We start from the raw sequence: 69939 nt of genomic DNA on the forward strand, positions 1-69939 counted from the left end.
ACATACGAATAGGAAAACCCATCAGCCTCTGCCTCCAAAGTCCAAACCAATTCAACCGACTTCTACGAAGTTTTGCTCCGAGTCTGGCCTCTGATCATATGGTTCCCCACAGTAGTACCTGTGTCTTCAACATTTTTGGAAAATTTGAGGGAGTGATTGAGACACTCAAAAGCAATGTAGAATGATAAAATCCGAACAAGAATGTAGTTTTTTTTGTGAGTCCATGAATTGTTAATTTAGGTGTGAATTTAGGGTGTGCTTGCAAATCACTGGAAGCAACTAGTTTTTTGCTTTGTCCTTATATGTCATTTTACATAAGGTTAAAATTGACATTAAAAAAATTATTAAAAAATGGATGGAGAAATAAAACAACGGGTGGATTTATCAACATTCATTTGTTATAAGTAATTATGTTTAGCTAGAAGGGCTTAACCGAAGGACTCGTGAATTTGTTCAATATGATGTAAGACTCAACATTAGGGTTTGTTCGAACTTCACAAAGTAAGTCAAATTAAACTTGTTTTTATAAGCTGGTTTGACTGTTTGAGCTATCAGTTTGATGGAACCTCGACTCTAAACCCGATTCATTTATTTGATGTGTTATGGTTTTAGATTGTTAACGTATTAAATAAGAAATTATTATACTTTAGTAATAGAACGATCAATTGTTAACTACTCAAATGCCCTAAGTAAACTCGTAGTCAAGGTGGTATTATCAATATGATTGAATTGATAATACATATGGGTGATAGGATTAAAAGCACACCACAAAGTAGCACACAAATGTCCTATTAATTTTCCTTATTAACAATAAGATTTATCAATTGTAGCATATGAAAATAAGGGTCTTTCCTGCAGAAGATTGTTTTATCTAACTACTTAGAATGTCACAAAAACTGGGTTGTTGTCCCTACTTACTAGCCACCGAAAAATAATTATTAGACCGACTTACACTTATCTAAAGTCTACGAAATTTTATATGCATATACTAGACACACACAGCTATACTCACACAAATATTTGGGATTTTTGGAGTTGATTTGATATTTAAATTAAATCGAACAAAAACAAGACAGAGACAGATTTTTAAGTAGTTCACAAATTAAGAAAAACGAGTTAGGGGAATTGCTATCCACCACCAAATAATCATGCAAACATGTTATGTTTCATTCAAATTCCTTTCATTTTTGGATGAAGATGCTCAAGTTGGCTCAATGTTAGAACTCAACCTATTACTCTTTCTTATGTAGTATGTTAAGAGAATGGTGTTTTCAACTTAACTTAGTTCCTAACATGCAATCTCAAATGGTGTGTTCATAGATTTAACAAGTAGAAATCATTAAGAACGAAAAGAGTTTGAGTTATCACAAGGCATCGTAAGTACTAGCGTTGTCTTACTAATCCTAGAAATTGGTTCACATGTTAATCACAATTAACAAGTACTACTCTAGAACATATGTAGTCCTCATTCGACAAGGGCAGACACACACATATTCATAGCATTAGAATCTTAGATATGCTTACTAAGTATGCATCCATAGAAAACACATAAAGAATTCATCAATGAGACAAGTAGTGAACCAATTTTTCATCCATTCGTAAAAGTAATTCAAACGAAATGTCATAACAAACTTGCAATCATATTAGGGGTTTCAAAACAGTCCCTAACTACTAAAAATTAGTTACACATAATTCTCAAATTAAACCAAAAGAAAGACATGAGTTTGAGAAGATAAAACCGAGAGAAGAGAATGCCAAGATTTCCTCCTTCCTTTCCTTCATTCCCCAACGCAGCAGCCTTACCTTTTTTCCTTGCTTTCCTTCCTTTTTTTCTATATTTTTTTCACTTTTTTTCCCTCTTTGGTGCTGCAACCTGTAGCCATTTTCTTCTTTTCTGCTGCCACAGTTTTTTCTCGATAACTCACCCCACTAACAGGCATTTAGTAATGACAATAAGTGAGAGGAAATGCTAAAACAATTGTAACTCTTTGGGCAGCCTTTATGCCCATTACTCTCACTTAATTTTTCATTTCCTCTAATATTTGAATAGGTGTTAGCTGACTTGTTTTTGGCTGCATCAGTTTTGGCTGTTAGTTTTATGGGATTTATTGCTTTCAATGCTTTATTGTCAGTTACAAACTGCTCAGCCTTTTGGGAACCTTTCAGTGTTAGAATGACCATAACTTTTTCTAGAAAAATGATATTAATAATCCGCGAAATGCTCCAGAAAATAGACATCCGTAGCTTTCCAAGCATATAAGGCTCCATTCTCTAATTCATTCTGAGCTGTCCGCAACTTGCTTCTAAAGTCAGCTGACCTGCACATGCAGTTTTGACGAATTTATTACTTAAAATTCCAGTTGTGTTATTTTTCTTTTCTTTACTTGACAAATCTTACAAAACACAAAAACAAAGTAAATTACTCAAAAATATAAGGAACTAACTAAGAAAAAACAAGTGAATTTGATATAAAATATATATAAATATAAGCTTATCAATGGGATGCCGTTTATAATAAAACTAGGTATGTATGCGTGTGTGTGTGTGGAGCCTCTCCAACCCAACAGGATCTTCTTCGGATCCTTTTGATGAAGATCATAGAAATTTGTGAATTGTGTTTGTTTATGTATAGCATGCGATCAGTTTTTTTAAAGTATTGTTTGTATTTAATTTTAAATAAAAATATTTAAAATAATTTCTAATCACATAATATACAATGAATTAATACGATTTACAGATTTTCAGAATCCTCACAACAAAGAGGATCTTGCGAGAATTCGGATTCCTCTCCAACCAACACTTCTATCATATTACACGTGGTGTGATATGTTATTAAACTATTAATATATACTGAGCGAAAATATTACTGAAGTCTAACGTATTAAATGGCCAATGAGAGATGATGATGATTATACTAGGTATAGCTTAGGTGAGGTCCCTTGGGAAGGGCGGTGCTGTCACCTGGGTTGCATGTATGTAATTAGTGATCAAATTCAAAGCCTTTGTAGCTTATGGATTGAAATCTGGCGCTTTTCTTATATATATATATATATATATAGATATATAGCTAGCTAGGGTTCCTTTCAGTTTATAAATTGACTTTAATATTAATGGACGGCAAGGAATGGTAATTACCTGTCTGTTTCTCGGTCTGATAAACTCTTTTACCCTGATGAAGAATATCACGAGACTACATAGACATCCTTGTCAAGGACGAGCCTGCCCTTCCTCCTCTTCCAACTCCTCATCTGAGAAGGAGAAAGTACTTCATTACTTTATACGAGCAAGCACGCATGGTTACAATGCAGTCGTCGTCTGAATAAATGTTTTCATTTCTAGCTGCAGTTCGACCGCAAAAACATTGTTAAATCTTTTAGGGCAACCCAAGAAAAAACTCAACTTAGCAACTTTTATGGACCCATTTGATAATCATTTAGTTTTTAGTTTTTAGTACGTTTTCATTTTTCTATTAGAGATAGAGAGAATACGCCGAAAAATGTGGAAGAAATACACTAAGAATGTCACACAAAATGAAAACTAATAACTATAAGCAAAAAACTATTTTAAGTTGTTTACAATTTAAATTTTATTTTCAAGCATATAAAAAAGATACAATTTGCGTCCAACTTGAAAGTAGAAAATGAACCACTCATTAGGAAAACTCATCCCTTCCCATCGCTGCAAAAATCGCAGGATTTGAAAAAGATAAGTTTCCTTAAGGTCTAATCCCCTTCTAATCCTCTCAAATGCAAAAAAGAAAAAGAAAAAAAAAAAATCATACAACTCTATCTTTAATATATCTTGAATTTAATTAGTTATGAATGAAATCAAATCCTAAATACTAAATGAGCCCTATAGGTGTCAACATACAAATTTGCTATTGTGGAGATTTGAGGCTTAGAAACTACAATGATTGAGCCATTTAGTACTACGGTCTAGTAATATTTCTCTTTATTTGTAAGTGAGAAGTTTTATGTTCAATTTTCAAAAAGGCGATTTTGAACCAAATTATTGCTAGCCCATTGTAAGGCTAAGGTCACCTCATTCCCTATAGTGTAGATGATATCGTTCGTTCAACAAAAAAAAAAAAAAAAAAAAAAAACTACAATGATGGAATACTTTAGAACTTTGTTCAACTTCGTAAATAACTCACTAGATCAATATATGTTAAAGGCTAAAATCAATGTCAACTTTTTACCTGAACAAAATTTGAAAATTGACATTCATTTCTTCATTCAACTTATATTAAATTCAATGCGGTATCCAATTCAATACAATCTTATACATCCCCGTTTTGGGGTTTGGGTTTTAATCAATCTCTGAAAAACAAACTCAAGTTTTGAGATGTCATGATCCTATTGTGGGCACATACTAGATGGACAAAACCCACGACTTTCACTATCTTCCTCTCCTAAAATCAAACTTGGGCCCTTTAAGGTGCCCTAAGAGGCCGCCAAAGGCCCATCTTTCCCTACCCCTCTACGTTGCATGCAATATTTGCAAATGGTTTGCATGGAAAAACCAAATATTTGGTTGCATAACAAATTCCCTTGTCCGACTCCTTTGGATCTTGAGACATTCTAACTTGGAATGCGTCATTGTCTCTCCCACTTCATCTTCCTCCACAAACACAGATCCCCTCAGACAATTAAATCACATTTCCACGCTCATTACATCCTCTTTTCCACAAAAACATAACTCAGATGATCTCTCTCTCCCAATCGCAAAGACACAGAGAGAACAATGGCGCCAGGTTTAAGGTCGCGCAGCAACAAGCGGTCATCTTCGTCGAATTCTTACGCTTCGACTGTGACGATTATGGTGTTCATAGCAGTGTGCGTTTTGGCTGTGTGGATGCTTAACTACTCTAACTCAGGAGTCCCACAAACCTCCACAAGTGCTCGAACTGCCACGATCTCCTCCTCAGACGATGCTGCCTCGGACCTAGTGATCAGCAAAAGCACAAACAGTTACGACAACAACGACAACAATAATAATAATGAAAAACCGAAGGCGTTTGAAGACAACCCGGGCGATCTCCCCGACGATGCCATCAAATCCGATGATCTGCTGAGCAATTCAACAAAGGGTAGCGGTAGTAGTACCACTTCATCCGACCAAGAACAACGTAGTAGTGGCAACGGCGGAGGCGGTGATAATAAACAAGATACTAGCGAAGAGCTGCAAGATAAGAAGGAGAAAGAAATCAGCCAGACCCAGTTGGCTGAGGATCAGAGCGGCTCGGTGGCGGAACACAACCAACAACAAGCTGACCACGATGAACAGGGCACTCAGAAGGATTCTGTCAATCAATCTGATAAAAAAATCCAGAAGGGTGCCGTCGATCAATCCGAAAAGAACGGCGATCACATAATCACAAGCGACGGTCAAAAGAACAGTTCAGATAGCAATTCACAAGAGCAGCAAGGCACAAGTAACAAGGACAACAATCATAATTCCGAAAGCGGGGAAGGCAATTCTCAAGATTCTCAGAGCGATAAGAAATCGGATAATGCAGATCAAAAGCAAAATGCAGTATCGTCGGATCACCAGCAGCAGCACGAACAAGAATTTCTAAGCAGTGGGAAGCAGGGGAATTCATCGCAAGAATCCCAAAACTATCAGCAGCAGCAGGAGAATTCGGAATCCAACGCGCCCAAAAGCGGAGAGTTGCAGTTCTCGGACGAGACGAGCCATGCAGCTGCGAACTTGCAAGTACAAAGCAAGGAATCTACCTATCAGAACTTTTCGGAAACACCTACAGATCAGAACAAACAGAATCCAGAAAAAACCCAGCGGGACTCCGACTCCGATCAGAAGAACAAGAAGGACGGCGGCGCCAATGCAGCCAATCAAAGCAAGGTTCCGGCAACCGAGTCCAACTCGGGCGATTCGTTACTGAGCGGGGACAACACGGTTCGGAAGGAGTCGAAGGAGTCGAAGAAGTCGTGGTCGACGCAGGCGGCGCAGTCGGAGAACGAGAAGGAGAGGCGCAAGGACGAATCGGCCGGTCAGGACGGCATCTACGGCTACACGTGGCAGCTCTGCAACGTCACGGCGGGTCCAGATTATATACCGTGTTTGGACAACGAGAAGGCTCTGAAAAAACTGCGTTCGACCAAACACTTCCAGCACCGCGAGCGGCACTGTCCCCAGGACGGGCCCACGTGCCTGGTCCCGCTTCCGGAGGGGTACCAAAAGTCCATCGCGTGGCCGAAAAGCAGAGACAAGGTGCGAAATATGTATGATTTGTGGGATCGTGTGTGATTGAATTATTTAAACGGTTGGATTTGTGGGGGTGTAACTCTTTAATTGTGGTCTGGCAGATATGGTATCATAATGTGCCGCACACGTTGCTGGCGGAGGTGAAGGGCCACCAGAACTGGGTGAAGGTTTCCGGTGAGTTTTTGACGTTTCCTGGTGGCGGGACCCAGTTCATACATGGCGCCCTCGTGTACATTGATTTCGTTCAAAACGTAAGTACCCCTTCACCATTGATTTCACATCTAATATAAATTTCTAATTCCATCATTGTATGCCATTATCATAATGCGCACATCAGTCTTATAATGTTATTAAGTTGCATGCAGGCAGTCCCGAAGATCGCATGGGGAAGGCACACTAGAGTTATATTGGACGTTGGTTGTGGGGTTGCAAGCTTTGGCGGATATCTCTTCGAGAGAGACGTTCTAACGATGTCGTTTGCACCCAAAGATGAACACGAAGCTCAAGTCCAGTTTGCCCTTGAGAGAGGCATACCTGCGATCTCTGCAGTCATGGGTTCTCAAAGGCTGCCCTTCCCCAGCAGGGTCTTCGATGTCGTGCATTGTGCGCGATGCAGAGTCCCTTGGCACATAGAAGGTACGTCAGAATGTGCGGTTTAGGCTCACAAGTCTGACAATATAAACATTTGTCTAACAGGCCACACACGTTTATAATTTACACACTGTTATGGTTACTTTGTTATGACACTGCAGGTGGTATGCTTCTTTTGGAATTGAATCGGGTTCTGCGGCCTGGGGGTTACTTTGTGTGGTCAGCCACTCCTGTTTACAGGAAGGAACAAGAGGATATCGAAATATGGAAGGGTAGGGTACCAAATTTGTTACGAACGAGTATAGTTTAACAAGGAATGTTTGTTCTCTTTTTATGTTAGATTGACAGTCTGATAACAACAAACATCAAACTGTTTGATATAGAGGTTGTTTCAATTTTGTAGAAATGTCGGCACTTACGGCCTCCATGTGTTGGGAGGTTGTAGCCATCAGGAAGGACAAGGTAAATTCAGTTGGGGCCGCCATCTACCGGAAACCAACCTCAAACCAATGCTATGACCAAAGAAAGCAAAAGCAGCCTCCTATGTGCAAAAACGACGATGACCCTAATGCTGCCTGGTAACTAAGTTTCCGTTGATGACCTAATTTCACGGTCTAAGTTTATCATGACCCGGGCTATATATACATAATTCTCTACAGGTACGTACCTCTGCAGGCGTGCATGCACCGGGCACCCACAGACAAATTGGAGAGAGGGACTAAATGGCCTGAGAAATGGCCTAGTCGCCTGCAGACTCCGCCTTACTGGTTAAACAGCTCCCAGATGGGCATCTATGGGAAGCCAGCACCCCAAGATTTTTCAACAGATTATGAGCACTGGAAACGTGTTATCAGTAACACTTACATGAAGAGTTTGGGTATCAACTGGTCGAACGTCAGAAATTGTATGGACATGAGAGCTGTTTATGGAGGGTACTACTCATTGATCGATGATTTTCGATTAGGTTTACGTAATTCTAAGTGGTAATCTCAACTACGTTGTGCTCATGAGTGCAGGTTTGCTGCAGCTCTGAAGGACCTTAAAGTGTGGGTCATGAATGTGGTGAATATAGATTCACCGGATACACTCCCCATAATCTATGAACGGGGTCTTTTCGGAATTTACCATGACTGGTGTGAATCCTTTAGCACTTACCCCAGAAGCTATGACCTACTTCATGCAGATCATCTCTTTTCAAAGCTTAAAAAGAGGTACAACTTAAATCTATGTTGCTATTCATTTTTATGATCCCTAAGTCATGGTAAAGCCGATGTACCTGTTTTCGCTTCCCAGATGCAAACTCGCTCCGGTACTGGCAGAGGTTGATCGGATTGTCAGACCAGGAGGTAAGTTTATAGTCCGGGATGAGTCGAGCACAATTGGGGAGGTTGAGAACTTGTTGAAGTCCCTGCATTGGGAGGTTAGTCTAACCGTCTCCAAAAACCAAGAAGGAATGCTCAGCGCACAGAAAGGCAACTGGCGGCCAACCACATATGCAGATAGAGAGTCTTCTTAACATACACAGAAACACAGCATTCAGCTCATATACCGTGCTCTCAAACTGTTTGTACTCCGGAACCAGTGATGTACTAACCAATTTTTAGCATCATGGTCATTTCGGATGCAACCTAGTTTTGCTACATGACTGAACAAGATTGTATGTATTTGTTCATGTTGTTAAATGCATGTAAACCTGTGAGATACATGTAATGATTGAAAACTCATATGCAAGACGCATATACATTACATTCACCCAGAAAATGAAGGCATTATCATTTCTGTATCAGTGTCATCAACAAAAGAAACAGTTGTTGAATTCATTGCTTCAATTTGGATAGCATAAAATCTTAGGGTATGAAAAATAGAAAAACCGAGATTGCTAGTTATCAAATACATATGATTTCTCAAATGTTGTGGAAAATTGATGAGGTTGTGCTAATTCAACATTACATCAATTATTATTTGCAGACAGAAAAATCATTTTAGCTACATCAAAGTCAGAGAACTAACTCTTTAATCCCCATATGCAGCTTCATATCTGCGCTTGTGTTTCTTAATCTAACATATCTCCTCAACTTATACTAAGAAGCTTCTGAAGCTGGCCACTCAGAACTGCCGCTTTGAGGTCTGAATTGTAAAAGTCACAAATTAAAAAAGCAGATAGAAGGAAACAATGCCAGATGAAAAGCATTAAAACAAGGACAAACACAGCTGGGAGCTCACCATCAGAGCCACCAATGTGCTTTCCATTCACAAAAATCTGCGGCACAGTGGTTCGGCCTACCACATCTAGAAGAACACTCTGAATTTGAGCTCCATCATCTAAACACATATCTTTTCAGAGTCAAATTCAAACCCTTCTTGCATTATACATATCCAGCTCATCAAAGATTAACAAAAAGACGTAACCATTTCATACCTCGAAGATCAAGTTCGACAACAAACGGATGCTCATGTAATTCGGCAAACATGCGCTTGGCACGCAAGCAATACCTGGCCACAAAACAACACACAATGCCAGAATCCTCATTCCAGAATCACTTAAATGAACACACACAGGGGCATGGACAGAGTTCTTTCGCAATATTTACGCCGAAATCATAAACCATTACTAAAACAGAAACAAAATATAACAGATAGCTGAACAGAATTCAGAAAGCAATGAACCCACTACTAGCACAGAAATGAACATCTTAGTGACATATCTGAAGATGTTATGATCCTGGATATAAATAAAACAAATGTTGATGCAAATAAATATTTCTCAAATTCTGAAATTACAATTTGATTGCTCTACGAATTTCAAGGTTTGAGGGAGATGACGTACGGGCAATAGGATTTGGAGAAGATGGCAATCTTGTTGGAGTAGATGGCGTTCTGCACGAACGCCGCCGAAGACGAAGCTGAAGCCTCCACAACGACGGCGTTTCCAAACAGTAGCAGAGCCGCCGCCACCGCCGCGATCACAGCACCGCCCATTAACTCTGACCTACGCATCTTCCCTCCACGACACCGCGATCCCGCTGTAACGACATTCCCAACATTTTATCATTTCGCGTCATATCAGAATCCGTGGGCCGGGCCCATTAATTGACGGGTCCGTTTATCAAATTCCCCTAATTTTTATTTGTTTTTCTTCTAAATTTAATTTTTCATCGAGAAATTCAGGCAGAAAAATACCAAAATTCAAAAAGAAATTCTGTTTAAATTGTGAATGTTCAATCTGGATACAAAAATCTTAAGATCTACAACATCAATTCGAATTCAAGCTATGAAGATTTGGAGTTGGAATCACATTTGTACAGCTTGTTGTATTCGTCGAGCTCGTCGTAATACACATCCCACACGCACCGGACGCATCCGCTGCCGCAGCAATCACCCGGTTCCGGCTTCTCTGGCGGCGGAGGCGGAGGTGATTTCTCCGCTGACTTTCCTTCTCCCTCTTTCGGCTTTGCTGCTTCAATCGGTTGAGGGACTCGAGTCTTCGTTGCTGCTGCTTCTGCCGCTGCATCGCCGTCGCGGTCGGCCATGGAGTTGTTGTGGATGGTGGTGCGCGCGCAGAAGGGTAGCCGTGGCCGAGGTCGTTGGGGGTTGATTCTGGTGGTGATTCGGATGCTTATAGCTCCTCCTCTCATGGCCAAGACCGTGGGGGTCGGGGCATTCTCTGGTTTTGCCGCGTTCTGATTGGCTAGCGCTGAGGTATACGGTAGAAGCTCCCGCAGACAATGACGATTTGCGGCTGCGTCCATACACGGCTCCTTGTTTCCTAACCAGCCTATCCCCTAAAACGACCTTTTTGTGGAAATAATCCAAATCTCGTCAACTTTTTTTTAGGTTGACTGTATTTGATGGTTGAGATAGGGACACGTAGCATCTCCAATGGAACCATGACTTTTGAGGAGTAATTTAAGAACTTAAAAAGGAATATTTGTGTTTTTAAAAGAATATTGCCTTCATTAGTAGCGGAGTCAGGATTTTACATAAGGAGGAACCTCACTTAATGTTAAAAAAAGATAATGTTTACAAAGGGGTATAATACATGCTTGGAGTTGTAATCTAATTTAATTTTTTTGAGGCGCTAAATACTTTTTTCATGTTAAAATTAATCTTCCAATATCAAATCAATATAGAGAGTAGTTAATCAAGATTAAAGAGGATTAAAAGAAATTAACCTTCTAATATCAAGTCAATGAAAAATGCTAGGGGATCATGTTTTTAGACCATATTATTAGTAAAAAGTTAAAGAGAACACAAAGATTTACAAACCTTAACATTGTTTTGGGTTGAAAATATGGAGGGCAAAATACATGAAATTCAACAAGGGAAGGAGGAAAAGCTCAAAGTTTATTATTCTTTAGGTTGACGATATAAAAGAATATTTTTTGATAAAACTAAAGTAAATTTTAGATTTTAATTTTAAGAGTTATTGACTTGTATACAAAATAAGAGTTAGATTTAGTTTTAGGATGAGTGTTGTTGGGTGAAAAGAAAAAAAGACCTCCCTCTTGTTTTAATTATTGGTGAATAGAATTTAAAAGTTTTGTGTAAACTAAAAGGTGTATAATACTAAGTTTATAAAAAAAAAATAAATATATAATACTAAATATTTAGAGGGGCTTAAAGAGTGAGAGTAGGCCTAGGCCTATGCCAGGCATATATTGCCTCTGCCCTTGGCCTCCAATGGCAAAGTCCTTATTAGATACAGCATTCGTGTCGTGTTTCTCTTGTTTGTGTTGTTTTCGTGTCATACCTGATACCTTAATGGGTCGTTTCGTGTAATATCCGTTAAAGTAAACGGATCTTATGACCCGACTCGTTACTCGTTACCCATTACCCGTTAAGAAAAATATATTTTAAATTAATAAAAATGAAAAACATAATTTGACCCAAAAAAATGTAAAACGTAATACTAAATTAGTATATACATACTAAATTTCGGAGTTGACCTCTTCATGAAAGTTGTAAAGTTTTTCATTACGAGTGATTACATTTTTCACACTTCTACAATAATTATTATTAATTTTGCACTCAAATAAAAAACACTGTTCATGAGATTTTGAGGGTTTTAAAAATCTAAACGACCATGTAACCATTGTCTAAGTGTTAAGGATGCAATTATGAACGTTTATTATGCTTTCACATCTTTCAGACTTATACATTAATGATTATGAATTTTGTTTATTTTGAACTCCCTTAAAAATACTATTCATGAGAGTTTGTATGGTTTTAAAAATTCAAACGATCATATACCCATCCTCAAATCGTAGAGGATGCAACTATGAGTGTTTGCATATTTTTTTCATATTTTTCGCACATGTAAATTAATTATTATAATTTTTTTAATGTGTTTAGTATTTTTAAGTTACTTGATATTTTTATTTTTAATGTGTTTATGATTTTTAATCTCAATCTTTGCCTATAATATACTATAAAAATAAATAAATAAATAAAACTTAAATTTTAAAATTTATATAGAATAATAATTAATAAACAATATACATATTCATTATATCTATTGTATTTTATAGTAAGTTTTTTTTTAGTAGTTTAAAAAACTAAAATCATCAAAATAACTTTTTTCTTATTGTGTCGAAACAGGTTACTCGCGTGTCATTCTCGTGTAAACATGTTAAGGACCTTTTATTAATGGGTAATTATCGTGTGACCCGATTAGTTATCGTGTTAACCTGAAACCTATTATTTTCTTGTCGTGTTAACAGGTAGTGTAAGAAATTTTTAGGTCTAGTCTTTATAATAGAATCTCTAAATTTGAAGTTTTTATGGTTTTATGTGATAATTTATTTAGGTGCACATTTTTTGCTCATGTTAACCTTTTTTTAATTAATTAAAAGTATTGAAAGAAAAATCTTCAATCAAGATTGTGGGTACCGTTTTCCACTCAAGGTGCACATTTTTTTTGTTCATGTTAACCATTTTTTAATGAACTAAAAGCATTAAAAGCTACAATCAAGATTGTGGGCCTCGTTTTCCACTCAAGGTTGTCCTTATGCAGTCCCTATATATAAGGACATACACTATGTATCCGGTGAGTCCCTATACTTTAGGAACTCACTTTTTGATCCATTAGAGATTCATTTTGTCTCTATATTTGTTTTATACCCATTTTATATGATGATTGTCCTTCTTTAGAGACTCCACTGAAGATGCTCTTAGAAGATGATTGACTTACGACATCCGAATTAATAATACAATTATAAAATTGTATTTGTTTGAAATGCAAGTCGTTATTTTTGGGATAGGATACTCTCTTGATTTCATCCATCTGGATCTCACTCACCCAGCTGAATTCCTCTCCCGTTTTTAGGTAATTCCTTTGCTACTTATTTCACTGTCGGTTTTGATTGAATGCTCGATGCGGATTTCAATAAATCTGTGAGTTTCTCCGCAATAGAAAATGATGTAGTTTCAGAACAACGAGCTGGAGTACGTCGTCGAGGACACCTACGCTTTTACCGATAACCAGCTCATACGAAGTCACCACACCAACTTAGACTTTTAAGAAGACGAAAAAACAAGGATTTGAGCTGTTGGGATTCGAAAAAAATCTCTACAAATGAGTGGGGTCACTACAGTTTAACTTAAAATATAAACTATTGGTCGATGATTATATCGATAAATTTCAATAGGATTTTATTGAAAATGATCCATGATGTTTGGAGAACTTGTCATTTTCGTTCCTCATGTTTAAAATTAATTAATTTCATCTTAAATGTTTTGCTTTGTACCCTACTATTATAATTGGTCAAAAATAATGTTAAGCAATGATGCGTGGAGACAAATGTAAAGGATAAAATTGGTTGATGTGAAAGATTATGGGCGAAAGTGATGAGTTTTTCAAATATCAGTACCATATATGATAAAATATTTTACTTACAAATGAACAGAAATATAATTACACATTAAGTGATCAAATATTTGATTTTTGAACTTTACAACACCAAATTCTATTTTTGTAAAAAATAAAAAAATAAAAAAAATTCATACAGTTTTTCATATTTCTATTCCAACGTAATCCAAATCATTCGAATTACAAAATAATAACATATGAAATTCTAATAAAAAATAAAAAAGTGGACATGTGAAGTGAAACCAGTTAATTAGTATATTTAAACAAGTGGTAAGTCTATAAACCAGTTAATTTCCTAGCTAATTAAAAAAAAAAAAAAAAGTAATTTACTCGGAGAGCAAGAACAGATAAATTTCCAAAAAAGGGAAGTATCTATCTACGACTGTAGGATTTGATTTTGCCTTGCAGCGCAAGCAAGGTAAGTAAGTAGGGTTGGTAGGTCAAAGTATTGCGCCAATAAATACAGCCAAGATTGAGAGCCCCTATTTCTTGTGCCTGTTCTCTCTCTGAGATCAGAAAAACCCTAGCAAACCACCTCTCTCCCTCTCTCCCGGTTTGTTTACCCAAATTTGGCTTTAGATTCCATGGCTGAGGTTGAACACATCAACCCTTTCAGTATCTTGGATGACGGCGATTTCATCAGCGTCGTGGACGCGAAGGCGGAGATTGCGTTTCTTGCGGTGGTGAAGGAGGAAAAGAGGAAGAACAAAGAGGAGGAGAAGAAGGAGGCAGCGGAGAAAGCGCAATCTGCATCCAGTGCTGCTAGTATTGGTTCCGAGAAGTATAATAATTACAGAGGCAATGGAGGTCAAAATTACACGAGGGTTAATCGCGGTTATTATGGCCGGAGGCGGTATCACAGAGAGGGTAATGGCGGTTATCAAGAGAGGACTCAGAGCCAGGGAGGAGAAGAAGGAAAGGTTGAGAATGGCGGCCAAAATTATGGAAGGGGTAACGGAGGTTATTATGGTCGAAGGCGGTATTACAAGGATGGCAACGGCGGCTACCAGGAGATGAGTCAGAGCCAGGGAGGAGAAGGAGGAAAAGTTGAGAATGGAGGCCAAAATTATGGTAGGGGAAACGGCGGTGACAATGGTCGGAGGCGGTATTTCAGAGAGGGTAACGGTGGTTATCAACAGAGAAGTCAGAGTCAGGGTGGAGTGGCGACGGTTAATAATGGAAGGCAAAACTATGGAAGAAGAAACGGGGGTTATTATGGTGGTAAAAGGCAGTATTACAGAGCAGTTAACGGAGGCCCACATGGAAGTAATCAGAGTGAGAATGTGGAAGTTGAGGAAGCTAATGTGCTTGGTAATGGTTTTGATGGTGAGTGTTGGCAAGAGTGTCACGCTCGGCGGAACCCTAATCATCATAATCACAGCGTTGATGATCAGCAGATGGTGCAGGGCGGCGGTGATGATCAGCAAAGGGCTCAAGGTAGGTTTGGAGGTCAGAGGCAGGGGCGAGGCAGATGGAGAGACCATAGTCATCAAGAAAGGAGAAGATACAACAATACCGAAAACAACCAGGGTAACAACAATGGTGAGGGGTTGGAAAAGGAGAACGAGAAGGAGAAACAGCAACAAGAACAGGGCAGTGAGGAGCAGGGGAATAATTCTGAATTGCAAGGTATAGGGGCCAATGGAAGTGTCAGCAGAAAGAGCTCTGACGAGAAGGAAAAGAAGCCGAATATCAATGGAAGTCTTAAGAAAAAGATGAAGAAGAACAAGGATAGGATCCAAGGCGAAAACACGGCTGCTGCTCCTGCAAGTGTTCAAGAGGATAAAAAGATTACCAAGGAGTACACTCTGAAAGAGTATGAGGAGAAGGCTCTTGGTGCCAAGAAGAAGGATTCGGAGGCTGCGAAGAAAAGTGTCGATGGGGATTTTGAGAGGACTGAAGCTCTTGTTAAGGAGTTTGAGTCAATGCAAGTTATTGGGAAGAAGGAGAAAATGTCTGTCCCCGTGGGCCAAGAAAAGTCTGCAGAAGTTAAAAAGAGGAAAGATGGTGCTTCCATGAGGAAGATCAAGATGCAGACTATTAATATCATTGAGTTCTGCAGACCAAACAAGGGTGATAAACTTGAAGGGCCTCGTGGGCAGCGGGATGGTAGATTTCAAGGGCCTCATCTGCAGCAGGGTGGTGGATTTGGAAACTACTCTCAGCGGGGAGGTGGGAAAAAACCTGATGCTTCATTCGAACTGAAGGATGATCAATTTCCAGCCTTGGGATAAAATCCTGAATTAACTGCAGAATCAAGAACTTTATGATCTTTGAAATTCTTAAGAGGAAGGTTTTGGTTTTGATTTTGCTCCCTGCTCTACTTACATTTTTGAAATTTTGTAGTAGAAGTGGCCGTAGAGGCGCTTTTCGGATTGTACAAAAGTTGGTTCAATTTTATGAAGTTCTTCAGTGTTTTTGCTTTAGTCTTGCTATGCTTTGAAAAAATTTGCAATCCAGTTACCTGCTACTTCTCAGCAAATAGTTTCAATATCAAATTACAAATTGCCGAAAACATAGCAATACAAATTGTCAAGCACTCATTACGAAAACAGAACAGATTGTTCGACTGAATTGAAACTTAGTTCGAGTAAAGATATATGATCAGAAATACATAACATATTACTAGCAGAACCCGAAAATATAATGCGAAGTTCTCTTAGATGACTCGGTGTTAATTCTACCTCTTCAGTCCCAGTAGGAGCAAAACTACATTGAGGTAATTGAGATTGTAGGCGGATCTGATAATATTGTTTTTGAAGTCATTCCATGGAGGATATCTAGACCCAAATTCAATGAAGAAGTTTGCTTGCACAACCGCTTTCTCATGGCTGAAAGTATCGAAAGAATACTTTCCATGGTACCTCCCAAAGCCACTCTGACCAACACCACCAAACGGTAGAGCTTCACAGACAAACTGCACGTAGAAATATTTGTGATGACGTTAGATCTTTTGCCCCCTCTATTGTTTGAAAAATCAAATCGGAAAAGAAAAGCACGAATAGAAAGATGCAGTACTTGAATCAAGATGTCATTGAAAACCACGGTTCCTGAGGATGTCTCGGACAAAACCCTTCTTCTGAAGTTTGCATCTTTAGTGAAGGCATATATGGCTAGAGGTTTCGGCCTTGAATTTATGAACTCTATGCTTTCTTCAATCTTTTTCACCTGCACAAATCAAATCGGAAGTTCTTCAGAACAATATTTCTAGAGAGTCAAATAATCTCACAAGGGCTGCATCAATTTCTCACAGTGATAATTGGAAGCAGTGGGCCAAAGATTTCTTCGGTCATGATTGCAGCATCGAGCGGTGGATCTAGCAAGATTGTTGGCTCTATGAACCTGAAAAGCTCGATGAACAGAATCGATAAACTTCTACTGATACTATAACAACAGTTACTTCTGAGTTATCTCACCAGATTCGACAAGCGGGAGACCCACTAAAAGGATTGAGAACTTACAGGTTTTCTTCATCAAGTGAACCACCATGTACAATGGAAGCTGCAACGGGAGGGTCTTGGAAGAGATTGCGCAGCCTCTCAAAATGGCGCTTATTTACGACTCTGGCTAAGCATTTTGAATCTTTTGGGCTTTCACTATAAAACCTCTTGATTGTTTTCTTCAGCGATTCAATCTGAATTACAAACAAATTGTACATGAAATCATCTCGAAGACAATACACCATTAGTCCTTACACATACCGTAGAGAAAAGATTTATACATACCACAGTGGGAGCAAACTTTTCCTCAACGAGCATATAATCAACTCCGATACATGCCTGTCCATTGCAAGGTCCCCATTTCCCTCCTACAATTCTTTGGATTGCCACCTGCGGGCCAACACGATGAAGGCAACATGAGTAAGTGTATAGTTTAAGACTTCTTCCACATCCATTAAAATTGCAGTTACTCCGAAAAACCTTTAAATCCGAAGGACTTGAGATGGAATCTAGGATAATCGGGCATTTTCCACCCAGCTCCAGAGCAACCGGTGTCAAATTCTTTGCAGCTGCAGACATGACAATACGCCCGACCTGCTGACTACCTGCAAGATTTATGTTGGAAGGCAAATTAATATTTACAACGAGGTACGCTCATTGTCAATGAAATTCTGTATTCTGAGGTGATTCTGAAAATCTATACCAGTGAAGAATATCTTGTCCCACTTCTGCTGCAGGAGTAGTTCACTGATTTCTGCTCCGCCCTCAGCAATTTTAACCGCTTTACTGTCCATGTATTGAGGGATGGTGTTGGCAAGAAAGGAAGAGCTCGCGGGCGCTTGCTCTGAAGGTTTTAGAACAACTGCATTCCCTGCAGCTATTGCTCCGATCATAGGGTCCAATGCCAAGGCTACATAAATGCCAAAAATTAACGATTAACGAAGATATAATACTTGCAGTTTAGAAGATCTGCTTGGATAGAAAATGTGCAGTCATATATATTTGAACAGTTTTTTATACTACTGCCACTGTTATCGTAAAATAAACAGACATGAGAAAGCAACTGCACTCACATATTGGGAAGTTCCAAGATGCAAATACGAGAACTACGCCGAGGGGTTCGGGCAGCAGCCACCCAGACGTCGGGAACATAGGCAATGGTAATCCCACCTTCCCAGATGCCAGAAATTCACATAGGTGACAGAAAAAACAAAACCTAAATCAGCAGTGCTTCATATCTTTGTGTTTGAACATGCTTCTGCTCACTTTCTTATTCAAATTTTTAGCTAAATTTGAGTTACCTTTTTAGGAGCAACCCATTTCTCCAGATTGCTCAAAGTATGGTTGATTGATTTTTTCACAACTCCAATCTACAATCAAACAGCAAAACAGAATTATCAAATTACTGTACAGAAACCTTTTTTTTTTTTTTTTTTTTTTTGGGCTATAAAATATCGACGACATACTAAAAAACTATATTTTTGGTTAATTTCTCAAATACATCAATAACATGTTGCTATATTTTATCGACAAAAATAATTAATATCGACATCTTATTATTTCGACAATTAAAGAATAGACGTCCGTGCCATCGTAACACAACTTTGAAGAAGTATTCTTACTTCGTCCCGATAAGATTCAACAGGGTGCTTGCCAAGATCTTGATCGAGTGCTCTGAAAATGTTTTCTTCATTGTCATTCACGAGCTCGAGAAGCGAACTGAGTTGTTTTTTCCTCCATGCAATGCTTCTGGTTCTGCCACCTTTGAATGTTTGCCTCAGCTCAGACAAAGTTTCCTCCACTTCTCTCACTGCTTCCATGGTGGTACGTAACTGGTATGCTCCAACTCCAAAAATCTCCACGATTTAAAATAAAGGCGCTGTGTTGCATTAAAATTATCCAACTAATCAGATAGTTGCAGTTGGTGTGCCTCCTGAAGTCAATCAATGCTATTGCTACCCACCAAATGTCTCCAGCAACGTTACAAGAGAAACAAATTTTATCAAGGAAGATGTTTGTGTCCGTCGTTGCGTGTAGCGGGGAACAACAAACGTTGATCTACGTGGATCCAATCATGATCAACCGTTGTCGTTGCATCACACAATCACAAGCGACTGGTACTAACACGACTCTTTTCCTTTATTTTCTTGTAATATGTCATTTAAACAACAAACAGAAAATGCATACATATCTTATAATTTGTCACGCAATGCATACATATGTAATTGGTAAATTCATCTCGTTATGACGAATGACAAAAGAAGAGATATAATTGTCACCGGCCCCGTGCTTTGATGTGGGGTCGGTGGCAGTCCTCTCCTCATGTTATGCTGAAGTCATTGTTCTAAAAATCCTCATCTAAGCATTAGACGGTTAATCACCGTCCTGATTAATTTTAAAGCGTTTGAAAATTTAAAAAGGACGTCTAGACCTCCCTAGGCTTCCGCCTAATGGACGCTTAAGCGATCGCTTAGCCTGCCTAGACACTTGCCTAGGTGGCAACTCTCACGTAAATAAAAATCGATAACTTTAATTTTGGATTTTATTTTTGTCAAAAAATTGAAAAAAAAAAACTTGTTGATTATTTGAATGAACACTCATTATATGTTTGTTATGTTATGATACTTTAATGTATATAACATTTTATTTTTTAATTTATATATCTCAATACAATTATGTATGTTTGTAAGTAAAAACAGGTACTTATTTATACGATATATAATAAATTTACTTAAATCCGTCTAGTACATCTAAGCCCCCCCTAGGCGCTAGACCCCAACACACCACCTGACTAACGCCTAGCATTCTTTAAAACCTTGGTTGAAGTCTCCTTGAATTGAGAACCTCTTGAATCTGATTCAAACTATCATCTTTAATATTTGTACGAATTTTTAACATTATAATAAAGGGATGTGTTATCCACACACCTCATTTTACTTCTCATACACCCCTTGATAATTTCTGTCCGTTGATCTTCTTCAATTTATCCGATTCGACGGTCAAAAATTAAAAAGGTGTGTGAGAAGTAAAATAAGGTGTGTGGATATCACATCCCTATAATAAAATAAGAAACGAAAGGGAAAATACATTTTTTGTGAACTTCTAAAGGGCATTAAGTTTGGTCATAAATGGGCGGGAAACGAGCCACCAGAAACCCGTATAAGATAAATGAAACCCGGATCTTTCTCGTTGAAAAAAAAAAAAATGGATAAATGAAACCCGAAAGGTAGTTTTGCATTGGTTTTAAGTTGGGTCATAAATTTTGTTTGAGAAGGAATTGCATGCACCACAAATTTTGGTAATAAATCCTAAATATTGGGAGAACGATCTTTTCCTTAAATATTATTATTCGTAGCAACCAAGTTAATTATTTGGACTTTCTCGTTTTATCTATTTGGCTCACCTGATTATCCTGTATGTTTGACGATGGTCTGAACTGCAACATTGGCGTTACATCTTCTTTGCCTTATTTTCTTATTTTTGTTCTTGAAGAAAAAGAAAATCATATGGTTGAAATAATTATGGATTATAACAAGATTGAAAAAGGAAATTGTTATTGACATTTCAAAATTTTCATTGTGTACTCCTTACATAATGTATTTTACTTTTTAAATATAAAAAATTTAAAATCTACAATGAAAATTTAAAATCGAAGAATAATGTCTTATTCACCAAGATATTACACTGCTCGCTTGAAGTTTACTTTTATGAGTCGATGTAACTTCTTCACTGCACTCCCCACCAAATAGTTTAAATGGAGTGCACCTAATAGTTTAAATGGACAAAGCCATAATAGTGTAAATGGGCAAGCCATCTCTGTCCCGTTACGGACATGGATTCTCTCCGGATTCAGTTGTTATAATCCACCTAGTCAAATCATTAGAGTTATTGAAATTTGATCCAACGGTTACAATCAGAAGCCTACTTTAAAAGTTATAATAACTTTAGTTGTTGGATCAAATTTCATGACGTGGATGATTTGACTAGGTGGATTAGAACAACTGAATGCGGAGATGATCAATGTCCTCCGGTTACTAGCACTTTTGTTTTTTTTAAACCTTATTGTGGGGGTTGGGTGTTTGATTGGTCATGCTTTAAAGTCTCTGCTGGATCCTTTTATGAATTGCATGCATGATCCTCGGGTTGGTACTTGGTACCCTGCACAATTCAAGAACTTCGGGTACCCTAAACTCACCTTTGCCTTATTGTAGGATTCTCTCGTATTTAAACGTTTACGATTAAACTACATTAATATTTTATTTTAAATTTTTTATGTAAAGAAAAAGACAAAAAAGAAAGTGTGAAAGGGGAGAGGATGGAAGGGGATGATAATATGAGAGAGAATTAGCTTCACAATATTATTTTGAACAAACGACATTATCTATACTAAGACCATCTCCAACCTTTGGGGATCAAGCTTAAAAATTTAAGCCATAAACCAGAAATTGCTTTTCTCCGCCAATGGTTATGGCTTAAAATTTTAGCCCGAGATCATTAAATAATTATTTTAGCATAATTTCTTTTTTCGGTAACTTTTTGGAAAATAAAATTTTTGTAGATTATCCTAATTTATTTTTACAAACATTTTCATCTAAAAAATATTTAAATTTCGATAAGTAATTAAAAATCATACAAATACATAGGTATTTATACAATTTTAAGTGAAATTTTGATTTAAATAATTTTAAAAGATTATTTTAAACATTAGATTTAATTTTGAGCGGTCAATTTTTTTTTTTTTTTTTTTTTTTATCGTTAGATTTGATTTCATTTGCTCACAGCTGTGGAGCCTAAAATAATCCCAAATATTCTGGAGGCGACACAAGGACTTTTGCCCAAGAAAGACAAAATTACCCTCATTAATTGGGAATGCTTCTCAGATATTCTCACGCTCAGCTCATACTCCTGAAGGTCTCTGCAGCTAAATACGACTACTCACAACTCACATGCCCTTGGTAAGGAAAAGTTAAAGCATTAAAGATAAGATTAATTACCCAAAGGGAATTGTTATTAGCACTTCAAAAATCTCATTCTACACTCCAAACTTTCTATATTAGGAAAGAAAAATACACTTGTGAGGAGTGTATAATGAGATTTTTGGAGTGCGAATAACACTTCCCTTACTCAAATCCTATCCTTAATACATTATCAATTAAAGATTGACTACATTCAAGTAAGTAATCCCTATTTAAATCAATTATGAATAATTACTCAATTATCTCAAGATATTATTTCCTATTTAATATCTTTAAAATATTTCTCCATAATACCTTGGCCAATAAGATGCCGCCATGTGTAGGGTAAAACCCTAACACTATGGCCGGCCCTCTCCTCCTATATATATCCCCAATTCTACCAAATTTCGGTAAGCATTTGCTACCCCTAAAAGCCCTAAACACTTTACTCTTCTCAAAGAAACTAACTTAGGCATCGAAGATCCATTGGCCTACCCCCCCCCCCACCTTGTGGGCACGAGAGGCTTAGGTCTTTGATCAAAAGTGTTGATTGTTTTGCAGGTGCATTTTCGTCAAAGTTAGAGACGGCGAAAATTTGCATCGAAAACATATGTTGATTATAAGTAAAAAACATAAAAGGGTTTGAAATATGACAGTTTGGTGGGTCCAGAATAATTTAAGCTAGACTTAATTTCTGGGAGGAATTTAGCCCAAATATATATTTTCTCCGTAGTGGCTTATTTTAGCCCAATGGTTAGAGATGGTTTGGGGGGGTTTTAAAGCTTATATTTTAAGCTTTATCCTATTAGTTGGAGATGGTCTAAGAGGGTGGGGAAGTGAGCTGAGCCTCACAATGAGTTAGCAGTAATGTGGTTCAAATTTGCTTTTGACGAGAATCGAACCTAAAACCTCTCACTTATAAGTGAAGAGAAATATTACCAGACCGTAGTACTAAATGACCTTATCTCCTTATTTTTGTTCTTCAAGAAAAGTAAAATCACATGGTTGAAGCATTCATGGTCCATAACCAAATATTAAAAAAAAATAAATGAAGTGCAGTAATAATTCTTTATTTTCAATATGAGTTTGTTATAATAAAATGAATATACCTCAAGGGAAAACAATTATCATAAAATTACCTTCCTTTTCACGGGAGGGTGAGAAAAAAAAAAACCCACATGTGCATTTAAAAGTTTCCTCCGTTTAGTTGGATGCGATTATGTGACTAAATTTTGTATCGTACTTCTGTTGCTTTTGTAATTAGGAACCGGATCCTCTTCAGATCCCTAAAAACTGAGCACCCTGAGCAATGATCCTAAACTGTTGAAATTTAATTCAATGGCTACAAACATGGAGTCTCTCTAAAAGTTATAATAATTGTAACCGTTAGATCAAATTTCAATGACCCTGATTTATTTCTCAGGATGCTTAGTTTTTTGGGATTCGGAGAAGATCCGGTTCCTTGTAATTATGTAATTTTGATGATATTTATTATTTGATTTGATTATGAAATATTTCTTTTCTTTAAAAAAAATATTGAGGGTAGTCAATTTTAAGGCCCGTAATTGAGGGAAGACCGGCCTTCCATAGTCGTGCTCCCCGGTCTATGATCTTGGCCGTCGAGTGCTCCTTAATTTGGGTCATATTTAAACGGGGCTAAGCTATTAGAGGCAGCCCTCCAAGTCAACCAATTTGCCAATGTGTAGCCCAAAACATAAGGTTTTTTAACTTTTCGTCTCTCTTTTGATAAATGATAAGATAATTAAATATTGAATTTATTCAAGTTACGAGAAGAAAAATTCGAACTTGAGCGCGATATAACAACACACTTTTCTTGCTAACTTAAGTAAACCTAGGTCTGACCCTAAAACATGACTTTGGTGAATTTCAATTTCACAAAGTTTCATGAAGTGATTAGTAGAGCTATCGACGAGCCGAGCCAACCAAATATCATTCCAATTTGCCAAAAAAATAATATAACAGATTTGAGACTTGTTGTAACAAAAGGGCCAACATCCCCAAACAATTAGGTGGTTTTGTAATACGACCAACACCCTCATATGTGCAAGGTGAGCTGCCCAATCTAAGCACATGCATCTAACTTTCAGCACAGACAAGAGTCATATCCCCACTTATTTGTTGATAATATTTTTTTAATACTCTTAATTAGTCTTTTTTGGGTACTTGAGTTATTGGTTGTGCGATCTGAGATAGCTCATAGCTCCACCCGTCCACCGGCACTTAGGTTTACGGTCTTTATATACGCAGATGCATGATGACTGATGAGTAAGGTGTGTAGACCTGTGCATATGTTTTTGTTTTAGTTATGCAATCATTTACTGTTCTTCTTACATATAATTTACTTTAATTTGCATACTTTTACCTTGTTCAAATCAGTATCAAAACTTTGTTTTCTGGCCTGGATATGTATGGCAGACGTAAGTTCAATGTTTTATAACTTTCATTTGACAAATAAACTGTACAGTCTTTGAATTTAGTCTGTTGATGTGTTGCCTATCAGGGAGCTTTTTTTAATTTTTGAATCTGTTGTATGATATTTAACCATTTGTAAAATTAAAAAAAATTAATAGAAAAGAAGCATTTTGCTTGAGAATATAATGAATCCTTGTTGTAATGTTTGGATTTGTCTGATCACCATGTGTTTAAAACTCAAGTTGTCTAAATTTGTTTCTATGATATTTTGATGTAACGGTTTTATCTTATCACCATTGATTCTAATGCTTTGGTTTTTCTTCTTTGAGAATCACTATTACGTTTGTTCTCTTTTTCATGCAGATGCTGGTTATCACAAGAAAGCATTGTAATCACAATATCAAACTGTATCAGATTAGCATATGTTTCAATGTCATGAAAAGGACTTTTCATGGCGTTGTTCAATGTCATTGTATTGGCAGACTTTCCACGACTCATCGATCTATGACGTGCATTGTGGCGTTTGAAAAACATCATAGAAAGGTTTCCATGACATTTTTCAAACGCCATGAAATTGTTCTATCTAGTAGCTTGATATGAAAAAATACTCAACAAGCTAAGGGGCTTGAACCAATTTGAGAAACTGGCTTATGAACCATTTTTGGGTAATGAATCATATTCTGAAGGAATCTATATGAATTCGGTGGAGTAATCAGCAGTCCAAGAGTGGACCTTCTAAGGAAACTAACACAAAAACTAATAGGTCATCAAGAACACTCAATAGCACAGATTGTGAAGGCAGGAGCTAAAATCAAGGCATGCATACGAAGCTTTAACAAAGAGAGGTCATTCAACCCTTCTGAGAGAGAGAGAGAGAGAGAGAGAGAGAGAGAGAGATGGGACATGCGTTGTGGTAGATAGGTGATAACCAACAACGTTAATATCTTCGAAATCTCTCAATCACACTCCTCACTCAAACTCGATATTGTCGTCCAAGTACAAACTACTCATTTACACCTTGTATATTGTGTATGTGTATCATGAGACACGCAAGTAATTTGGTGGATATGCACTCTGATTACATTGCAAATAATTTATTGAACATGAGTCACTGAAATTAAGTTTTAGTGTTCAAATTAACTCAACTAGTGAAATGTTAACACGACAAAGTTTTGTGAATCTGGCCACATCTTGTATAAATATCTAGAAAGTATTTGAAACACATGTTGTTTGATGGATATATGGTAGAACCAAAACTTTTTTTTGTCACTACAGTATATACATTTCTTATGTTTATTTATCTCCTCATATCGACATATGCGGTTCTTAATTTCCCTAGATTTTGTAAATCAATTTAATCAACTCTATAAGCTCTCCATTGGACCTTGATTACTTCCACAGACCTCTCATTTGAAGAATGTACAATGAAAAACTCATATTGTTGTTTCCTATCACTTGCATGAATTTGGATAAATTTGGTGCCTTATACCCTATCAATGATATAAAAGACTTAAACAATTACTCCTCAAGTCTTTGATTTAACGGAAGCATGTATGTGTCCACGACATATGAAAGGTTTCTATAGTTTGCATATTTACACAGTGTCCAAAGTACGAGATCTTAGCTTCTCTCCTCTAACAGTGACCAATTTCTTAATCTGAAGAGAAATTTGCACAAATAACAAGGCAGGAAATCCCCCTAAGTAAACTTGCCATCTAATAATAAACAAGTGTCACCAATATAAAATATGTCTTACTAATACAAATCTATCACAAAAACAATAGACGCAACATACTTATATACCTATGTCAAGCAAACACAAAAACAATGCAACCCCATATTAAAACCCTAGTTTAGTCGCTGAGAGCATATTAATATATAGATTCTCTTTATGGGTCGAATAGTATAAACACTAGAGAGAAAAGGAGAGATGCTATATCTATCATACATACAGTGTTACTTGCTGGTAATATAATTTTGCATATGTATCAAAAATTGAAAAAATTTGCAAAAGCAAAGGATTTTGTACTACCGCGCGTACATATAAATCTAATCAGTTTGGTCCTAGACACATTCAAAATTTGAGCTCTCCCTAGCATGCATGATATTATGAAACTGTTAACTCAAGTAACTAGCACGCTGAATAGGACTCGTATGTTTTCGTTCCTGTTCCTGTACTGTCGTGGTCAAAAGAATCGAAACCCTATGCACTATAGCTACATCAGACGCTATCATCAGTAGATTCAGAACTACTGTTAAACATTTAACCTAGCAACTAGCAATCTCTAGGCTCTAGCTAGCTAGCTAGCAACAAGCCTTAAGCAGCAGACATTCCTGGTTAGACTACAACCCAACTTTTCATCTCACTTTCCCGATATAGAAACCATTCTGCTTTCCTCTCCATTTCTTCATCCACACATGACTCCCAATATTATATACACAAGCAACCCCCTCTTCCCTTTTTTTTTATATATCAAGTAAAACAAGATCGGAAAATTGCTAGGAAAAGGTAAGAAATTTGAGAGAGAGAAATTATGGGTCGTGGGAAGATTGAAATCAAGCTAATCGAAAACCAGACCAACAGGCAGGTGACCTACTCCAAGAGAAGAAATGGGATCTTCAAGAAGGCTCAGGAGCTCACCGTTCTCTGTGATGCCAAGGTCTCCCTCATTATGCTCTCCAACACTAATAAAATGCACGAGTATATCAGCCCTACCACTACGTACGTCCTTCTCTCATCAAACCCTATTATTATTATTATTTTTTTAATTTATCTTTTATTTTTTATAATTAATTTCCTCCTTTCTTTTGGCAATTTCTGCTTAAATTTTGATGTAATAGGACCAAGAGTATGTATGATGACTATCAGAAAACTATGGGGATCGATCTGTGGAGGACACACCACGAGGTTAATTATAATCAAGGATATCTTCTCTCCACTACTTTTCTTTGTTTATTTTTTTAGATCTTGGAAGTTTTTTAGTGTTTTTTGCTTCTGGTTAATTAATTGGTTCTTTGGCCGCGGGCGCAGTCGATGAAAGACACCTTGTGGAAGTTGAAAGAGATCAACAATAAGCTGAGGAGAGAGATCAGGTAATTACACCTATTCTATTCGGAAATCCAGAAGAAAAAAAAATCAACTTGTTTCTGAGAGGAATATGTATATATATGAATATTACAGGATTAGAGTATTAATTAATGTATAAAATTAACAGGCAGAGGTTGGGCCATGATCTAAACGGCCTGCGCTTTGACGAGCTGGCTTCTCTTGACGATGAGATGCAGTCTTCCTTGGATGCCATACGTCAAAGGAAGGTTGGATTTTCGTTTCTAATATACTTTTAGCTTTCGGTATCAAAAAATAATTATAAAGTTCAAAAGGTATCTGAATATAGATCTGTAAAATCTGATATTAGGGTTCCAGTAATTCCAACCTTTTTGTAATTTTTATTCTGAAAAACTTAAGTCCACACTATTAAGTCCTGATGGATTTCCTAATAATAAACAAATTTTGTAGAATTCCGGAGTAGATATGCAGGGTAATAATTTTTCATAATAAACATTTATTTTGAGGAATATAATAAACAATTTTTTTGACATGTAGAATTTTGTAATCCCTCACACACAAGCCTTGATAATCAGTCATTCAGTATGAAAACACCTTGAAATTTGAGATTTCGATTAAAAGATGAGGACATTATTAATTTGTATGTGTGACAGGATCTTACTGAATAGAAGTTAGTACTGTTCTATTGCTCACACTAATCGTAAGAAAAACGTTACAATCGAAGTTCTACCCATTCGGTCTAGAAGTAGACTCCTACAATTTGAGAAATTTTTTAAAGTGTACAGTATTCAAGCGGATAGTCCACGTGTTATAATACAAGTAGATGACACATAAAAATATATCATTTCCTTCACTTATATTATAACATGTGAATTCACTGCTAGAATAGCCAGCACTTGAAAAAAATTCTAATAAAATTTGGAGGAACCTTCTAATTAAGTTGCTTTGGGCTTTTGCTAGTTATGTAACAATAAAAAAAACCCAAGTTTAAAGCCTAAATGATACTTCATATAGTGTATCTCACTTCCGAAAGCTTCTCCCTACATCCTTAAAAAATCTAGCACAAATAGTACTTCCCAATCCTGTATTTTGTGCATCACTTAATTTGAGCTCCTTGACGTTGATGACGGATTTGGCAATGTAATTATTTGTTGGATTTTTACAGTACCATGTGATCAAAACTCAGACGGAGACCACCAAGAAGAAGGTAATTTAAAAACTTTTACTGGATCATAAGTTAATATTTGTAAGTTTCTAGTACTATTTTTGAAATTCAATAAAATCCCACCACTGCAGGTTAAGAACTTGGAGCAAAGAAGAGGAAACATGCTGCATGGCTATGTAAGAGTATATGAAATCAAGCATCCTAATATATATCAATTCAGTTTCTAATTATTTCCTTTAATTATTATATGTTTTTATTGGTATCTAATACTGTGTTTGAAAACTTAAAGTTTGACCAGGAAGCAGCCAGTGAGGATCCACAGTATGGTTATGAGGACAATGAGGGAGACTACGAATCTGCACTTGCATTGGCAAATGGGGCAAATAACTTGTACACTTTCCACCTCCACCGCAACTCCGACCACCTCCACCACGGAGGAAGTTCGCTCGGCTCCTCCATTACTCATCTGCACGATCTACGCCTTGCTTGATCGTGATCTGAGATATGATTAATCATCACTAAGTTATATATTAAGGTCACTTATAACTGCTTTTGTTCTAAAGTGTTTGCTTAGTGATGATCCTTAGGCAAGGAGTTAGACTTGGACTCCCTCTGAAAACAGATGCATAAATATGTGTGTGATGTTTTAATCAATGATAGCACTAAAAAAAATCCGCGCCCTTGTTGCTTGTGGGTTTGTTTGTATAATTAATACTTCTATTCTATATATATCATGGCTGACATTGCTTTTGATATTTTGGTTTGTTTGTCTTGGATGTTTTGTATTGGCTTTAGGGACTTGTTTGGAAGTGCCTTTAAAATAATTGAAAATGTTTTTGGTGAACATGTTTTTGAAACTAATTCTTAGTAAAAGTTCAAAAGCACTACTATAAGTGCTTCCTGCATGAAGCACTTAGGCCATCTCCAACCAAAGGCTGCCCAGAGGGCTCGTTTTAGCCCTCTAGCCCTCCAAGATATTAATATTTTAATGAACAGTATATGGCCATATTTGCCTTCATCTCCAACAGAGGGCCAAAGGGTCATAGGGCTCATTTTAGCCCTGTCACAAAAAATCGTCTTCAACCGAGGGCCAAAAATAGAAGTTATAGAAAAAAAATAGAAGTTATAGGAAAAAAAATTGTGTAAAAAAAAAAATTCAAAAATAACGGCTAGCTGAATTTGTCTTAGAATTCCTGTCGGTTATATTCGACAGGAATGCTAGAATTTCTAGCCCAGCCCAAGGCTAGCTAGATTAGGTTAGCCCTTTGGCCCTTTCAAATTCTGTGGGGCTCACGAGCCCTCTAGCCTAGCCCTTGGTTGGAGACGATTTTCGGGCTAGTTTCAGCCCTCTAGCCCTCTGGACCCTTCGGTTGGAGATGACCTTATTTGGTGCTTCTTCAAAGAGCACTTAACCTACTTTCGGAATCCAAAATCAATTTCATGAAAGTGCTTCCTACATACATACCATAGGAATTTTATGAAAGATGTAGAGGGTTATTTTAGTTAGTTCCATTTTTATGTCTTTAATTCTTTCTTTTTTTTGTTAGTTAATTGAGTCAATTTATGTCAGAGTTAATAATTACAGTCTAATATTGTCACATCCCGGCCCGAGCCCCCACCACATCTCGAGCTCAACTCCACCTAACATGATATTGTCCGCTTTAGGCCCCGACCACGCCCTCACAGTTTTGTTTCTGGGAACTCACGCTAGCAGAACTTCTCAATGGGTCACCTAACCTGGGAATGCTCTCGCCCAAATTCACTTAACTTTAGAGTTCCGATGGAACTCGAAACCAGTGAGCTCCCAAGAGGCCTCGTGCTAATTGGAGGTGGGCATGTACATATAAGGCATAGAGGATCCTCTCTCCTGGGCGAAGTATGATCTAACAAATATGTTATGTTGTCAGTTTATCATGATTCATGATTGAAGTTTTAAAGTTGTCATGAAAATATTTTGACACCCAAAAACATGTTTCACTAGGAGCAATCCTTATATGCTTTTGTTTCTTCCTTTTTGGTTAATCAGTAATTTGTTATGCATGAAATTTAAATTCAATATCCCCTTCAACAAAATAAAGACTAATGCATTGCTAGACCAGATGCTCATGTAACTTCAAATGCATTATTTAAAAAGTAAGGACTAATCCTCTAACAAGTTCCTACTTTTTGTCTTTCCTTTGTTTGTCTTTTGAATATTGTTTGATAAGAGATATGAGTTAGATCAGCTGATCAAAATACTATACTTTCTTTTTTGGTATCCAGATGCGAATTCCCGTTACTGTAGATTAGAATAATTTTAATAAATTATTACCTTATCATAAAAAAAAGGTCAAGTGAGAGCTTTAATTTTCTTGGGCTTGATCTTGGGATTGGGTGTGGGCTTGACTTTGGTGCAAGACAACTTCACGAAGACGACGTCGCCGCAGCGAATTAGATTAATCTACGAAACCCAAAAGGAAAAAGATCGGCCAAGACATTTTGGTAACTTGCAGGAAACTCAAAAGTAAAACCAAATCCAACCAATCAAATTAACAAAAATCAAGCATCCGCGAGCCGAATCCCAAAACGCGAATCTCTCACGTTAAACTCAGCCAGCCAGCCAGCCAGTCCATGAACCGTTACGCGCGTGTTCGTAAAGTCACACAGCTCAGTCGCTACTTTTTCACTCCTGGCGCTCTTTCCACTCGCCTGACTCGGTCGGCTCAGTAACTCGCCACTGCCTGCAACTCCACCACCACTGTCAGAAAATTCACAACTCTCAGAGGCTTCGAATTCGCCGAGATCTCCGAGAATTTTGAAAATTTCAGAAGAAAATAATCACTTGCATTTGAATTTCGGGACGATTTCGGAAGCGAATCCATATGGAAGCAGTGGCTTCGGCTCCTCCATGGATGCCGGAAGACGACCTCCGCTTGAAGGATGCCATGGAGGTAATCCTTTGCAATTTTCTCCCAAATTTACGCAATTTCCTTTTCAGTCCTTTTACTTTTCAGTTATTGCCGTTGCTGCCATTAAAGCTATCATCCTCTTCTGCTTTGCGTCTGGTTTTTTATTCTTTTAATTTTAATTTTTTTTAAATTTTATGGAGTGGTTGTTAGAATTAATTTTTGAAAATCTCCTTGGTGCTTTTTAACGGTTACAGACAGGTGCTTCTCTGGAAGCACTTGCCAGAGGCGCGGTGCGATTTTCGCGCAAATTCACAATCGGAGAGTTGCGGGAGCGGTGGTGCTCGCTTCTCTACGACGCTGATGTCTCGGCGGAGGCGTCGGCTCGGTTGGCGAAGTTGGAAGGTTGCAATTCCAACTCAGCGTCCAAGGCTAGTAGATTCAGTCGTTCTAGGGGTTTGCAGCGAAAATCCGATAGCATACGGAAGCATTACTATGCTATGCAGAAGATAGAGAGGAGACTAGGCGATGTTAATTCCGTTGATCCCGATTCTTATCAGAAGGACTTTTTCGATCGTAATTTTCTTTTCAGGCCGGACATTGATAATGGCGAGGCTTTAGAGGAAAATTTTGGGGCTGGAGATCATAACCAGCCCTTGTTTTTGGATTGTGATGTGGATAACGGCGATGCTGCTAATGCATTTCTTGGTGGAGAGCGTGTTTCGATTGGAAATCATGGTGCGGAGGGAGGTGGAGAGCATGTTGCGATTGGAAATCATGGTGCGGAGGGTGGTGGAGAGTGTGTTTCAATTGGAAATCATGGTGTGGAGGGAGATGGGGAGTGTGTTCCGATTGGAAATTATGTTGTGGAGGGAGTTGTCGGGGAAGGGTGCTCAAATGAATTTGTCGAACAGGTTTCTTTGCTGCCAGATAACGAATTAGGAGAGAATGCTTTTTGCCATGATAATGCCTGTCAAGATCTGCCTGCTTATGGAGATGATGCAATTGATTTTGGGAATGCCTTAGATGCGGAAGATATAGGGCCATCTCATGCATCTGTAGATGAGCCTCTTTGGAAAACGATTGAGGATGTACGGGCACCAGAAATGCCAATGGATGTCAGCATGGGGGTTAATGGTGAGGATGCCGAAAAGACATTGGTAGTTACTGATGATATGGATGTGGATAATATTGGTTCATCTCAATACGACGATATCCATTTTGAGGAAGTGTTTAATGATGAACTGATTAGGTCTGTCACAGTTTCCGGGGGTGATTATGCAGACATAGACCTTGCGAATGAGTATGAGCTTGCCTTCATGTATGCCAGTGGCAAGGAGTCAATAGATAAGTCCTCTTCTGAAAACCTGAATCCAATTTCGTTGAGTAAGACCAAGGATGTTCATGAAAATGATGTACCGTCTCACTCTGGCCAAGATCTTCCCCCACAGTTGATTTCAGATTCATGCCAGGTTGTTACAGACAATATGCAGGCTGCCGAGATGGATGTTGCTGCTGAACTGTCTCACTCTGGCCAAGATGATCAGCGTATTATCTCTTGTTCCGAAGCCAATATGACAGCATCTACGTCAGTGCCACATCCTCTTACTCCTGAACTTAATCATGAAGAGATGATCTGCACGTTGAATACTGAGGACCCTGAAATCCCATGCAATGATGATATATTTCCATCTACTGCAACTGTTCATGCTGTAGGGGAACCAACCTTAAAAGGAGCTCATGAATTGGCTTCCTCAACTGGTAAAAGAAAATGCGATCAACAAAGGAAAGAAGAAGATCCTGCACGACCTTTTAAGGTTCCCCAGATGGTGGGATACGACACAAGTACAGAAGACAGCCCTAACCATGCACTTGGTTCTTTTGGAGTTAAAGCTCTATATGGTGATAGTAAATGTGTAGCTTCAGTCTCCAAACATGATAAAAATGTCATTGCCGACCAAAGCCAAAGCAGATCAGCACATGCACCATCTAAGTCCATCACCAATCAAGGGCTCAAAGAAGAGGTTATTAATTTTTTAACTGCAGTCACTTCATAAATTTCTTGGTTGCTCTTGCAAATATGTATTACTAAAGCTGATTGTTGTGAACAGGGAGTAGAAGCTCCTTTTACAATTGCAGAACTTGCACCCTTATGCGCAGAGGGTTCTACAACTTTCCCAGAACCAGAAGCCAACCCATCAGTACTAGATCGTGAAGAATCTGAGGAAAAATCTGATGATGATGCTGACATTCCTTGTTATTCTGATATTGAAGCGATGGCAAGCATTAATAGTTCTGTTGATTAGCTAGATTTTCTGTAATCTTCTACTTAGTCCATTTCTAGGATCTGCCCCTCTAACTGGTTTATGCTATTTTCAGATACTTGAGATGGATTTATATCCTCTGGATCAGGATTCATACATCAGTAGTGAAGGTAACTCGTCTTATTATTTTTATAAATAATTTAAACATAATACTTAAAAGATTTTATGTGTAATAAGTGATAAAACTTTACATTAGCTGCCTTCCCTTATATTCTGGTTATTGAGAAACCATCAACCAAATGTGGCAAAGAGTTCCGCTTTGTATGTGACAGTTGAACATATAGAATGTCATGTATAATGGTCTGTATTGTTTTGTGCTTGTCTTTTTTATGTTCTTTTCTGTGGTATTTGCAGTCTTAGAGTATCAAAACGAGGATTCTAAAAGAAAAATCATGAGGTTGGAACAGTGTGCACGATCCTCTATGCAAAGAACCCTTGCATCTAAAGGTGCACTTGCAGTATTGTATGGAAACCAGATAAAGGAATACATTAAGAAAACTGAGGTGTGTTTGTTTGGATTTTAAAGTTTCGATTCAAATTCATGCCGCTCCTTTGCAAACCTGTTGCATCCTCTTCCTACTTTGTAGGTAATAATTGGCAGATCAACAGAAGATAACGAAGTTGATATTGACTTGGGAAAGGAAGGGCGGCATAAGAAAATATCTCGGCGGCAGGTGGGACATTTTTGCCCTTCTAATCCTATTATGATCGTTCCAGGACCTTTTGTTTCCCTTCCTTGCAATATGATAATTGACTCAATCTGTAGAATGGGATTAAGGTGTTGGAAAAACTGTTTCCTGAGTTTTTTGACAAATGATACAATGAATTGTGATGGGGGAAATAAAATAAGGGTGGCGATTTCCACAATCCCCTTTTATCCATTCATGCTCCTTCGCCTAATTTTTGTTCTTTGGGCGACTTTGGTCATTGTCTCTATAAATCTGACTTCACAGCAGGGTAGAACAAGGAGGAAGTGTTACTTTGCTTGTTTTTATGTTGTTATATTCCTTCCAAGAAATTTCGCTATGATTTTAATACGACTTTTGTTTCTTTAGGCTTTTATAAAGATGGAAGGAGATGGTTCTTTCTCCTTGAAGAATCTTGGCAAGAGTTCAATATTTTTGAATGGTGAAGAAGTTGCTTCGGGACAGCGTGTTAGTCTTAGTTCAAGTAATTTGATTGAGGTAAATAGGTTTCTGTTTCACTATGCAACCGATTATATTCTTATATTGTTATTTTTTCATGCTACCATTCTTGTTTCGTCTTTCCCTCAAACGTGCTTCCTCCTACTTATTTAGTACTCTCGACTAATTTGTTGTTAATGACAATCTGCAGATTAGGGACATGTATTTTAATTTTGAGACAAATCACAAATCTGTGAGGCAGTATCTGGGAAGAATTGGCCAGAAAAGCGAGGATAAGCACACCAAGTTCGAATGGTCACCTGAGAGAGGCCCATAAGTGGAGAATAATATGACAAGGTGCCTTTCTTGTTCCAATTCTTTTCGAGTAGACCATACTTGGTCTGTTATACTTTATTATTATTAATTAGGAGCATCCTCACCCTGCCTGATTATAGAATGTATAGGCTTTTTATATAAACTGCCCCATGAGATTGGCATAACTTTTGGTCCCTAAGATTTAAAATTGTTAGAACCGGTTTGTCAACCGTTAATCATTTTGGTTCCTGAGTTTGTCCATCATTAATCATTTTGGTCATTTTGTGAAAAGATTTCCACAAATAAGGAATAAAATGACAAAAATACCCTCAAATTTTATCAAATCATTTTGGCTTTATTAGATTGAGGGTATTTTTATCATTTTGGTTCTTATTTAACAGAGATTTTTCACGGGATGACCAAAATGATTGATAGTGGACAAACTCAGGGATCACTTCTATCGATTTCAAATCTTAGTGACCAAAGTGAGGAGTTATGTCAATTTCAATAACTATTTCGGCTAAATTTCTATGTATAGTAGTTAATCCTTCAGCCCGAAGGACGAAAAGTTGTAGTACAAAAGTATATGTATATATAGATATATCAGTTTTGCTATTGTAACCAATGGTAACAGTAACTAACCAGCTCCTTGTTATCTTAACTTTTGATCTTTCCCATTTTGGCCATGTTATTATTGTCTCTCTATTTATGGACAATTGTCGTCCATTATACTTAAACTCATAATCTCTCTCATGAAAAAAGAGATTGAGTGCCGCTAAACTAAATAATCATTGGGTTATAGTTATCTGTTTTAGACTTTTAGTTTAACAGTCGAAGTTTACTGTTTTTTATTGTCACGAACTGCACTGAAATACGACTACTTCAACATGAACCCAGTTGGTTGATGTATTTCTTAATTCATAGTATGATTTCTAAACAATGTTCCTGAGTGGTGGTTGGAAGTTGGAAAATACCAAACGCCAATCTGCATTCTGGAAATCGGTTGGCTTTTGGAAAAAATCTGCTGTGTTTTCAAGTTTGTTAGCTTTTCTAATAAGGACTTGTAATAAAAGTGCTTTCACCAATTAGGACGTATCATTCACCAACTTAGAGGCTGTCTGTAACAACTGAATCATAGGGGAATCGATTCTATGAGCTGGTTTTTTTTTTTTTTCAAAATGGCCACCCACCTTTGTTTTATCTTTTTCTTTTCTTTGTGATTGCGACCTAGAACTGGCTTCTGCTTTTGTAAGGAAGCCATTTTTAACGGCTTATACAGAACTAAGGCAAAGGGGATCATGTTCGATTGACAGCATGATTAGCCTTATAGAAAATTACAGTCTGACATGTATACAATGATGTCTCTTTGCAACCACAAGAGTTCCTCTGATAGATAAAGCATTACACGGCTGAAATGCTCATTGCGGATAAGTTCATCACTTCTCACATTCTTTGCAACGAGGAACGACTCATTTTTCTCATTTTTTGTAAATAAAACATTTAGTAATAGTGTCAATTGTAAGTGAAATTATGGGATCAAGCAATCGGACCATGTGTCTGTGCAGACCAAGACACAAAACTTCCCTTACCCCACTACGCCCGGTTTGTTATATTCACCCGACACATTTTCATCCTCATTTCACCTCACACCGCATGCAAATCAGGTGTCGTACCCCAGACCTTCTCAAAGTTGTAGACATTGTGGATGAGAACGGGCTGTTGATGTAAAAGGGCCAAGCATTTGTAGCCACGTGTCAATCCAAACATTGTGATTCGCATCCGAAGTCGATCTGGACTGTGACACAATTTCCACTCCCGACTAAACTAAGTGGTGCTAACGAACTCAAGAACTTTTGCATTATCTTTTACTTCAAGTCTTCAACATTATGAAACCATGGCTCTCACAAAAGCAAATTTCATTTTTTTAACGAATGATATTATTTACATGGATGAAATAAGCTTAAATTTACAATATGTTAGCAATAATGTGATTTATATTCGTTTGGACAAGAATCAAACTTAATATCGTACAAGTAAAAAAGCACACCACTAAACCGTAATACTAAATGGCTTATAAAAACTTCTTATATATTTACCGTCCAAAACATTCTTATACATAATATTGTATTATTGACTTTAAACGTTACCATATACGATTCCTTCTTGTACATGAGAAATAAAGAAAGAGAGATACCAAAGACAGCTCACCACAAGCAACTAGCAGTAGCCGCCGCCGCTTCAGCCCAACCAACACACGTCACTATATAAGATCGCTGAACTCTGTCTGATTCCCAATACCAAAAGCCAACAAAGTGCTTTCCTCGCTTAAGCACTTTTCCCCTCTGCCTCGCATCAAAATTCCGACTCTGATTCAAAACCAACGGTCCAGATCAACCTCTCCCTCCTCCCCTGTTTCTGCAACTTCACACTCCCCACCCCCAACTGATCAAATTTCCACAAAAACCACTTCATGGGTGTCTCCATTTCCGATTTCTCCCTATTTTTCCTGATCATGTTCGTAATTTCATCCGCAAATCTGCAGCTTGGAGCAGAATCCAAGACTTTCTGGGCCGACATTGAAGCTCTCAAGGAGTTCAAGAACTCACTCGACCCCGGCTCAGTGCGTCCGGGCTCGTGCGTCAGCTCCTGGGATTTCAACCTCGACCCATGCGACAACCTCTTCAGCGACCGGTTCACCTGCGGCTTCCGCTGCGACAAGGTTGACTCCTCGTCGTCAGTCAGCAGGCTCACCGAGCTCACCCTCGACCAGGCCGGCTACTCCGGCTCGCTCTCCTCCCTCTCCTGGAACTTCCCGTATTTGCAAACACTCGACCTCTCCAACAACTTCTTCTCCGGGTCGATCCCCGAGTCGCTCTCCAACTTAACAGGGCTCATTCGACTCGGTCTCTCCGGTAACTCGTTCTCCGGCGCAATTCCCGACTCAATTGGATCGCTTTCGAACCTCGTGGAGCTTTTTCTCGACAACAACCGCCTCGACGGCGCAACCCCATCGAGCTTGAACGGCCTGGCGGGGTTGCAGCGGCTCGAGCTCCAAGGGAACCTGCTCAGCGGCGAGTTTCCCGAGTTGGGTTCTCTTCAGAACCTAAGCTACTTAGACGCCAGCAACAACGCCATCTCCGGAGGTGTCCCACTAAATTTCCCGACATCTCTGCTCCAAATCTCCATGCGAAACAACAGCCTAGTAGGAAACATCCCGGAAAACATCAAACAGTTGGGTTTTCTGCAAGTGCTCGACCTGAGTCACAACCAACTCGGCGGTGCCGTCCCCGCCCACCTCTTCAACCACCTGTCGCTACAGCAGCTCACTCTCTCCTTCAACCAATTCACGTCCGTAAAGCCCCCGGTTTCTCCTTCTCCGGGCGCCCAGAGCGCGCTCATTGCACTAGACCTCAGCAACAACGAGCTCAGCGGAATGCTACCGCTGTTCATGGCGGCGATGCGGAAGCTCTCGGCATTGACGCTGGAGAACAATAAGTTCACGGGTATGATTCCGACCCAGTACGCGCTCAAAGTGGCGGTGCCCGGATCCGGAGTCTCGAAGCTCGAGAGGCTCCTGCTGCGTGGGAATTACTTGTGCGGACCCATCCCGCGTCCTCTGCTCGGGTTAAAACCCGGTTCGGCGAATGTGGTTTTGGGCAATAATTGCCTGTACAGGTGTCCCAGGATTTACCATGTTTGTAAAGGTGGCGATCAGAAATCGTATCATAAGTGTAGAAGCTTCCGCCCATAAATAATAACATGAATAAATTTTATTAATTTACTTATTGTAATTTTATTTTTTTAATAAATGATATTTTTACACTAAGTGCGTGAGGAGTGGGTTTATGACACATCCCGACCCGGAATGAGGTGTGGTCGGGGTCCAAAATGGACAATATCATGTTACGACGGAGTCGAACTTGAGATGTGGTGGGGGTCCGGGCCGGGATGTGACAGTTTAGTTTCATAATGCGCTAGCAATAATGTGAATGAAATTCATCTTTTGTATTATTACTGTATTAATTTGTAAAATTATATATGACAAACTGTTGAAATTATTTCATTTTCCACCCTTCTAATTTATTCTCAGTAACAATTTGGTCACTACTTCGTTTAAAAATTGACACTTTACTACTTGAAATTACGAATTCTTAGTCTATTAACTTCGACGCAACACTTTAGTTGGTTCATTCATTTGCTTACGTGGAGTCATATCGATGAACAACAGATTAACAAATGTCATGCAGACAATAAGTAAGATTTTTTTTTTTAGTGAAAACTATAATCTAGAAGATATAGATAATAGAGAGCAGAAGATTAAAGTTTAGGAACTAATCTTACTCATTGCGTGTTATGTAAAATGAGTAGTCTCGAAATTGATAGTTCGAGAAATGGAAAGGTCAATAATAGTGCAATAATTTTTATTTTAAAGTAATAAAGCCCAAAATTTAGAAAGAAAAAAAAAAAACAAGAACCTAAACCATAAAGAGCGCCAATATAATTCTTAAATTAACTTAAATTATTACTAATTTTGATTATCTTCCTCTTAATTTTCATTTTTTCTGGTGTGGTTTTGTTTTTAGTTTTATTTCTATTTTTATTTTTAAAGTTTCTGGAAGGTGTGGAAATTGAGGAAATGTTTGGTAAAATAGTGGTAATAATAATGTGTGGGGAAGTCCTTGTCTGGTGGTGCATGTTGACGTTAGCAATCAGTTGCTAAATTTTTTTTTTTTTTTTTATCTTCCTCTGACAACCGGGACGTTAACACTCACGTGGTTTCCTATGTATATCCATATACATGTTATAGATGGAGGATTTCCTTGGTCAATGGTATAATGTCGATATGACGTTCTGTCTCAACGATACAATGTCTTGTTAAGAAAAATTTACGTTATGGTTGTTTGTGCCATTACAAAACTAAGTTGCTCTAAGTTTGTAGTGTATAGATGGTCGTAGTGCGTGCTTGGAGAGATATTTCATTGTGTTTGAAAAACAAATACATATATCATATGTGATAATAAAAGTAAAAGAGTACTTGAAAAAAACTTTACATCTGTATAATAATATATATAATGTATCACCTTGTATTTCAAACACGCAAAATCTCTCGTGTGGTTGGAATTGTAGTATAACTACGAGCAAGCAATCTACTAGTCAAACAATGTAAAAGTGCATTCGCACCAACTACATCGCTTCAATGAAGGAAAACAACTAGTTTAGAAAGTGCGGTTTGATAATTATTTTTTTTTTAATTTTTTATTTTGTTTTAAAAACTAACAACTCATTTAATAACTACTTTCAATTTTCATTTAATAAAAACTTATTTGAGTTTTCGCACATTGTTACTTTTGCAAAGAAAAATATAATATCACACATTGCTGCTTTAGCTAGTGATCCAACGGTTAATTTACAATTTTACATTATCTTGGTGTCCTGCATGCTTCAGTTACTAATTACCATGCCATTTAGTTAGGTTAATACGATGAAAATATGCATCATTAACTCTTCACTTTTCTCTTTTCCTTTGTCAAATCTACCACCCCTCCAAATAAAGCATCATGATCATGCCACAATACTTATCATTAGCCAGACTATCTTAACTTAAATATTTAATATGAATTGACAAGGGTTTAGGTTAATTAATAAATTATTGAAAAATGCTATTTTGTGTCTGATTTTCATGGATCTGGTTTATGTGACAGAGGTTCACATGGCGGATTTTGGACATTTAGGGCAGGAGAGATTCTCTCTTATAACTAATTCATAGTCTCGATGACATTATTTGATCATTTAGCTTTGGTCACGGGGTGGGACTTGAACATTTATCCAATTGCTACAATGAAGCTTCTCCTTCGATGTAAAGAAAAACTTTGGTAGGACTGCCTTATTAGGGCAGCTTTGACACAAGATATCATACGAATGACGTGATCAGACAACTCTATAAATTTTATCCTCAATGTATACTTTTCTACCACTTAATTCAATACCAATCCGATCCTAGTCACACCCTACTGGTCATGGGGAACATTGCTTATTGTAGAAGACAAATAAGCACACAGCTAAAACTGTGAGGCTTAAACTAATTAAACAATTCTTGTGCTGTACCTGCGATTACATTGTTCAATAAATTCAAGCTTTTGACTCATGAAACATGAAGATTTTTGAGCCTCAACATCTCTACATTTCTCAGAAATGAAGATCTCAATTTACAACAAAACCCTAGTCCTCTTTCTCTCACAACTCCTCTCACTTCTTGTCTCCAAAGCATGTCATTTGGTAGACAAACAAGCACTTCTACATTTCAAGCACAACATCGTTTCTGACCCTTCAAAACTGCTGCATTCGTGGTCAATCTCCTCCGATTGCTGCTCCGCTTGGGAAGGCGTCGCATGTGAATCCTCCGGCAGAGTTGTCAACGTCTCACGCCCGGGGCTTGTTTCCGGCAATGACTTCCTGGTCGACACGTATATGTCCGGTACTTTGTCCCCTTATCTTGGAAACTTATCATTTCTTCAACTTCTTGACCTCAGTAATCTCAAGGACTTTAAGGGTCCAATACCACAAGAAATTGGGAAGTTATCTCACCTCACTCATCTCTTCCTTGATTCAAACATGCTCATTGGCTCGATACCAACAGCATTTCGATATCTTTTTCGATTGGAGAAGCTCTATCTAGGTAACAATTACATATCTGGTGTTGTTCCCTCCTCTGTTTTTGGATCTTTGAGCTCTCTTTCGGAATTAGGCCTATCCGGAAATCGGTTGTCGGGCCAAATTCCAACTTCAATAGGAAAGTTGGTTTTGCTAATTAAGCTTGATCTCCATGCAAACAACATCTCCGGAAGCATTCCAATCTCCATTGGCAAGCTTAAGAGCTTGACATATCTTGATTTATCCGAAAATCGGATAAGTGGAAGACTACCTCAGTCCATTGGTGCACTTTCGCAATTAGTCCTGCTCTATCTCAATCATAATCAGCTCACTGGAAGCATTCCTTCTTCGATTTCCGGGCTTAATTCTCTCCGGTTTTGTCAGTTATCCCAAAACAAGCTCGCAGGTGCTTTGCCAGCATCACTAGGCCAGCTCCCAAAGATCGAAAGGCTCATTTTCGAGAACAACGAACTTTCAGGAAAACTACCAGCAGCCATTGGCCACCTTGCAACTCTCACTGATATTTTCTTCTCCAACAATCGTTTTACAGGCAAGATTCCTTCAAGTTTTTCCAATTTACATAACCTACAAACACTAGATTTGTCGAGAAATCGACTCATTGGTCAAATTTCTCCTCAGCTTGCAAAATTACGTAGTCTAGACACTCTGGATCTTTCATTCAATCCACTGGGATTGGTTAGTGTACCAAGCTTTTTTGCAAGATTGAAACTTTTTCGGCTATTGTTGGCAAAAACCGGCATTGAAGGTCACCTTCCGAATTGGTTATCTTCATCATCTATCTTCATACTTGACTTATCAAGCAATGCCTTGACAGGCAAGTTGCCTCATTGGATAGGCAACATGACTAGCCTTTCATTTATGAACTTATCAAACAATGGTTTCCATTCATCAATCCCAGCAGAGTTCAGAAACCTTGCACTTCTAATGGATCTTGATCTGCATTCCAACAAGTTCTCCGGCCACCTGAGCTCGATATTTTCGAAACAATCACAAAACCCTCTTGGACAATTCAACTCCATTGATCTTTCCAACAACATGTTCACCGGCCCGATTGACGAGGACATCGGAGAAATTCCCACAATGGCATCCATCAAAAGTCTAGTTTTATCAAACAACCCCTTGCGAGGAAGCATACCAAAGTCATTGGGAAAACTGAGTGATTTGCAGGTTCTAAAGCTTGCGCGTAATCGGCTTTCGGGTAGGATTCAATCAGAGCTTGGAGATGCCAGAAAACTCACTACACTTTTTCTTTCAAGTAATAACTTGAGTGGAAATATTCCAAAGGAGGTGCTGAATTTGAAAGACCTTAAAGAATTTGATGTTTCTAGGAACCATTTGAGTGGGAAAATTCCTCCTCACAAGGCCATTATCCCTGTTTCCGGTTTCATAGATAACCCTGGCTTGTGTGGAGCTCCACTTCCTCATTTTAATCACTTTTGAAGTTTTGGCTTGAGAATTTAAAAGTTTAGATCTTTGCTTTTGGGAAGGCTTCGTTTTTATGTCATTGCACACTCTAAACGTAACAACATCGCCAATCGACTAGTTAAACTCACTTTTGAGTCATCTTTTACTCAAATATTCTTCTGAAACACTCATCTAGCATACTAACGAGATAGACAATGACTTCGACGTTGAGCGAGACCATGTTCTGTACGAGTCTTTGAGAAACAACACTGCTATCGTAAGTCCTAACGGCTACATTTCCACCCCTGCTCCACAAATTTAGGGTTTCAACTTTCAAGCAAAGAGTAATAATAAAGCTCCAACCCCTAAATTGGAGCACCATGTGAAGTAGGTATTTGTTGGTAATATAAAACATATATATATATATATATATATGTATATGTATATATGTAGTCAGAAACCATGAGGAAAGAAACGAAAGCAGCTGGAGGCCATATTCAAAACTTACGTCTGGTTCTTCTGTTGTTTGGAGATTTGGTGTTTTGTGCTTGGCTTATGCTGCATCTACGATCCTGAGACAGACAGTGTTGTAAACCGGCCACAAATTCCAAACAGTATATTACAAAGTGAGTTAAAAACTGAACATGAAGCTGATAGGAGGGCTTAGGATGTTGTCATTGGTTTTGAGGATATATGCCTTTATAAAAATGGGGGTGTTTCATAAATGACAAACCAGCGTGCACTTGGAGAGGCAATTGTGGGTTAGACAGGTTTGGTTAAGGTAATGTGCTCGTACTTATTCATATAAGAATAACTTATATGGCACAAGTACACTGTCACCGTGACGTCTCATGTCAATGATATATAGACGCGTGTAAATTTTTATCCACATAACATGTTATCATTAGGATTGAGACATTCATCTTTTCATCTTTTGCACTCCTCCTCCTCCCCTTAACTAACGCAATTGGAGGAAGAGAGTTACTAATTAGAAAGTTAATTTATTTATTGTTCAGAAAACAAATTAAATGGATCCCGTTACAATCTGTATTATAAAGTTTGACCAATGATTCCCAAACAAGCACCAGTGGTCTAGTGGTAGAATAGTACCCTGCCACGGTACAGACCCGGGTTCGATTCCCGGCTGGTGCAAAATTCCTTGTTTTTATATTTTTTTTTACGTTGGTTTTTTGTCTTCCAGCTCTTTTCAATTAAAAGTGCTTTTGCTGATATGAGAAAAAGTGCTTCTGCTGATATGAGAAAAAGTGCTTCTGCTGACATTATAAAAAGTTCCCTTCCTCCCTGCAACTTGCATTGATAGCTTCAGCTTTTATCATCTCAACTGCTTGGGCAAGAAAATAACAGAAAATATGCTGCAAAATAATTCAGAACAATCCATGGCTCCTCCCTCTTGCTCTATGCACTATGCATTTTCATGCTATATATGCCCCCTTCATTTGCTTAGATTTAGGAAAAACAAATTTAAGAGCATGGCCTTTGTTTTTAATGGGCACCTACATTTGCTATCGTCACAATCTGACATATTTGCAAAAAGAGAAATTACGACATACATGTCAATTTGTGATTGACAGAAATGTAGGATATTCTACTTCCAAAGAAAGGAGCCACGTTTCTCCCACAATGAATTAGTCAAGTAAGCCTTACTTAAAGACTAGTTGAGTGTACCTTAATGACATACATAGAATGAGAAAGTCATCATCCAAATGTACAAATAATTCAAAACTGTGGAACGGTAAATAGGAGGCTTTCTCTAGTGCACACCAAAAGTACATATTTAAATTACACACGTGTATAAGAGCCATAAAATCATGTAATTTAATAACTTTTATTCAGATGTATAACTTAAATGCGCACTTAATATGCATCAGAAAAACACTAATAATAAATAGTTTGGTGAAATTTGGTTTCGAGTTCCGAAGGCCATGTTAGCAGTTTCCAATGCATATAAATTACAGGCCATGTCCATTTATCCAGCCCACAACGTGACGGTACCCTTGTGCCTTTCTGGCTCTCTGTTCATGACTAGTTTGCAATATGTTTTTATCTCTATTTAAGGATTGCCACGATCACGCATGTTTAACTTTGAGACTAAATAAAATTTGAAACTACTTGAGCGAACTGATATAATTATTTAACCCGTTAATACTTAGATTAATTCGCTCAAGTAGTTTGTCATCTCTTTTACAATCAAGTTTGAATCTCGCATTTTATAAATTAGAATAATTTGAAATAAACATCGTCTAATGAAAAAAATAAATAAAAAAAAAAAACATATTTTTGTAGCATACAAATCCTTTCCATTCTCACACTTTCAGTTTTCCATAATTCCACTGTGCTACCCAACACCCATGCTTTGGGACCACGAATCCATGGAAGCAGAGAGTGAGTCCACCCTCCCACACCTCCCTGTATTATCATATATCCGAATATGCAAACCGGGTATAGCGTCAGTATGCGGTGTGCTCACGATCATTCAATTAGTCTAGTGATATTCAGTCTTTTATTTTGTTAGAGAATATGTTGAATTCAAATTTTAAGAACGATAGTTGGCGTAAACATCTTGATGGTGAAAACCCATACACAAGAGGAATATTAACAAAGTTAACACTTTAGTCTTGAGATTACTTACTCCAGTGAAATCCAATTCATGATACCTCATCTTAACCAAGAGAAAAAGTGTGAAAAATAGCATTACTATTAAGAGTTGAATCCAATATTCCCTACTAAGAGATAAAAAGATACACACCACTTGTATATGAAGAGTCATGGTTAATTCAAAAGGTGTTGAAAAACTTAATAGACCTAATGAAGGAAAGTTTTCTCAGTGTGTTGGTAACACAGCTCGATACACCAAGTGTTATAATAGAATTGGTTAGAAACTTGAAAAAAAATTCTAACCAATTGTATTATTACACTTGATATACCAGGTTGTGTTCTTGGCACATTGAAAATTCTTCCCTAATAGAAGGGGAGATTCATGACCTTTTTCAATTGACAAATTATCTATATATATAGGGTGTCTCTACATTTTCATTTAACCTCCCTTCTCCATCACCAGCCAATAAAAAACACACATTACATCAAACAACTAGTTATTGGACCATATTTTCAATGGATTTGGATCCCCTCCGGATCTAAATTGTGGGAATCATAGGGATCCTCACATCTTAGTCATTCTTCGTGCATCGTGGTGTCAGAACATTTGACTTTTTTTTATTTAAAATTAAACACAAATAGTACCTGACGAAAAATGATCGCACGATATACGATGAACGGTTAAGATGTGAGAATCCCTAGGATCCCGCTAAAGTGGATCCATAAAGGATCCTCTTCCATTTTCAATTACTTCTAGAGTAGTGTAACATAACCCTATAGTCTAATCTACATTTAACAACTCAATTCACATATTTGTCTTTCAATTCTTTATTTTATGCTATTTCATTACGCACTTGTCATTCAATTTTTTTTCTTCCAAAGGGAAGACAACTAATGGCAAGCCACAGTTATCCACAATTTTAGAAGGCTAAAAAGACTCACAGAGACATTTCAATATCTCCTGATCATAAATTTGATTTTCACACCAACAACGAGACCCTAATACGTCGAGAGTTAATTAATAACTAAAAAAAATAGGTGGGTGGGGTATCTAATTTATGAGGGTATTATGCTTGGAGAGCTTGGTTGGGAACTTGTTTTGGATGGAGTAGAATGAAACCGTAAGGAGAAGGACACCACACTCGGACACTCGACGTGAGTCACCTTCCTCTTCCTCGGAAATTTCACAAGATTCCGTACTTTGTGTTTGTATTTTCACTTCTCCACTTCTCACTTTCCCGTACCATCATCACACTCAACGACAGGCAACAGGCAACAGCACGCCCCAACTCCAAGCATCCACGAGTTCAGATCTCCTGTGCCAAAATTCTCTCTGCCCACCCTCCGCCTGCACTTTGGTGTTGATGAGTGTCTCTTTACTTGACAGCAAATTAAGCAACTTAACTTTATTTAAATAAAAATTTAAAAAAAAAAAACTTAAAAATTGGGGATGAGCATTGAAAATAAAATAAAAAACCGTACTTAATACTGAACTGAAATTGGAAAACTTTGAATCGAAACTAGAAAGTTCGAACCGAACCGAAAATTATTGGTTCGGTTTTGGTGGTTCAAAAATCAAAGGGAATGAGATGAATAAAATTAATAACTTTTTTACTTATTTATGTTGAGTGTTCATTTTTTAAGCCCGATTCCAAGTCAATTATTAGTCTAATTTTAATCGAAGGTTGAGTAAATTTAATTTTAGTCCAAATATGTTGAAAGTCTTAGGTCTAGTTTGGGATTATTCTTTTCTTCTTCTTTTTTAATTGCTTTTGTTGTTCTTCTTGTTGGAGGTTTTTACTTTTCTCGTTGAGTTTTTATTTTTGTGTTTTATTTTACATGTTAACAGAGTCAAGTTGTTGTGAAGTGAGTCATCAAAGAAAAAAAAGAAATTATAAGAAGACTCTCTTAAAAGTGAGACTCTCTATAAATTCTTTGCTACCTTATATTTTTTGGACAATGTTTCATAATGTTACTACGATAATTGATTTTAAATGGTAAGATGACAAAGTCTATGTAGAATCTCATTTTTAGAGAGTCTCGTTAGCATTCTTCAAGTAAAAAAAATATACAAGTCAACCATTGTCCCAAGATTAATTTGATTGGAGGGAAAGGAAAAGGATCCTCGTTGGATCCTTTTTCTGGGGACCCTAGGGATCTTGTGACTGTTCATCGTACATCGTACGGTCATAAATCATTTCAAAATTTAAAATTAAATATAAAAAGTATCTAATGAAAACTGATCGCATGATGTACGATGAATGGTCACCATCACGGAATCCCTATGATCCCCAGGAAATGGATCTGGCGAGGATCCTTTTCCGTAGGGAAATATCCTTGGTGTTAGTGTCTCGTTGTGTCTTTTGGTAGAGAAATTTTTCAAGGTGACGGGAACACACACCTCACCAATACAGGTAGTGTTTCGGACAAATCAACATCCCATGCCCCACCTAGCTGCTCATGTTGTGGTTTGCGATATCATTTTTGTAGAAATATTATTTAATTAGAATTGTTCGTACTTTTAATATCTATTATTATTTTGTTAAAATTTATTCGATCAGAATATCGTTAATCATCCATGTGAGAGAAAAGGAAGTGATTATTCTTCATGAGATTGTTACTTGTTACCTTAACCTTTAATTTGTTCTACTTCAATCAATAGCTAAGCAGTTTCCATTTTTTTTTTTTAAGTACAATCGACATCATTATTTTTATCTATACAAATGATGATTTGAACTCAAAACGTAATGCGTTGAAAAAAAATGCCGTAACTAATTCTAAACTCTCTCCAAATTCAAATGATTTTTTTTTTCTTTTTTCTAAAAGATCCTAACTCCTAAGTTTTAATGCAAGAGAAATAGTTCAGCCACGAATCGGTATATCATATGTAATAATGTAAGTACTGAAAATAAGTGTTTTTAACTATCTCCACGTATATTATGACACACAATCTACAAGCATGTTTTCAGACACACTGAGAAACGACAAGAGCCAAGTATATATTGTCTTTAATCACCCAGTTTATCCTTGTTGGGCTCCATTCGCCGAGGAGGGGACGATCTCAATTAAATTGAATTTTGAAGCCCACTCCTTATTTTTTTGAAATTACAAAAGAACGTTACCATTTTCAAAATTCAAAATTTAAAACCAAAAAAAAAAAAGAAAAAAAAAAGAAGAAATAATAATGGAGAGAGAAACGACTGATTATATTGGGCAACGTCACCTGTCCAATAGGAAAACGCCACGTGAAGAAACGACCCCAGGCGGCTGAAAACGACTGGCGGGAAGTCTCGGAAGCCGGCTCTCTCTTCTCTATCCTCGTCTCGTGCATGGTTTCTGCTTTTTACCATTTAGTAAACGTCAACTTTTGGAATCTCGCATACGTATTTGACCGTCTATACCCATTTTTGTCTTTTCATAAATTAAAATTGCTGATTTTAATTTCAAAGTTACCAAACTACCCCTGCCGTTCACGATTATTGCGGTTACCGGCCACTGATGTTACTGAACTTTTATTAAATAGGATTTGGAACACGTGACAGTGAGAGTGGATTTGGTACCAAGTGCAAAAAGGGATTTGAAATAAAATCAATGATTAGAACGATAGCTAAATAAAATTATCAACTTTGGTTCTAATCCAACAGGATCCTTTTGGGATCCTTTTGACGAGAATCTTAAGGATTCGTAAATTGTGTCTATTCATTGTACATCGTGTGATCAGTTTTTTTAAGAAACTATTTGTATTTAATTTTAAATAAAAATATTTAAAATGATTTCTGATTGCATGATGTACGATAAACGAATATAATTCATAGACCTCTAGACCTTTAGATTTATTAACCATTAATAATTTAATTAGTAATATCACGTGACAAACTAAAACAACTATAGCCTAATTAATCATTACCTTTTACAAGTAAATGAAAACAAAACACAAAACAAACTAAACAATAAAAGGCCGACGTGCTCGAATAATATCACATAACAATAAGACAGAAGCACAAAACTTAATTTCAGCTTCGAATTGGAACAAATCCTAGGGTGAGAGCAAAAGAATAAGGAATCATTTGAGCAATTTTTAATAATTTTTGGTTTGTGAAAAGAATCATGAGAGGAGGGAGACTTGGAGACAAAAGCTGGGGCCATGTCATTGACTCATTGGTACGTATCATCATCAACTTTCTTTGGCTTCGCTTCAAAGCCATGTCTGTATGTTGGTACTCGTACTGCTGTCGTTGAAGAACTTGATCATTGTGGGTTCGTGGATTGGGTTTCAGAAGGGCATCGTATAAATTTGGTCGTACCAAAACGGGCAGGCATTTGATGGATAATAAATTATATTTTAGTTTTTGAGTTTGAGTTTGAGTTTGTTCCTGTCCGCATAAATTTACCGACTGTTTCCATTGCTAAGAAAAATATCTTATTTGATAGTTGGTTCTTTCATAAATTATTGTCCAATTTATGTAGGGAGTATGATTTTTTTGGGGTTAAAACACAATTACTGGCAATGCATCTAGCAACAATTCATTCATACCTTCTAGAAAAGCGATATTTTTATGAAGATGGTGGAACGAATATAAGGCACTTGTCGATTAGGAATGAAAAATGATAATTGCACACTGTTTTTTTACTTCTGCATGTTTTTCTTTACTTTTGGTCATTGAATATAATAAATTAATCAATATCAAACATGAGTCCGTAGGGGAAGAAAGATTGTATGTCTGTCAGTTTCATTTATTTATTTTTTTTGTCAAACATAAACTTCATTGATAGATGAAGATGTTACAAGAGATATACATAAAAACAAGTTGTAATTACGTCAAAAAGGTCTAAGCAAAGCACATAATGACTTAATCAGACTTAGTCCGTTGGCACAAGTCGTCATCGCCACAGCTATCGCGCACCTTGCCATTCCATCACTCGGGGCAGTGAATTTACCATCAGCACCAACAAAAACTTAAGGCTCCAAAACAAAATACACATACAAAGCAACCCCAAATTAAAAACAAAACGAATCCCTAGTTTCATAACATCCAAGATCCACAACCAATACATTAAATTTCTCCAAAAAACACTCAACCAACGAAGGAAACAACCAAACCTAGCAACCATGTCCACCACTTGAGGACCATCAAACCAACAAAGCAAGTCGACAAAACATAATCAAAATCGCAAAAGGAGGCAGCGTAGAGACCCAAACCACCAAAGTGGTTTTCACATTTTCATGAGTGAGCGACCACTTACTCTTGAGGTGGGTAGCAAACACAATGGCTAGATAAGTCTTCTCATTCGAAGGCAACCATCTAGCAGGCAATTGGAGGAGTTTGGCGCCTGCCCGTAGACCCAAAGGGAGTGGGCGACGGTTGGAGGGTTTTCTCACAAGCGGCGCAGTATGATTGTTTGAATAACATAAATATGTGTCATAATTCATCTTCTTTCTTCTTCTTCTTCTTCTTCTTTTTTTTTTTTTTTTTTTTTTTGTCAAAAAATAATTCATCAATTTAAACTCGTAAATCATTTGAGAAGTGATTCTCATATGTTTTTTTTAACTTTTATGCATACCTTTTTATTTTATACATCTTGATTCAAATGATAAAAATAAATATATGGGTCTACAGAAGAAGAAAATGAGTGTATCTCCATAAAGAAGAATTGTTGCCAAACCATTATTAGGATATTTGAAAAAATCAAACTCATCTTTGATACCAACACACCAACGTACCAACCCACCAACGCATTGTTACTCGAAGCCTCCAAGGGTTCTTGTTCTTGTATTGTATTTAACATTGTTCATAGAAAGTGATCATGGTTCTGAAACATGCAGATACGACGTGAATTTATTTTATTATTGTAAAATATTTTGGCTTGCATTTCGGATCATTGTTCTAGTGTGCAAAGTAATATTCGAGAAAAATGAAATGTTAGGGTAAAAGTCAAAAATAATAATACAAGAAGCCTAGAAGGTTTACCTTCTTGCATGATAACTATTAGTTTAATTTGACAGAAAAATCAATTTCAACTCAACCCATAGAAAAAAAATCAAAATCATTCAAAATTATTAAGAAATTTCAACGAGAATTGTCAAAATGATAGCTTAGCATGCATGGTACGCATGTGCCAATACTGACTATTGGGTATTACCGTATTGGATTAATTATGTGCATGCTACAAGTCATCTTGACAATGATAAAATATTAGCGTGTAGTTATCAAGTGTATACAAAAATTAGTTCATAAGGAATTGTCTCACTTAAAGAATAATCAAAGAGTAAACATAAACCTAAATAACTTGTCGATGAAGGTAAATTTGGACCGTTAACTAAAACGAAATTTAAATGCGATCAACTGTATAATCACATTATTCTTTCTTTGTACGCCTTTCTTTCAAATCAATTAATGTTACTTTCCTCAACAAAAAGAAAATAACTACACTTATAATCTCTTTCTTTTCTTAAAATTTTAATCAAAACCTGATGAAAAAGGGTTGTCGAAATCATTAATTTGAAACTATTAACTGAAACGAGATAAAACGATTATCTGCTAAGTGCAAACGCATGAAATCTTTTCAAAGTCGTTAATCAAAATAAGATCGTTACGCACATATTTATTTAAAAACTGAAATAAAATTTAACGGCTACCAAAAATGTCAACTTTAAACCAAAATCTCAACCAGTTTAGAGAAGATTCAAGTCGCATTGAATTCCGTGGTATGCTCTCAAACGACAAAGTTTTGGTGGGAAAAAAAAATTAAAAGAAAAAAGAACACAAGCAAAGCGTAATTTAGGGGTTAAATTGGTAATAAAGCACGAAAACAGACAGTGCGGAAACAAAAACTTCAAGTGATTAACCAAGATGAGCGGCGATTAACGCGGTAGGCAAATTATGTAATTTGGGCCAAAGTAAGGGGTAACTTTATTTCTTTGCTTATTAAAGAAGAAAAGTAGAAAGATAAAAGGGAAGAAAATACAACAAAGGTGGCTGTTTCCTAGGTATTGACGAACCCATGATTTCCCACCAACACCGTGTAATTCTTATCCAAAATTAAATAAAAAAATTAGGAAAAAAATACACTAAAATGGAAGTTAAAAAATATGGGTGGTGTTTGTGGATATGGTGGCCTACCGTATTTTGTACAAAACCCAAACAAGGAGAAGAAAATATATATGATTCAGCGGTACTCGATTTTCGCTTAGTTAGAACATGTTTAAATCCTACTTATAGTTTCACACAAAAGTGTGAACAATATGTTTCTATAACAAATGTCTGAATAATATGAACAAAACATTGTGACTTGATGTGGATGATTACCGGCTCATTTAAATTATAACATGCAAAATTCTTTTTCTATTTGTATCCATTAAAGACATTAACCATTACGTTTTTTTTAAATATAACAACACATTATGTGATTTGTGTTTGTCATATTAAAAAATTTATGGACTAAGGGCTCGTTCAAAAATACTTTTAAAATTATTAAGGCTATCTCCAATCAAATGGTCCAGAGGGCCAAAGGGTTGGAAATAGCTCGAAAACCATCTCCAACCGAGGGCCAAGGCAAATGGCTTGTGGACCCTACTGGACAAAAAAGGCCCAAAGGGCCAACCGGCTAGCCTAAAACAGCCAGCCGGTCGACCCCGGACGGGGCCACATGCTGACGTCATATTTGATTTATTTTTTTTTACAAAATTTAAAAATTCTATTTTTTTTCCTATAACTTTCTAAGTCATTAAACAACATTAAATAACATTAAGTAACATTAAACAACTTAAAAAAAATTTAACAACATGAAACTTAAACAATATTTTTAAAAACATTTAACAACATGAAAATTATTGACAATCCATAACATAAAATTATTGAGGTAATTTAATTTAAGTAATCATAGTAGTTCAATTAAATATAATAAATTATGTTTGGCCTTATGACCCTCAGTTGGAGATGGTTTTTTTTTTTTTTTTTTTTCTTCCACGGGGCCATGTTTGGCCTATGACCCTCTGGCCCCTCGGTTGGAAATGGTAATAAATATGGCCTGACATTGTTCATTAAAATATTAATTTCTTGGAGGACCATAGGGCTAAAACTGACACACCTCGATCAAAATTTGGTGGGTGCTGGCCGTCACGCGAAGGTGACGTAGCCAAGTGCATAATGCGGAAGTAAAAGAGTGAAAATACGAGGAAATAAAGTCAATAAGATAATTTACAATAAAAAGATCAGTGAGTACTAGTGACAACATAGAAGGAAAAATGCAAAGTAGAAGTTCAAGTATCTTAGGTACCGTCCAGAATAAACAAACACTACACAAGTGATAACTAGAAAATCCTACATGGAGGCAGTTCTGGTCGTCGCCGGATTCCGGGGACTTGAGGTAGGGAACTACGGAATATTCCTAACGGAGACTAACGACATCAGATTAAAGTTAACAGAATATTCCCTAACGACGTTAAGGATTTCGTCTGTGCGCCAGGCACGTGCTTACGCATGGGAGGTGTGTGTGGCTGTGCCTTGGCCGGCGCGTGTAGCGCGTGAGTGCACTCCCAGGTTGGGTGACCCATTGGGAAGTTCTCGTGTGAGTTTCCAAAAACAAAACCATGAGGGCGTGGTCGGTGCCCAAAACGGACAATATCTTGTTATGGTGGAGTCGAGCTCGGGATGTGGTGGGGGCTCGCGCCGGGATGTGACAAAACGAGCTATCTGCCCAGCCTTCGGTTGGAGATGGCCTAAAAACGTTTTTGATAAAATTGATTTTGGTGCTTTTGATTAAAGTACTTTTTCAGTACCCACTTGAATTTTTTTTTACTAAGAATTGATTTAAAAAATATTTTTATAAAAATCACTTTCAATAATTTTAAACAAGTAAATAATATTTTTCGATTTAATTGTTTTTCCTTTTAAAAAAATTAATTGAAACTGTATGATTTAATGGTACAGAGACTGGAACCATTTAGTACTACGGTCTGGTGATATTCCTCTTCACTTGAAAGTGAGAGGTCCTAGGTTCGAATCTCGTAGATGACGAATTCGATACTAAATTAGGTTGCCCATCGTGTGGTTTAACCGAACTTTCATTTTCTTTAGTGTAAAAATATCGATGTATTAAAAAAAAAGGGTACAGAGACTGGAAATGTATCCAAAATGGTGTAAATACAGAGAACATTAATGGGTGGATGTATAAAGTGTGAGGGTGCACAAAGAAAAAAAAAGGTAAATTTATTTATTTTTTGAACAAAAAACATTATCTTTATTAAAGGAAAACGGTAGGTTTAGTTTCACAATATTTAAGCAATAATATGATTCAAATTTACTTTTGCAAAAATCAAACTTAATACATCTCGAGTGAAAAAATAAAAAGAGATGGAAAAACGAGAAAGAAACGGGCACTTTTAGACTTAGTAATAGACCACGGACGCTTTCAGCCCTAATTCAATGCTTTACCAAACTCACCCTCCCCTTTTTATTCCAATTTCATCCCTCTCCCCCTTTACATGTTCTATCCTTTCTTCAACCTCAACCTCTCCCCTCTCTTTCTCTCCTCTCACTCTCTCCTCCTCCTCTGCTCTCCTCCTCCCAGCTCTCCCTCTCCAACAGGTACTTAAAAAAAAAAAATTGAGATTTCTTTTCAAATTGTATGAAAAAAAAAACCAAAATAATTGAAGAAAGAATGTTGCTTTATTTTGTTTCTGGGGTTTTCTGGTTTTGTTTTCATAGGTTGGAACTGAAATGGAATGCGTGGAAGCGGCTCTGAAGACGAGTATTAGGAAGGAGATGGCCGTGAAGGCGAACGGCCCGCAAGCGGTGGTTTTTGACGACTTGTTGTGGGGCGGCGCCGTCGTCAACGGCCAAAACGCTTGCGACGATTTCTCAGTCGACGACCTTCTCGACTTCTCGAACGAAAACGGGTTCTTTGAAACGGAGGGCGAGGAAGAAGACGATAAGGAAAAATTCAAGCCCTTTGTCTCTCTTTCTCCCCAGAAGCAGAACCAGGAGTCGGAAAAGTCCAATTTGTCGGAAAAAATTGAACCGGCGAGCGAACTCAGCGTTCCGGTACTTATTTTTTCAAATTTCCGTGTTGAGAATGGTGTTCGTTACTGCTTTTCGTGGTTTTTGACCAAAAGCTACGTTTTTTTTACAGGCGGACGACTTGGTGAACCTCGAATGGTTGTCTCATTTCGTCGAGGATTCCTTCTCGGAATTCGCGACGGCCCTTCCGGCCGGGTTCGTGCCAGAGAATCCCAAGTCCGAGAAGAGACCCGACCCGGAAACCGCTATCCCGGAAAAGCCTTGTTTCAAGACTCCGGTTCCGGCAAAGGCTAGAAGCAAGCGGACCAGGACCGGCGGCCGGGTCTGGTCACTCGGCTCGCCGTCGCTCACGGAGTCCTCGAGTTCGAGTTCGTCGTCGTCTTCCTCCTCTCCTTCGAACCCCTGGCTCATTTACCCCGCCACCCAGAACCAGGAACCGGGTGAACCGGTCTTGTCCGTGGAGAAGCCACCGAAGAAGCCGAAGAGACGACTGGTGGACGGAAGTTCGAGCCAGCCGCCGCGGCGGTGCAGCCATTGTGGGGTCCAAAAAACCCCTCAGTGGAGAACCGGCCCAAACGGAGCCAAGACCCTCTGTAACGCGTGCGGGGTCCGGTACAAGTCGGGCCGGCTCTTGCCGGAGTACCGTCCCGCATGCAGCCCGACGTTTTCCAGCGAGTTGCACTCCAACCACCACCGCAAAGTTCTAGAGATGCGGCGGAAGAAGGAAGGCCCGGGCACCCCCGAACCCGGTTTGACCAGACCTCCGGTGGTGCCCAGTTTTTGATTAGGAAGTAGTTCCACTTAAAACGGTTGAAAGATTAGTTGGCAAGTAGGGATGAGAGGACAGTGAACCGGGGTTAGATTAAACCCGGTTCTAACAGGCCGAGTTAGTGTACATTTTTTCCGTTTCTTGCATGGTGGTGGGTGCGGTAGGTTTGTAGGGGATGTAACTGATTAGGCAGGAGAATTTACTAGTTTACTTAGTATGTACTTAATTTTAAATTATATTCTTTGTCGGTTTAATTTGCTAAATCCGTGTTTTTGTGGGATTTAAATTTAACTTTTCCCTAATTTTTCTCTAATATTTAGCTTTTTTTTTTTTTTTTTTTTTGAGAGGGAAGGGAGGATTTGGTGATCTAACCGACCCTTTTGAAACCGCTAAACTTTTTTAATTTGGTGGCCGTTGGAAAGCAAAAATGTTATGAAGGAAGCGCGCCACGGGACGAGAAAGAGAAAGGGTCCAAAAACGACATATTTTCAAGTGGCGTAATCTGCACGCCGAATGCTGAATCCTGACCGTTGGATTCGAAAGTGGGCGCTTCGTTTCCTGCAATGTTCTGAAAGAGTTGTGGGAGTTTTGCTTTTTTGGGTTTTGGTGCTGGTTTGGAGCCATCCCCATTTCCACAGTGGGTATTTGGACGTAACAATGAACTCATGAGATATTTATCGGCAGGTTTGGTTGTTTGGTTCTGAAATTTTCTTTGGTGAGATAAAATCTGTCCTGGTCCAGCATGTCTTTTTGTGTCTATAACATTTGTCACGAAACTTGGTCTACTCTATAACAAGAGAAACTGTTGAATGGTAAATCTCACATCATATTGAACCAGTGCGGTGTCGAGTGTGAACAAAATGATGATTTGGTCTACCCTCGGCTACATGAAATTTTCACATGGTTGTCCTACGAATCCACCTTGGGTAACTGAGTCGGGTGAGATCAAAATACAGAGCAACATGGGGTTTATGATTTTGCAAGAATTGTCTTATGGATGACGTGTTCAAACTCAAGTTTTTCTCCTTAGTAACGCAACAAATATTCTTGTGTTCATGGCTTTAAAGGCTACAATGTCAGGTGGGTAGAGGTCAGTCGATAAGGCAAAGGCCTTCAACCAGTCACAGGCCATACTTCGGAATTTAAATGAGGGTGCCGCGCGCACACACTTGAGTGGTGACAACCATAATTACCACCAAGCCATGACTCATCATTCCATGTTGGTAGTCTTGTTTACAAACACACAGAAAAAGAAAAAAGCTCACTAATCCCTTCTTGATTTCAAAACCGATACCCCTTTAAATCAAATTAAAATACTTTGGTTTTGCAATAGGAGTATCATTGAGTAACTACAAAAGTTGCCGGTATTATTATTATTATTATTATTATTATTTAATTTGGTCGTAAAGTCCATCTCACTCTAGCATTGCTATCATGAGAAGTGACTTTGAAGAGAATTTATTGATAAACAAGAAAAATACAATATGTCAAGAGGGACATGAGGCCAAACCCGGACCATTAAAGTTGCCGGTATGTTAGCCCTAGCATTAGTTTGGAAGGTAAGAATGATGGAAAAATGGGTCGGAATTAAGTTAGACCAAAAGTTTAATTCTTTTACATTGTAACTAAAAAGTTGTGATATGAGTATGTGTCAATCATTTTATCTTGATTTTATGAGTGTCTAGCTTTGGTTTCTTGAAACAACGAATGTCTAGTTAAAAGTTAACTTTATGTAAAGTTTTTTAGTTGCGGTTAAGTTTTACTACCATTGTCGATCATCTCATACTTTTAACACAATATTTTATAATGTTAATACGTAAATTAACGTTGAATAATGAGATAATACAGAGTTAAAAACATCCTTGACCATGAGGGATATGATAGGTACATTACTTTACGTTTTTATTTATTTATAAAGAAGATGCATTTACCATTTCATATATATATAATATAATATGTTTGAGCGGGTACTAAAAACTGCAGAGAAAATGTTCAAATATTTAGACCTCGAACTTGCGTTGTTGCTGGCGGGAATAGGATGCCATGTGGGTTTCATATGGAATATCCATTTTACTTTGCGCTTGCCATTTGTCGTCATTACTTGTACATCCATTTGTCCTCAGTCACCATTTATTTTTCTTTTAATTTGTATATAACTTTGCCGCTGGCCGGTTTATAATTTAATGTCACATTCCGGCCCCGGTTCCTATTATAATTCGGGCTCGACTCTACCGTAGCACGATATTGTCAGTTTTGGGTCCCGACCATACTCTTACGGTTTTGTTTCTGGGAACTCACACGAGAACTCCCATAGGTCAATACGCCTTGATTTCGGTCGAGGTGTGTCATTTAATTAGACAGCAAAGATTAAACTGAGATTAAACTAAGATTAAACTACATATTGTTTTTCTCTCTACATACATAGTAGCACAATCAAGTTAATTATATTTTTAAATACTATAATATTGAGCTAAATATTGTTTTTTGTATAGCACAATGAGCAAGTTAATTATACATTAAATACTTTAAAATGTATTATTATTAAAAGGAAAATGAGAGTTCGAAACTACTATAACAATTTAGGGAAAGGAAAGTTTCGAATTCGGAACGTATGAGTTTAAAACTATTATATTGTGATAGGGAAAATGAGGGTTCGAAACTACTACAATAATTTGAGGAAATGAAAAGTTTTGAATTTGGAACGTATGAGTTTAAAACTATTATATTATTAAAGGGAAAATGTGTGTTTGAAACTACTACAATAATTTAAAAAAGGAAAAAGTTTTGAATTCGGAACGTATGATTTTAAAACTACTATACTTTAAATACTCTAATATTGAACTAAATATTCAAACCCAAGTCTGCTCATCGGTTGTATCCATCTCATTATTTGAATAATCAGATTCTAAATTCCAAGAAGAAGAAACCACATTCTTGTACTCAAGCACAGACAAGACAATCAAGAGTCAAATATAAAGTCTTTTCTTGTTCTCGCATCTTTACAAGGAAATACAATATCCACTAATGTTTATAATATTTATAGCCATTTTTAAGGAATTGCCTTTGCTGGCACTCCATTTTCATTACTTCAATATTTAAGTGTAAATTGTTGCATGCTTACTTATTAGGAACGAGGGAAGTTAAGAATGACGGAAATAAGGATGAGGATTGGATAAGTACTCCCTCCTAATTGTGGAATCTTTACTTTTAAGGCGAGACTGTTGATTTATTTTATTTTATTTTTTAACGTAAATGTATTGTAAGTTAGGAATTGAAATGGTTTACTTTCTTCTCATATACATTCATGCCAGAATAACGCTACTTGAATTTATTGATCACCTTACTGATCAATAATGGCGTATGCAATTTGGATTTGTTGTCCACCTTTCTGATCGACTCTCTAATAGTGGTATACTCCACTAACGTACGTGATCAATAATTAAAGTTCAAATAGTATCATAGCAACATTTGCCTAACAAAATCTTGTAGAATTGTGCTTTAAAAAGTTTGGCAGCAGGTGTAAAATCACATGGTTTCTTAGCCATAATAAGCATATGAAAATCGAGACGGGTTCTACCAAAATCAAACTGCCACAAAACCTAAAGATGTACGAAATACCAAGTGTGGGCAAAATGGCATGGAAAAAATTGGGTGCGCTACCAAAATTGTTGAGTGGCAATTACGTGATGACCATCTCCCACCAGTTCCAACCACTCTCAAACGCCTATAATAGTGCAACATTAAGGACGGATGCATTTGTCCACTTGTGTGGGACTTGCACGCCTTCGGGTTTTCTTAGGGTTTTGACCTTCTGATTCTGAGCCTTCCATGCCACAAAAGCTTTACGAAGTATCTTGACGTGCAAAATGAACATGATCATGAGCCAAAAAATGAACAACTGATCAAGTATATATAAGATCATGAGTTATACGTACCCTCTTATTAGATAGACTGACATTCATGCGGTATATTCTCGTATCAGATAGAGTAGCATGCATGTTAAGTTGTATTATGCAAAATTGTTTTATGTAGTATATAAACACACAATTAAACAAGAAACTGCGTCAGTTTAACTCTAATTATTTAGGAAGGAGGTTAAGTCTAACAACAATCAGATTATTTGATTGAATAGCACTATGTTTTTCTTTTACTTCCAAAGGCCATAAAAACCAATGATGATGGTGATGCAGATGTGTGGTTAGTAGTAATAAATTAGGTTGATTAAATATATTTATCTATGTTAGAAATAACAACATTCAGTTGTCAAATTTCTGGGCCGGCCTTTCACTCAAAGAGTAGTGATGTGGGGTGCATGGGATGGATTTGTCTCGTGCCCTCCATTTGAAAAATCCAGAGGCAAAAAGCTCCTCTCTCTCTCTCTCTCTCTCTCCCCCCCCCCCATTATCTATAACATTCACATGGTGGTAGTGAGGAGTGATTGTGCCCACCTCTCACCCAACTTTTCTTGACCATAATGTTTGTTCAAGAATCACCAGCCATGTGGCGGCCTTGTAGTTAGTTCTTTGCATGTACTATTTATACCTGTTTGCAAATAGGAGTTTACTCATCAGTTCAGCAGCTTCAGCCCCATCCAAATAATGCATGGGTCCTATTCAGTCTTAATACCATGTGTTTATCTTTGCTCTCGGACTTAGACTTACATTACTGAATTAATAATTTGAATGCATATGTGCAAGTTGATATTTGATTTTGTGTGGTGCCTATCTAGCAAGCCAAGTGGTAAGACTTTTTGGTAGCATGGTGGATACGAAGACATTATTGTGTAGTATTTGAACACGTCGCATGACATAACCAATCCACATGCATATTATAATATAGTGGTTGATTCAGGATTCATATCTCATGGGGTCATAATAGTGCAAAAGATCTTTTTGAATGAACTATATTAGCGAGGCATTTAGTTTAATTATAACATTTGGTGGAGGCTTGTCGTTATTTGTTTAGGTTATTTGAAAAAGAAATCTAACTGTACAAAAGAGTCCCCATAGGATTCCTGTAGGATTCTTATAGGACCTTTTAAAGCTTTAGTAGGGTTCCGGGACCCTGTACGTCTTTTTAATGGAATTAAGATTCTCTTCAGATCTCTGTATCCGGAGCCAACGGACTGAGAAATTCAGATTGTTAAAGAGAGAGATTGTTCAAGGGCTTGGTTTTGTGTGGGTGGGCTAGTGTGACGGTTTAATGAGGGCCGCATAAGTATAAATTGAGTAATCCAGATTTTCAGGTCTGGCTGGACACAAAGATCCGAAGAGGATCTTGATTCCCTTTATTGAATCCATCCTTGAATATAGCTTCCATAACTTAAAGTATAAAACTCATCCTTTACTCACTTATAACACATAACATGTGACCTAATTATACTACGTAGCAAAGTTCACGTACCACGCAGTTTCTGTTAACAGTAATGACCTAATGGGTATGCCAAATGCAATGAGCATTTCAATTTGCGAAGTAGGATGGTACGGCCATGGAGCTAAACAGGCTCCTACTTCGGATTTGGCTAGAAGAGAAGTAGATTTAACCACAGGAATGTCCCACATATGTGAACCTTTCCTTAAATATGATCGAATCATGTGTTTACGAATGGTTGGTTTATAAAGTCAATATGTCCATAAAACTTGGTTATATATGATTGGTTTGATAAGATAACATCATCGAAGTTTTCAAGTCAATACTTCTAATTTATCAAGTATAGAAGTCCAAATCTTGTTAAACAGATATTTCATCAGGAATTATTATAATAGCATAATTGTGTTACTATAACTTGAATCTGGCACTCTGCCATGTGCCCTTGCTGTCTACTCCGACTCCCATGCTAGTCTGATCAGAACAGAAAGCTTTGTTTCACTATTTTTTCTTTAGGGGGTAATGTTTTGCTTGTCAAAATAATGTGGCCTATGGTTGGGGATGAATTCTAGATCCGTAATTCATATAGAACATATTAGGTTCGATTCTTAGCGTCACACAATGGTAGTTAGGAGAAGGTTGAAATACCTTTATGAGTCTTCCTAGCCCCGAAATGGTGGACTATAGTGACGAAGCCACCAAATGGTCCCCTTTTTTTATTTTTATAAAAAAAATGTAAATAGAACTTGAGACATTCTACTTACCGGAATACTTATGCTTAGTACTCTTAAATAGTGATGAGCATCACCACTTAGTTACCATTAGATGAGTTTAAGTTTTGAAGTTGTACGTAGTAAATCACACTCATGTCACATAAAACATTGCGGTAGTAAGAAAAATGCACCGTCCAACTCATAATAAAAATGAATATCACTGCACTGTGATATTAGTTACTATTATGTACATATCCCATTTTTAAATCCGTAGTCCTATCAATCATTGAGCCCATTTCTTTTGGTTCTAAGCCCATTTAAGAATGGAAATGCCGAATGACCATCAAGAGAGATGTGACCCTAAGCCCTTTTTGGGATCAATGCAGTCTTCATTTTGTAAGGGTTACTTTGGGACTGTTTCTATATGAACCGTTATGCTCGTAAGTGCTGTTATTGGACTGTTATTGTTAAACATGTAAAGAAGTACTGGACAAACATAATCAGAAGCAGTTTCAATTAGGCTGTTAGACCAGAGTCCACTTCTTCCCAAAGCAAGGAAATCTTGGCGCACTAGTTGTGCTCTAATTACAGTGAAAAAAGAGAGATACGGAGCACATAAAGTGATAAACTTTTTATTCATACTTTTTCTCGCACAAGTGTTTTGGCCAATCACCAAAAATTGTCCAACACAAACATACACACAATACTCACTAGAAGGCTTTTTAACGGAAGATTTCTTACGGTATATTTTTATGGCATTATCTCACTCTATTGAAGAAAGTGATTTGGAGTCCAATATCTTGCACGCTTTACAGAGTTGATGGTCCATGCAGTGTGCATGGTCAACCCATTTGCATTTCCTCAAGGGTTTCCCTTCCTGCCTCCTATTGATTTCGGATGGCCGCCACAACCCCAAGGCCCACAACCTCCACTGCTGCCTCCTCCCCAACCCCAACCTCCGCCTTGACCACCACTTCCTCCTCCTCCTCCACCACCGCCACCCCCACCTCCACCACCACCACCACCACCACCTCCACTAGCACCTCCGCCACCTCCACCGCCGCCTCCACTTCCTCCACCCCATCCGTGGCCTTTACCATTCCCTCCACCCCCTCCACCTCCACCTCCACCTCCACCTCCTCCACCGCCACCTCCACCGCCGCTACCTCCTCCTTTACCCTTTCCTTTTCCATGCCTTCTCTTGTGGCCTCTACCTTTTCCATTCCCTTTGCCAGCTCCAGTAGCCCCACCACTCCCACCACCTGCTCCTCCGCCACTTCCCCCACCTTGACCACCATTTCCACCTCCACCTCCGCCACCGCCTCCACTTCCACCTCCATTTTGATAGTTCTTGCTTTTGTCCAAACCTTCATCACCAGATGAAGTAGTCAGCTTGTGGACAACGGTAGTAGTAGCATTACTAATCGCAGCAATGCCACCATCTACTCCATCAGAACCTTTGATCCCACCAACCAAAGATGAACTCAACACAAAAGCAAGACCCAAAAAAACTCCAAACAAAACACTAGCCTTAGTTTCCATCTTCTGCCTTAAGAACTTGAGCTCAATGCAAAATCCCAAGTCATCCCCAACCCTCTTTATACTCTTTGCACTGATTGTACTTACAAGTGGCAAGGCCTGTTGTCAGTTGCTCACAACGAGAGGGAGTCCCCACTAAAACTGACTGCCAATAAGTACCTGCAGCCCTAATCTTCCCACCCCTCCTCAAAAGGCTGCAAAAGAAATGATCGATATTTATATATATGATGCTTGTAACGCAATTTGCAATTTGTTCCCCCTTTAATTTGCTCAGTGCGTGTGAATTTCCTTTTTCTTTTATTGGACAATATTCTAATAATCTAACTTAAATTACAGAGAGAAGTTTTGAACTTGAATTATATATTTTTGTTTTGTTTGTAGCCGACAGATCACCATTATCATTGCGTTTGCATGTATAATTTATACATTTATATAGCTTTGTAGCTTATAGCTGCAGGTTCTATCTATAAGCAACTTGGTTCTATGTCAGGAACGTTCTCTTTCATGAAGATTAATTAATATGAACTTTCTGCGCTAATTAATCTGGTTTAGATATTACAAGAAGTCACTGGCTGGCATGCATGCGTGCTCTATTATCGTTGCTAATTATAAGAGCCAACAGAAAATAATGGTCAGACGATAAAATACCAATGTTTTACCTAATTTGCAGCCGCACACTAATAACTTGAATTTCAGCTGTAATTACACCTAAAATGTCGACTCATATTAATGCATGAACACTGAAATTGCAAATTAGGTCGATTTATTAAATCTTGCAAACTAAATATTTCAGAAGTCGGTGGGGAAGAGTTCCCTTTGGCTTCACGTTCGAATGAGGATAAATCCATTGAACATACAAGTGCCGGCCACGTGAAAAAAGATGGAGGGAGGGACTGTAGGTTGCGGTGGTGGTTTCTAACTTTTGTATATATCTTGATATGTGCTGTCCACATTATAACGTCCCCCATAAACATTATTCTGTAGGCGAGTAGGAGGGGCTGCCTCCCTCTTCATTTCATCATTTCTCGTTGTGATGAGATTGCCATTTCTTTAAGCTATATTTATTTTGGCCTCATACTTCTCGATATATTTATTTTGGAATTTTTCTTTGAATTATAAGAAAATGTTGCAGAGTGCGCCATATATGCATGCAAATTCCCTACCATGCATGCATGGTAGTCCATGAAACTGGTTGTGTATTAGAATTTAGAAGACGTGCCTCTATAGATTAAAAGGAACTGATTAAAAAGGAATTCGAGTTTCAGTGTGGACTGAGCTTGCGTTTCAACTGAGTACAAAATAGTAATTGAACGGTAAAGCAGCCCACGGCCCAAACCAGCTCAACAGTAAATGCAAGATGCTCTATGCATGATTGAGGGTTAATCAAACTTGATTTGAAGCTTAATCAAGAGTTCTCTCTTGTACTTGATACGCTCCTAACCCCATCAAAACCTTCTCTCAAGACTTTGATCCTTCGATTTATTGCTCTGTTCGTCCCAACTAAAGTTCTTTTTGAAGGAAGCAACCTTTTTTTTTTTCATCCCAATAAGCTCATATTTCAACTCGACGCTCTTTATATCTAGTTGAATTGCTTCTCAAGTGACTCATCTAGTTTTGTATTACATTATATGACACTTGCATGTTGTTCTTAATATTCAGTTATTTTACATTTCGTTTGTAAGCTTTTTGTTAGTTTCTATGTTTGTAAACAAGGTAGTCACTATAATTTGATCAAAGACAATTTTTATCAATTGATATTTGAGTTTTTGGTACTCACTAATTAAATATTGAAGTTCTTTTCGTACAAGGCATAGAAAAAATCAAGACTGAACCAGTACTCCACTCATAGTACAATTCCCTTGATTAAAATATTAAATTACATTTATTCCTTTATATTTACCATATTTTCAACAATAGCATGCCTAGCATTTCAACAGCACAACTTAGAGCTTCTCCTAGCTGTCTATTAGCTTTGCCAGCAACAAGTACAAAATGTTTGCCCCGAATTTCCAAACCGTAATCAAGGGCATGAACCGAAACATCGAGTTTGATCCCTGGCCTTCGAACCTTGGATACCGAAAAAAAAAAAAAAAAAAACCAGATGTTATAGTTGTCTCACATCACATCTTAAAAACCTAAGAACACTAAGTTCAACAATCTCACTAGAATCCAGTGCATTGGTCATGTCAGATTTTGTCATCGTTGTCCACTTCCTTCCCTCAATTCTTCCCAAAATTAATAACATTCACATATGAGTCATCACATATGGTTTATGCTCTTGTTTGTTTCACTTTTGTGTAGCTATATACAGAAAATGCGATCTAATCTACTTAGAGTAGGATTCTTTCTCCTTCAAATCCCTCCCTTCCCCTCCTCTTTCCTCCTCTCTCATTTTTCTCTTTTTTTTTATCTCTTTATAAAAAAGTCAACACAAGATGTTGACGTGACTTAATCATGACAGTTCAAATAAAAGGGAATTGGAGGAGAGAGAGAGGGAGAGTCCTACTCCAATCTACTAGACCCGGAGCTGGCAAGATGGTGACATATTTGATTGTCATAACAGTATTACATTGCTTTCACATCTTAAGCAAAGAAAACTCCCCAAAGTGAATAATCTGACCAGATAAAAAAAGGGTTAATTGTTGTTTACTTTTTCTTTTTTATATTAAGAAGATTTTGTTGCCATGAATCTCCACTCCAACTCTCACTTTTTTTTTTAATTGTGTTAGTTGTGTGAACATTTCAAAGTTCCAAGGAGAGTTAATTAAAAAGTTAAATCAAACATGCTTTGTTCCATGAATCTCAGTTAAAATAAACCCTAACTAATCAGATGGATTAGCATAGAAGTTTCGTCTCCATAGATTAATGGTTTACATTACGTGGGTCAATCAAGTGCATGTACTACTCCGAAGTCCAAACCCTTTGCTTCGACTTCTCTAATCAATCTGGCTTATTAGGCAGGCCAATACCTACCTTTGCAAAATTCCAAAAAACCTAGAAATTAATTGGTCCTGAAAATATTCAAAACAAAACAACTCATAAACATGTCAAAATCGAGATCATGCACTCAAAATGTCAATGTAAAATGACATTTTCCTGCAGATGATGAATACAAATACGCGTTCAAACCATGTCATAAATGGCACAAGCACACTAATAATTCTGCCTTTAAAGACCAAACGTTGGGATCGTTTTTCTTCGCATTGAAAAAAAATGCACAAAAAAGAAGAGTCCATAGACAGAAACTTTGAGACCATTGAAATTGATTTGAGCTGCAAATTTTAGGAGACGTTGTGGAAATGAAACCCTAATTTGACTTCCACCAGTTCAGAAATTGTTTCTGGAGATGAAACCCTCGTTTCCTAGGAAGCCAATAGCAAATCATGGGGATCCCACCGAGTTTTTAATTGTGTGTTCCAGAAAAATAAAGATGAAGATTGGGATTTGGATTGAAAGATATACAATACCAATTGATGAAAATAATGTTATCTGAAATGTGACATGTTCCCACCACTAATATATGTACCGCTTATCAACACTTGCATTATTAAAAAAACAAATAAAAATTGAAAATGGTCACATTTTGGAAGCAATACAAGCAAATGGATCCATCATGGTGACGAAATCATTATGCAACAAGAGAAAATAATTTGCAGAAAAGCAAATTGAAGTTGACATCAATGTGAGGTCAGTATGACTAACACATGAGGTAATAGAGGTGGTGTGGTGTGGCTAGCTACCCTGAGTTGACGAAAGTAAATCTTAAATTTGACAAACTTAGCAATAACCGATAAATTGTCACGTTTTAAAAGATTAAGAGGATGATAATTGTTAACTAAATTTAGGTGGTGAATTGAATAAAGGCAAGTTCACAGGACATCGCTAAACTTTTCAATTGCTAAAAACTACAAAAGCGAATTGGAGACCACGTCTTTTTCATCAAGTGTTGCCATCTTGATGATTGACGAAGATGAAACAAGGTTTGTTGATTAAGAGGGGAGGAGGATGATGTTAATGGCCTACCTATCACTTAACTATGATTCAAAGGCATTGCAGGAAGACAAAAACGGGTTGCCCGCCGGGGGCGCGGGGGGTGGCTGGGCCGGGGTGTGGAGTAATTACCAATAGCAGCAACGAATTCTTCGAGCAGTTTGTGATGATCATAGTACTAATTCCAACTCCTTGAAGATGGGAACGAATTGCTGGCCAATTAATTGGAGAACCGTCTCAAAGCTTGAACACTAAATTATTGAGCACGTTAATTGAGCTTAAAGTAGTTGAAACTTACAAATTTAGTTTTAAAGGTCTCAATTGGACAACTTTTCTATTTTATAATAGTATGAATCAAATGATATGCATTGGTTCGTATGTATATATATTTATATATATATATTTTTTTTGAGAAATTTTTGAAATGCCATATGAACTTTGTTTGTACCATACTTTATCAATCTCGAAACTACTCTAAAATTTATGAACAATGAAAGAACGAAGAAGAAGCTCTTAGAGAGAATATGAGAGGATATGAAGTTTTGTGTATATTTCCAGATGCCATAAATGGCAGTTTACATTTTGATTTATAGAGCTGAATTGATAAGCTCAATTACAATAATACCCTCAAACAACCCTAACCAATCTTACCCTTGTAACTACCTTAACTACCTAGCCATACATTCCAACAAATTATATTCTTTATTACTAAGTAACCATGTCATCACAAATGACTATGGTTAATACCAAGCACCTGTCAACTTCATACCTTCAAGGATCCATTGAGGGGTTCATGCTAAGGCACCCCTACCGAAGCACAAGAGTTTCCCTTCAACCAGGAGGCTAATCATAGCACGACACATGTCAATGTTAGAATAAAGCTCATAGAGTCCCACATCGACCGCAAACAAAAGCTAGAGACTCTCCTCAACTATAAAAGAAGACCATTCTCCTACAATGAATCCCTAATGTACTTAAACTAGTCATTAGAACTCACTAATGATGATTATGCTTGAACCTATGTATTTGTATAAACCCTTCACTATTAATGAGAACTCTTTTACTCTGTGGACGTAGCCAAACTTAGGGTGAACCACGTACATCTTGTGTTTGCTTCCCTATCTCTATCTCTTTACATATTTATCTTCACTAATGACCAGAGCAACTGAGCGAAGGTTACAAACTTGAAATTTTACGTTGTTCCAAAATCTTTACTGATTTGGTGCATCAACATTTGATGCCATCTGTGGAAACGACACTTATTCCTACTCTTTGCAGCTTTGTCAAGCTAGTTTCAACTGATGTGTTAATTAATTTGTGTTCATGTCGGTACTACAAAGAGCCAAATGGAGATCACGTCGTTTTCATCAGATGCCAATAAAATTAAAACAAGTGTTGGCATCTTGATCATTGACAAAGATGAAACAAGGTGTGTTGATTAAGAGGGGAGGGGATGAT

The 69939-nt window shown here is 37.5% G+C and overlaps 10 protein-coding genes and 1 non-coding gene across 12 annotated transcripts; 8 read left to right on the top strand and 3 right to left on the bottom strand.

Annotated features, from left to right (window-relative positions):
- The first annotated feature begins 4240 nt into the window (after positions 1-4240).
- Positions 4241-8599, top strand: LOC137747319 (putative methyltransferase PMT24). Its single transcript, XM_068487411.2, has 8 exons — positions 4241-6231; positions 6327-6476; positions 6591-6861; positions 6978-7088; positions 7220-7394; positions 7476-7748; positions 7833-8027; positions 8110-8599. The coding sequence occupies exons 1-8, from the start codon at positions 4744-4746 to the stop codon at positions 8330-8332; spliced, it is 2886 nt and encodes a 961-aa protein (XP_068343512.2). The 5' UTR covers positions 4241-4743; the 3' UTR covers positions 8333-8599.
- LOC137747320 (uncharacterized) lies at positions 8565-10600 on the bottom strand. Of its 2 annotated transcripts, none has more exons than XM_088686848.1 (5): positions 10112-10600; positions 9644-9839; positions 9236-9309; positions 9040-9150; positions 8565-8943 (listed from the first exon to the last, which is right to left on the bottom strand). In XM_088686848.1, the coding sequence occupies exons 1-5, from the start codon at positions 10563-10565 to the stop codon at positions 8888-8890; spliced, it is 891 nt and encodes a 296-aa protein (XP_088542974.1). In that variant the 5' UTR covers positions 10566-10600; the 3' UTR covers positions 8565-8887. The 2 variants fall into 2 exon arrangements, with proteins under 2 accessions (XP_088542974.1, XP_068343514.2); XM_068487413.2 differs by having other exon boundaries at positions 9040-9138; positions 10112-10599.
- Positions 10601-14156: 3556 nt separating this feature from the next.
- Positions 14157-16110, top strand: LOC148698725 (uncharacterized). Its single transcript, XM_088686854.1, has one exon. The coding sequence runs from the start codon at positions 14269-14271 to the stop codon at positions 15916-15918; it is 1650 nt and encodes a 549-aa protein (XP_088542980.1). The 5' UTR covers positions 14157-14268; the 3' UTR covers positions 15919-16110.
- A 45-nt stretch (positions 16111-16155) lies between these two features.
- Positions 16156-18998, bottom strand: LOC137746507 (aldehyde dehydrogenase family 3 member F1-like). The gene is made up of 10 exons (XM_088686858.1): positions 18747-18998; positions 18426-18494; positions 18198-18294; positions 17828-18034; positions 17605-17729; positions 17410-17514; positions 17146-17318; positions 16936-17026; positions 16703-16852; positions 16156-16601 (listed from the first exon to the last, which is right to left on the bottom strand). Exons 1-10 carry the CDS (start codon positions 18942-18944, stop codon positions 16365-16367), a joined length of 1452 nt encoding a protein of 483 aa, XP_088542984.1. The 5' UTR covers positions 18945-18998; the 3' UTR covers positions 16156-16364.
- Positions 18999-26890: 7892 nt separating this feature from the next.
- LOC137748642 (agamous-like MADS-box protein TM6) lies at positions 26891-29499 on the top strand. The gene is made up of 7 exons (XM_068488808.2): positions 26891-27234; positions 27354-27420; positions 27544-27605; positions 27728-27827; positions 28745-28786; positions 28876-28920; positions 29034-29499. The coding sequence occupies exons 1-7, from the start codon at positions 27047-27049 to the stop codon at positions 29232-29234; spliced, it is 705 nt and encodes a 234-aa protein (XP_068344909.1). The 5' UTR covers positions 26891-27046; the 3' UTR covers positions 29235-29499.
- A 1682-nt stretch (positions 29500-31181) lies between these two features.
- LOC137747699 (uncharacterized) lies at positions 31182-36069 on the top strand. Its single transcript, XM_068487857.2, has 8 exons — positions 31182-31674; positions 31887-33653; positions 33741-33908; positions 34009-34063; positions 34308-34456; positions 34541-34627; positions 35009-35137; positions 35289-36069. Exons 1-8 carry the CDS (start codon positions 31606-31608, stop codon positions 35412-35414), a joined length of 2550 nt encoding a protein of 849 aa, XP_068343958.2. The 5' UTR covers positions 31182-31605; the 3' UTR covers positions 35415-36069.
- Positions 36070-37450: 1381 nt separating this feature from the next.
- On the top strand, positions 37451-39218 carry LOC137748426 (uncharacterized). The gene has a single exon (XM_068488574.2). It carries the CDS (start codon positions 37863-37865, stop codon positions 39141-39143), a length of 1281 nt encoding a protein of 426 aa, XP_068344675.2. The 5' UTR covers positions 37451-37862; the 3' UTR covers positions 39144-39218.
- Positions 39219-41507: 2289 nt separating this feature from the next.
- On the top strand, positions 41508-43550 carry LOC137747795 (uncharacterized). Its single transcript, XM_068487941.2, has one exon. The coding sequence runs from the start codon at positions 41585-41587 to the stop codon at positions 43502-43504; it is 1920 nt and encodes a 639-aa protein (XP_068344042.2). The 5' UTR covers positions 41508-41584; the 3' UTR covers positions 43505-43550.
- Positions 43551-44549: 999 nt separating this feature from the next.
- On the top strand, positions 44550-44620 carry TRNAG-GCC (transfer RNA glycine (anticodon GCC)). Its single transcript has one exon. It is a non-coding gene; the product is annotated as a tRNA-Gly (tRNA).
- Positions 44621-55458: 10838 nt separating this feature from the next.
- LOC137747484 (GATA transcription factor 5) lies at positions 55459-57135 on the top strand. The gene is made up of 3 exons (XM_068487599.2): positions 55459-55671; positions 55792-56127; positions 56216-57135. The coding sequence occupies exons 1-3, from the start codon at positions 55510-55512 to the stop codon at positions 56885-56887; spliced, it is 1170 nt and encodes a 389-aa protein (XP_068343700.2). The 5' UTR covers positions 55459-55509; the 3' UTR covers positions 56888-57135.
- A 6426-nt stretch (positions 57136-63561) lies between these two features.
- On the bottom strand, positions 63562-64601 carry LOC137747794 (uncharacterized). The gene has a single exon (XM_068487940.2). It carries the CDS (start codon positions 64492-64494, stop codon positions 63814-63816), a length of 681 nt encoding a protein of 226 aa, XP_068344041.2. The 5' UTR covers positions 64495-64601; the 3' UTR covers positions 63562-63813.
- Between the last annotated feature and the right edge of the window lie 5338 nt (positions 64602-69939).

The sequence above is a fragment of the Pyrus communis genome, chromosome 2 (genome assembly GCF_041283825.1).
Source record: "Pyrus communis isolate YQ-2024b chromosome 2, ASM4128382v1, whole genome shotgun sequence".
Lineage (NCBI taxonomy): Eukaryota > Viridiplantae > Streptophyta > Magnoliopsida > Rosales > Rosaceae > Pyrus > Pyrus communis.

Excerpts from the sequence above, each read along its gene's own strand:
- LOC137747319 (XM_068487411.2), top strand. The coding sequence starts at position 4,744 with ATGGCGCCAGGTTTAAGGTCGCGCAGCAACAAGCGGTCATCTTCGTCG. Across the intron at positions 7,749-7,832 it reads ATGAGAGCTGTTTATGGAGG|GTTTGCTGCAGCTCTGAAGG; the intron begins GTACTACTCATT and ends TCATGAGTGCAG. Across the intron at positions 8,028-8,109 it reads TTTTCAAAGCTTAAAAAGAG|ATGCAAACTCGCTCCGGTAC; the intron begins GTACAACTTAAA and ends TTCGCTTCCCAG.
- LOC137747320 (XM_088686848.1), bottom strand. The coding sequence starts at position 10,565 with ATGGACGCAGCCGCAAATCGTCATTGTCTGCGGGAGCTTCTACCGTAT. Across the intron at positions 9,310-9,643 it reads TTCTCCAAATCCTATTGCCC|GTATTGCTTGCGTGCCAAGC; the intron begins GTACGTCATCTC and ends TTTTGTGGCCAG. Across the intron at positions 8,944-9,039 it reads GCACATTGGTGGCTCTGATG|ACCTCAAAGCGGCAGTTCTG; the intron begins GTGAGCTCCCAG and ends TTTACAATTCAG.
- LOC148698725 (XM_088686854.1), top strand. The coding sequence starts at position 14,269 with ATGGCTGAGGTTGAACACATCAACCCTTTCAGTATCTTGGATGACGGC.
- LOC137746507 (XM_088686858.1), bottom strand. The coding sequence starts at position 18,944 with ATGGAAGCAGTGAGAGAAGTGGAGGAAACTTTGTCTGAGCTGAGGCAA. Across the intron at positions 17,027-17,145 it reads TCACTTGATGAAGAAAACCT|GTTCATAGAGCCAACAATCT; the intron begins GTAAGTTCTCAA and ends CGAGCTTTTCAG. Across the intron at positions 16,602-16,702 it reads TCAATGACATCTTGATTCAA|TTTGTCTGTGAAGCTCTACC; the intron begins GTACTGCATCTT and ends TTCTACGTGCAG.
- LOC137748642 (XM_068488808.2), top strand. The coding sequence starts at position 27,047 with ATGGGTCGTGGGAAGATTGAAATCAAGCTAATCGAAAACCAGACCAAC. Across the intron at positions 27,235-27,353 it reads TATATCAGCCCTACCACTAC|GACCAAGAGTATGTATGATG; the intron begins GTACGTCCTTCT and ends TTGATGTAATAG. Across the intron at positions 27,421-27,543 it reads TGTGGAGGACACACCACGAG|TCGATGAAAGACACCTTGTG; the intron begins GTTAATTATAAT and ends CCGCGGGCGCAG.
- LOC137747699 (XM_068487857.2), top strand. The coding sequence starts at position 31,606 with ATGGAAGCAGTGGCTTCGGCTCCTCCATGGATGCCGGAAGACGACCTC. Across the intron at positions 33,909-34,008 it reads ATTCTGATATTGAAGCGATG|ATACTTGAGATGGATTTATA; the intron begins GCAAGCATTAAT and ends TGCTATTTTCAG. Across the intron at positions 34,457-34,540 it reads AATACATTAAGAAAACTGAG|GTAATAATTGGCAGATCAAC; the intron begins GTGTGTTTGTTT and ends CCTACTTTGTAG.
- LOC137748426 (XM_068488574.2), top strand. The coding sequence starts at position 37,863 with ATGGGTGTCTCCATTTCCGATTTCTCCCTATTTTTCCTGATCATGTTC.
- LOC137747795 (XM_068487941.2), top strand. The coding sequence starts at position 41,585 with ATGAAGATCTCAATTTACAACAAAACCCTAGTCCTCTTTCTCTCACAA.
- LOC137747484 (XM_068487599.2), top strand. The coding sequence starts at position 55,510 with ATGCTTTACCAAACTCACCCTCCCCTTTTTATTCCAATTTCATCCCTC. Across the intron at positions 55,672-55,791 it reads CAGCTCTCCCTCTCCAACAG|GTTGGAACTGAAATGGAATG; the intron begins GTACTTAAAAAA and ends TTGTTTTCATAG. Across the intron at positions 56,128-56,215 it reads CGAGCGAACTCAGCGTTCCG|GCGGACGACTTGGTGAACCT; the intron begins GTACTTATTTTT and ends TTTTTTTTACAG.
- LOC137747794 (XM_068487940.2), bottom strand. The coding sequence starts at position 64,494 with ATGGAAACTAAGGCTAGTGTTTTGTTTGGAGTTTTTTTGGGTCTTGCT.